This window comes from Trichosurus vulpecula, chromosome 5 (genome assembly GCF_011100635.1).
Source record: "Trichosurus vulpecula isolate mTriVul1 chromosome 5, mTriVul1.pri, whole genome shotgun sequence".
Classification (NCBI taxonomy): Eukaryota; Metazoa; Chordata; class Mammalia; order Diprotodontia; family Phalangeridae; genus Trichosurus; species Trichosurus vulpecula.
The window spans coordinates 272,814,946-272,886,603 of record NC_050577.1 but is presented as its reverse complement, the minus strand read 5'-3'; the positions used below and the strand labels follow the sequence as shown (position 1 = coordinate 272,886,603).

At 42.9% G+C, this 71,658-nt stretch overlaps 2 protein-coding genes across 2 annotated transcripts in view; one reads left to right on the top strand and one right to left on the bottom strand.

Moving 5' to 3' along the window:
• Positions 1-29,696: 29,696 nt before the first annotated feature.
• Positions 29,697-52,889, top strand: KRT7 (keratin 7). Its single transcript, XM_036759730.1, has 9 exons — positions 29,697-30,078; positions 32,477-32,688; positions 35,429-35,489; positions 37,566-37,661; positions 40,924-41,088; positions 42,351-42,476; positions 44,464-44,684; positions 48,348-48,382; positions 52,435-52,889. The coding sequence occupies exons 1-9, from the start codon at positions 29,704-29,706 to the stop codon at positions 52,593-52,595; spliced, it is 1,452 nt and encodes a 483-aa protein (XP_036615625.1). The 5' UTR covers positions 29,697-29,703; the 3' UTR covers positions 52,596-52,889.
• Positions 52,890-59,857: 6,968 nt separating this feature from the next.
• Positions 59,858-71,658, bottom strand: part of LOC118850618 (keratin, type II microfibrillar, component 7C-like) — an 11,868-nt gene continuing 67 nt past the window's right edge. Inside the window, exons 1-9 of the mRNA XM_036760169.1 lie at positions 71,342-71,658; positions 68,896-69,104; positions 66,692-66,752; positions 65,076-65,171; positions 64,264-64,428; positions 61,425-61,550; positions 60,877-61,097; positions 60,626-60,657; positions 59,858-60,042 (exon numbers count right to left, since the gene is read on the bottom strand). The exon at positions 71,342-71,658 is cut by the window's right edge and continues 67 nt beyond it. Of these exons, the coding sequence (XP_036616064.1) occupies positions 59,858-60,042; positions 60,626-60,657; positions 60,877-61,097; positions 61,425-61,550; positions 64,264-64,428; positions 65,076-65,171; positions 66,692-66,752; positions 68,896-69,104; positions 71,342-71,658 (1,412 nt within the window). The remainder of the gene's footprint in view (positions 60,043-60,625; positions 60,658-60,876; positions 61,098-61,424; positions 61,551-64,263; positions 64,429-65,075; positions 65,172-66,691; positions 66,753-68,895; positions 69,105-71,341) is intronic.

Sequence of the window (71,658 nt, the reverse complement as noted above, 5' to 3'; positions counted from 1 at the left end):
TTCCTGGTGAACTCTGGGTAAAAATCCTGTGCATTAGATGCAAAAAGTGTGTGTTCCTTTAAGAACTGACCACTCCTTAACTACTCCCTAATCCCACCCTGAATAGCCTAGTTAGCATATTTGACACATGTTTTACTATAGTTTGTCCTATATAAACTTTAATTGTACTCCTCTAAGGCTGTGGGTTCCTTAAGAACTTTTGTCTGCTGAAAAGCATAAAAACAAACCTTTGCCACCTTGACTTAAAGAATGCTTGAGTCTGTGAATTCTTTCCAGACAACCCTGTTCAGTCCTCTGGTCCTTGGGGGGTCCCTGAACCCCCTCAAACTGCATCAGGACTAGTCAATATTGGAAGGATTGTGGAGAGATGGATACATTGATGCATTGCTGGTGCAGCTGTGAATTAGCACAACCATTCTGGAAAGTAATTTGGAATTCTTCAAATAAAGTGGCTCTAATGTCCACTCCCTTGAGCCAGAGAATCCTCTGCTAGGCATATACTCCAAAGCAGTTATTGACTAAAAGAAAGGCTCCAAATATACTAAATGGGGGAAAGGGCATCAATTATTAATGTAATCATTTATAAATGTGCATATGCATGTTTTCTAGTAAAATATTCAAAGGCAACTAGGAGGCACAGAGAAGAGTACTGGGCCTGGAGTCAGAAAGACTTGTGTTAAAATCTCTCCTCTGATGCTTATTGTGTTACCTTGGGCAAGTCCCTTAGCTGCTGTTTGCCTCAGTTTCCCCAATTGTAAAATGGGGATAATAATAGCATCTATCTCCCAGAGTTCTTATAAGAATCAAATGAGATAATATTTGTAAAACACTTAGTGCAACACCTGGCACACAGTAGGCACTTAATAATACTTGTTTCTTCCCTAGCAAGCAATATCAATTCATTTACAGAAGAAGAGATGGTACTTACGGTTACAAAATTCTGAGAAGCACCTATATTCTTATTCAAACCAAAAGAAAGGTGGCAGAAGCCATAAACCAGACTCAGAACCAAATTAGGGCAGTTTTAGTTTAAAGCCTCCCAAGACACTGATGAACCCTGTTTCTGGGTTGGCTGCTTAATCCCCTTTGCATAATGATCTTAGGCTTTTAGAATGGGCTAGAAGGGGCTTCAGTTCTCTGGTCCAGCTTCTGCCCATCCTCATCTGTGGGGCTCAGGAAGGAGAGGAGAATTCTGTGCTTAAGATAACGCAATGATTAAGTGGGAGAACTGAAATTTGAATGCACAGATTTTGTCATTAAATTCAGTCTTTCTTCCACTACAATGCTAATTATCACTGTGGACAATTGCAGGCTCAAAGAGTTTCATAAAGGACCCTTAAGTCAAATATCCAACGCTCTAGTTCAGAGATTTCCAACCTCTTGGGTTTCCTTCCTTCCTTCCTTTCTTCCTTCCTTCCTTCCTTCCTTCCTTCCTTCCTTCCTTCCTTCCTTCCTTCCTTCCTCTTTCTTTCTTTCTTTCTCTTTCTTTCTTTCTCTTTCTTTCTCTCTCTCTCTTCCTTCCTTCCTTCCTTTCTCTCTCTCTCTCTCTCCCTTTCTTTCTTTCTTTCTTTCTTTCTTTTTCTTTCTTTCTTTCTTCCTCCTCCTCCTCCTCCTCCTCCTCCTCCTCCTCCTCCTCCTCCTCCTCCTCCTTCTTCTTCTTCTTCTTCTTCTTCTTCTTCTTCTTCTTCTTCTTCTTCTTCTTCTTCTTCTTCTTCTTCTTCTTCTTCTTCTTCTTCTCCTTCTCCTTCTCTTTCTCCTCCTGCCTCTCCTCCTCCACATCTTTCTCTTATTTTTCTCCTCTTCCTCCCCTTTTCATCCTCTTCTTCCTTCTTTTTCTCTTCTATCTCTTCCTCTTCCTTCTCCTCCTCTTTCTCTTCCTTCTCCTTTCCCTTCTCTTCCCTTTTCTTCTCCTCCTCCCTGCTTTTCTTTCTCTTCTTCCTTCTCCTTTTTCTCCTCCTCTTTCTCCATTTCTTCCTCTTCAAGGGAATACTGGTAAATGTTTAACAACCAGCTCTGTGAATTATTAACATTTTTTCGGCACCACTTTCTTAAGTCCCAGGGGTGGGAAACCTGCAAACTCAAGACCAAAGGGCCTTCAAGGTTTTTAGGTGTGGCCTTTTGACCGAGTCCGAGTTTTACAGAACAAATTCTTTTATTGAGAGGATTTGTTCTGTGAAGTTTGGATTCAGTCAAAGGGCCTTGCTTGAGGACCTAGAGGGCCACATGCATCCTGGAGGCACCAGGTTCCCCACCCCTGAACAATCAAGGGTGTGACTTTCCTAGGTGTCACTGTCCAAAATGAAATAAAAATCTTTTTTTCTAAATTCACTAATGGCCAGGTGGAGTTCTTGGTAAGATGATTATTTCTCACACTACTGCACTCTAGAGTGGTCCAAAAGTCTTAGAGCTGTTTTAGATTATTATAGCCTAAAGCTACACAAAGGCTTCTGCAGCATCCTGTATATTAAGGTGCATTCCAGCTTGGGTATTGTGCTAATACATCAAAGCTTGATTTGTAGCATTTGCCAGCTTCTAAGGTGTAAATGCTCACAATGAAAAAGGTTAACACTTGGCTCTTGAGAGCTGGTTTGAGCTACCTCCCACATACCCCTGCTGCTGCTGTTCACTTGTATCCACCTCTTCATGACCCCATATGGGCTTTTCTTGACCAAAATACTGGAGTGGTTTGCCATTTCCTTCTCCAGTGGACTAAATATCTGAGATGGAATTTGAACTCAGGTCTTCCCGATGCCAGGCCCAGTGCCCCATCCACTGCACCCCCTAGCTGCCTCTTGATAGCTGCTGCTGGTACTTGTTTGGATCACTTTATGGGGGCTTGAGCTGAACCAAAAAGATTTTATTGACATACACTAATACAGCTCCCCAAAAGCAGATAAAAGGCTAAACAAATCCAGTCCACACTGATTGGGCTGGACACAAATGAGTCAGTGATGTTTCGGGAGGAGGAAGCTCGGGAAGTAGAAGCTGAGAAAGCCCCTCTGAGGCACTGACCTGAGGCAAGTTCTTCACCAGGTTACAGAACCTCATCCTTCCTTCCATCTGAACTGCCCATCCCCCTTCCCCAGGCCCCACTGCCTCCATCTCAAACTGAAGATCTTGACTGAGGAAAAGTCCTACCTGCTCCATCGTCTCAAGGAAGGAGCAAGGAGAAAGGAGCTCCCCTCACGCAAGCTGGAATGCACCTTAATACACAAGATGTTGCAGAAATCTTTGTGTAGTTTTAGGATATGATAATCTAAAACAGCTCTAAGACTTTTGGACCATTCTGTAGTGCAGTAGTGTGAGAAATAATTGTCTTACTAAGAACTCCACGTGGCCATTAGTGAATTTAGAAAAAAGATTTTTATTTCATTTGCGATAGGCGACCCCTAGGAACGTCAGGCCCTTTCAGACAATTACAAAGCCTCTTATTTCCTAATCCAATTCTCATTTCCCTCTTCTGTATCCCATTGGCAAGGCGTTTCAGGGTTTACAGCCTATCTGAAAACACCCAAACCCCACTTTCATGTGGGTCTCCACCCCTGATTATAGCTCTCATTCCTACATTTCAATCCCCCTTCCCCTTCATCCTCATTCTCTCAATACTTTATTTAGTAAAGGAATGACAAGCCATACGTTTAATCTTATCTCCAGATGTCTACATCACTCAGATTTTATGATCTCCATAGCAGGAGAAAGGAATTTTCTCAATTGCTAAGAGCTGACAAAATGTGAGTTGAAGATTCTACCCAGGATATCCATAAGAAAAGTCCCATTATCTAAGATAGCCTCTTGGGTTAATGGGCCTCATCCTCAGTGAGCCACCTGGCCTGGCAGTTTTTGACATACAGGAAAAAGGCCTTCTTAGAACAAAAGAGAGTGTCTGCTTTCAACCTCTGGGCTACATTCCCCCCTGCTTTCTACTACAATTACTTTATCTCTTATGTTAGCCATAAGTATGACTCCTTACGTTTTATAAATTATATTTGCATGATTTCTGTGGAAACAAAATTCAATTATCCCTTACAGTAGGAAGAGTGTTGGGTTTGGAGTCAGATGACCTGGATTTGAATCTTGACTTAGCCACCTGTTACCTGAGCAAGTGGCCCCCAAGGACCCTCTTCCAACATATTGATTTTGGATTCTCTCTGGCTCCAACTCTTCTCCACAGAGGCAAATGTATTCATCTTTTGTTCACAAAACTGGTTCCCCCTACCTGAGACCCCTTCACTATTCTCTCCCTGTTCCTCCTCTGCTTCCTAAGTTTTTTTCCTCCAGATTTCTCTCAGACATATTGCCTCCAATATATAACAACACTTGTTAGAATTTATATAGCACTTAGAGGTCTGCAAAATACTTTACAAATATTATCGGACTTAAATCTCACAACACTAAGAGGGAAGTGCTATTATAATCCCCATACTTGAGATGAGGAAAGGGAAGTATTTAGGGGTTAGAGGACTTAACTAGAGTCACACTGCTAGTGAGTGCCTGGGGCTAGATTGGAATTTGTCATCCTGACTCTAGTAAACTCTGGTATGGTCTCTGGTTACCCTTCTCCTTTCCTCTGATGCTGTCACCATATCTGAGTACCCAGTTCCAACACCTAGTTCCTTTTTTCCTACCCTTGTTTATCACCCTCATATTTCAGATCACAAAAGCATATATTTTAAAGGATTTGCTTACAAGGGAAAAGAAAAAGTACCAATTCAAAAATAATGCGCCAGAACCATATTAGAATGGCTTGTTAAGGACTACAAAGCACTTTACACATGTTAATTTATTTGATCCTTGTAACAATTCTGTGAATCCAAAACGATCCCCATTTTACAGGTGAGGAAACTGAGGCTGTGAGGAGTTTTAAGTGACTCACCCCAGAGTCCCAAGGCTAGTGTCTGAGGTAGCCTACCTGTGAAAGGAATTTGCTTCCTGACTGCAAGCCCAGTGCTTTATTTTCACTATGCCACTCAGCAGGCCTAAATCAAAAGTGTGGATGAAAAGATAACTACACATTGCAGACTAAGTGGCACCACATTTCTTGAGTTACTGAATCCATCTCGGGTTAGTTGTGCCTTCTGTGGACCATGATTCTCTCCAGGCCAGGGAAGGCTCCAGAGCAGGATGAGTCCCCAATCAGATTTGGGTATTTAATGGCTTATACTCTCTGGATCCAGCTTATTGGTCCTTTCTTCCAGTTTCAGGTTCACCCTCAGGCAATTGAGAAGTGATTTTTTTTAAAGGGAATTTCAACATCTTAGATAACTTATTTAATGTCAGTACTAGTATGGGCATCTTCTGATATGGGAAAGGAAAATGGCAGGAAGAGAGAAGAAAGATCTGCATTATAATCATTCCTTGAATCAAAAGCCTTCAGTGACTTTACTTTGCCTACAATCAAGTGTAAACTCTTTGGCCTTGAGAAGCCTCGTAACAGCAAGATGTGCTTATGTTGCTTCACACATACTACCACACAGCCACTTAGCCAAGGCACCTGGATTCCCCCTCCATCAAGGGATAGGAAACCAGCACAGTCAGGGGTCTCCTCGCCTGAAAAATCAGAGTAATTCAACCTGCCGTGTAACTCAACCTCCAAGTTCTCAAAGGATAACGCTGTTCCTTACATGTATGTGTACTGGGGAGGGGTTAAAGGAAGTAAAGGGTAAATGAAGCCAGCTCAAAAGAACTGTAAGCTAGTGTTAAATACAGCAGTTCTCATGCTCATAGTCTTGGTGACATGTTGTAGTAAAAAGATCTTTAGATTTGAAACCAGAAGACTTGGACTGCAATCTGTCCAATAATATCGATTGACCTTGGGCCACTCATTTGGATCTGTCAATGAGGATTTATTAAGCACTTACCATGTAGCGGGCATTGTACTAAATGCTGGACATACAAAGAATGGGAAAAACACAAAAGAAAGGCAAGCTAGATGGTAGGAGATAGATAACTGGACTTGAATCCCAGAAGACCTGAGTTCAAATCCAGTCTCAGATGGTAACCAGTTGTGGCATTTACACCCTGGCAAATGCTTACAAATCAGAGCTTATTGTTTTGTTGATTATCTAGGCTTATGAAAAGGATAGGCAAAATGTTAATAATGCAGATTAAGCTTAAAAGTATCCCCTGTCGCATTATTTTTTTCCATGGAGAGTATTGTTAAATATTTCCTAGCACACTACTACGTGTGACCCTGTGCAACTCATTTAATCTCTTTCTGACTTGGTTTCCCTATCTGTAAAATGGGAATAATGGTAGCAGCTACCTCCTAAGGTTGTTTTGAGGATCAAATGAGATGATATTTGTAAAGTGCTTTGCAAACCTTAAAACACCATATAAAGCACCATACTAGCTATTATCATTATTACTACAGCCCCTAAAATGGTACCTGCTTTTAAGGGGCTCATTATTCCAGTGGGAGAGGCAATATGTAAGTAAATAGGCACAGTAAAATGAAGGTAATTTTAATGGGGAAGGCTTAATTAAGTAGCTGGGGAGGCCAGGAAGGGCTTCTGCAAAAGGTGCTGTTTGAGTTGAGTTTTGAAAGGGGCTAAAGATGTCAGGAGGTAAGGTGAGGAGGGGGAGAATTTCAGGTATGGGGGACAGCCAGTGCAAAGGTGGGAGATGGAGTGTCACGTGTGAGAAGGAGCCCATTAGGCTGTATCTGTGGACTTTAGAGCATGTGGAGGGGAGTCACGTATGTGCATTGCACAGGTAGCATAGGGTGATGTGTCATTGATTCTTCCATCTCATTTAAAAGTTGATACCTTTGTCAGACAATAATACTTCTTTATTGAATCAATCTGCTATTCAGACAGAATGTGAACCGAGAGAGGACTCAAGAAGACCCAGAGAAGAGGGAATAGCCAAGAGAGGAGGGTGGTCAGCAACATCGAAGGCTACAGAAAGGTCAAGAAGGCTGGGAACTGAGAAAAAGCCATTAGATTTGTCAAATAAGAGATCACTGGGGGCAGCTAAGTGGCACAGTGAATAGAGCACAGGTCCTGAAGTCAGGAGGACCTGAGTTCAAATTCAGCCTCAGACACTTGACACACTTTACTAGCTGTGTGACCTTGGGCAAGTCACTTAACCCCAATTGCTCTTCCTTCCCCCCTCCAAAAAAAAACATACAAAAAAAGAAAAAAAAAGAGATCACTGGTTACTTTGGAGTGAGCAATGTCAGTTGAATGACAAAATTGGAAGTCACATTTTAGTGCATTTAGAAGAGAATGAGGAGAGAGGAAGTGAAGATATTGGGTATGACACCACTTTTTCAAGGAATTTAATAGAGAAGGGTAATAGTGGGGTTGGTAGGATCAGATGAGGGTTTTGAGTCTTGGAGATAGGGATATATTTGTAGGAAGCCGAGAAGGAGCCATTCAATAGGGAAAGATTAAAGATTAGAGAGAGGACGAAGGTGACATTGGGATCAGTTTGGTAGAATGGGTGGCAAGGGATGGGATTGAGGGTACATGTAGAGAAGTTGGCCTTGGAAGAAAGGTCACTTTCTTATCAGAATCTGGAGTGAAGGAGGAGATAGTGAGGGCATGTTAGGCAATGTTAGAGCAGAGGTGAGATGAGGAGGAGGCTAAAGGGAACTAATTCTATTTATGACATGGATTTTTTTGTTGTTGAATACATATGAGGTCCATAGCTGGGATATTGGGGAAGGAGGGATTGTGGGAAGTCTTGAGGAGAAGAGAAAAGGTTTGGAAGGGGATGGAGAATTAATTAGAGAAGACAAGAAGGGCTGTATTCCTACCATGAGGCACCCGTTGAGATGACGTAACCCAAACTTGCAGGATTTTATTTTGTTGCGTAGGACACGACTGAAATGACTGGACAACAACAGTAATAACATAAACCTATAGTGGTACCAACTGCTAAGGTTTGGTGACTTTCCTTCCTAAGTCAGATGCTCCTCTAGAGGGTAATAGAGCTCATATCAAGCAGAGAATATTCCTGAGGAAAAGGGGTATGGTCCAAGCTATGATCAGAGCCTAGCAGGGGTCAGGTGGGGTCAAGTTAAAGTTAATAGGCAGTGCCAAGTCCAACAGGCAAGGTGGGGCGGGGGTGGGGGGACAGGAAAAGAAGGACAAAGAAGCAGTTGTCTAACCTTTCTCATTAGAGTTCATAGGATTCAGCGCTAGAAGGGACCCTAGTTGGGGAAGTTGGTGTGGAGTCATAGAAAATAACAACACAAAACAGCAGCTGTAGGACTGCCTGAGTTAGCTTCCTTGCCCAAGGAAGGACTTCATTCTTTTATGATTTGACTGTTTTTGACATGCCCCCTCCTCTACCCTGGGGAGTGGGCACCTCCATGTCATTCAACATGTAGCATATCGGCAAGTTCTTAGGCAAAGAAAGATCATTTCTTAGACTGGGGAGAACATACATGCAGTATGGTGGACTGCCTTTGGCTCAGCTATTTTAAAGGAATAAGGAATAAAGGAGTAGATTATATCATTACCCCAAACTAAGCCACCTTCACTATCTTGAAATCTGACAATCACTTCTCTCATCATCATACTTATCCATTCTGTCACCTCTGCTTCAGAACCCCTCCCCCACCACCCTCAGAGGAGAGGGAGGCATATGAATAAGGATCAGTCTTGGGTGTGGACCCCCACAGGAGACTCTTTCTTTGGCCCTTCCCCTCTCTCAAAATGGAATAAAATTCCAGGGAAACCTCTAAAACAAAGCTTAAGTACAACTCGCGTTTTGGATGCCCTCCCACAAAGGTACTGGCTATGCAATATGGGTATCAAGTATGGGACAGTACAGAAAATAACATAAGGGTAGTACAAAGGGATCACAGGCATGCATGAGCAAAAGCAAGAAACATAGCCCATTATCTTCCTCTGGAAGGCAAGAGCTTTTGTGGGACTGCTGAACAGGTTTTTCCCATTCACCAGATCAGGCTTTCCTGCCCAGCCATAATAAGGCTTTAGGCAGCTAGCTGCAGTATTGGAAAGAGTGCTGCCTGCACCTGGAGTCATGAGAGTCCTACTTCACATACTTATTAGCTGTGTGACCTTGGGCAAGTCACTTAACTGGTTTGCCTCTGATTCTCCATCTGTAAAATGGGAATAACATAACTTACTTCCCAGAAGAGGAAAAAAATGAGATAAAAAAGTAAAATACTTGGCAAATCTTAGGCACAAATGTTGACCAGTATCCCATAGTAGGACAAGGGACCGAAGGATACAAGGGTGGAGGCTGTAGGATCTTTCTGTTGATAATCCTCTCCTCCTCCAAGAAGCATGTTCTTAATAGCACACTCTCCCTCTGGGCAGCTGGCGCCTAATTCTCCAATTCAAGAGGTCTGAAATTCAGGGTTACCCAAAAGGTCATCCCAAAGATTGGAATCATCTGTGTCTCAGGATTGCTAGTTGCTAAGCTCTGCTCAGAAAAGGAAATAGAAAGATAGAAAAAAGAAGCTAGGAACTGTGAGACAGAGGAAATCCTGCAGCCTGCCCATTCTTCTCCATTGAAAGGTTAGAAGTTTTACCTCCTGCTCACACTCTCTGCCAACTTGTGCAGATCTACTTCACCCACCATCTCTCCTGGCAGCTCCTCTGCTCAGGCATCTCCACTCTCCCAAGATGGCATCCCTTCTCCCTCTAGGGACACTTTTCATTGTGCATGGTGTCTTCCAGGTAAACTAAAATATTTTGTATCACATAATCATTCCTACCTGCTCAATGGCCCGTGAGAAGAAAACTTTCCCCAAAACCATCAAGAAGTCTATCTCTAGGCTATGGAATACTTGCAATCTGGCTTCTGATTGTGTCATTTGAAACTGATCTCTTCATGTTTATTGATAACCTTTTAATTGCTAAATCCAATAGTTTCTTCTCATTCCTCATTCTACTGAAACTCTCATGCTAGTGACCCCTCACTCTTCCTGGGTACATTCTCTTCCCTTGTGACCTGCCCTATTCGACCACTCATTTTCAGGATCTTTTCTTAGATCAACATCTATGTCTCACCTTTCTTAACCATGGGTGTTTTTCCAAGATATTGTCCTGGGTCCTCTCTTCTTCTTTCTTTACTTTTTAAAAATTTAAGTGATTTCATCAGCATCTACTGGCTCAGTCTCTATGTAGATGACTCCCACGTCTGTATCTACCACTACCTGAGTGTCCTAAGTTCAACATTTCCCAAACAGAACTCATATATTTCCCTCTGCCAAATCTTCTTAGCTCTGTTGATGCTGCTGCCATCCTTCCAGTCACACAGGTTTTGAACCTTTGGAGCCATCCATAACTTTTCCCACTCTCTCACACCTCATGTCTGATCGGTTGCCATGTTTTGTTGATTCTGGCTTCACAATATGTCTGGCATTTCATCCCTTATCTCCCCACAGGTCCTCATCACCTCTCCCATGAACTATTAGGTAGCAATAACTTCCCAGATTGTCCCTTGCCTCCAGTCTTTCCCCACTCCAATTCATTCTCTGTACCCAACTGCCAAATTGATACCACAAAAATACAGATTGGACCATACCACTCCTTTAAGTGAAGATCATCAGGAGTTTCCTGTTACCTAGAGGGAACAATGCAAATTCCTCAGTCTGGCTTAAATTTTACAGATTCTTTTTAAAAAGCTCAAAGTTTCTTTCATTGAAACTTCCTTAGGAATGAAGTAAGTATAGTTAAGCAAGACTGATGAAAACAGTGCATGCCTTATCTCATATCCACAATTCTTTACCTCTCTCCTGAGAGAAGGGAAATGTTGCATAGTTGATCCTCTGGAGACAAGACTGATCGTTGCATTGATATGAATGCTGGTATCTTTTAGTGTTATTTTCCTTGACAATTTTGTGCACGTCGTGCATATTATTCTCTTGCTTCTGCCGACTTCCTTCTGCTTGGGTTTATATGAATGTTTCCAAGTTTCTCTGAAATCTTTCCATTTGTCCTTTTTCGTAGAGCATGACATTCCTACACCATCCTTTGTTCTGTCATTCCCCCAACCAATGGGCACCTATTCTATTTGGTGTTTTTTTTTTTTTAAATTCACTTTGCCATATAAAATCCTCTATTATTTGACCCTAATTTACCTTTCTGGGTTTATTTCCTATTAGTATTACTTCATGCACCTTGTGTTTGACCCTAGCTGGCTTATGACCTGTTCGCTAAACCTGGCATGCCATCTCTCACTTCTGTGCTTTTGCATTCTTTGTCCCACATGCCTGGAAAGCACTCCTTCCTAATCATGGTCTCTTAGAATCCTGATATTCATTTGAGGCTTAGCTCAGCTGTCACCTCCTACACAAGGCTTTTTCTGATCCCTCTTCTATCATGCCTCTTCAGTGGTCAGTACTACTTCCCTCTTAAAATTATTTTCTGTTTATTTATCTGTGTCTATGGTATATCCTTCCACTAATAATAATAGCAGTATCTGACATTTATATAGCACTTTAAGGTTTTTAAATTACATATTTTCTCATTTGATCCTCACAACAACTTTTTGAGTTAAGGACTATAGATGTTATTTCTACTCAAGAGAGAAATCAAGTGACTAGTCCAAGGTCACAATATAATGAAAGCTTCTTGAGGGTAAAGAATGTTTCATTTCTGTCTGTATTCTTGGGGTCAAGGATAGTGTCCAGTACTCAGTAGGTGCTTAATAAATGCTTGTTGGCTGACTTTCATGTCAAGTAAGGCTACTATCCACTTCCAGAGAAAGAGCCAACAAACAGAAGAATGTGTAGTGTAGTTTTACCTATATACACAACACATACGCACACACATACACACATATTTATGCCCAATGGTAGACTTCTCTAGGTGGGGTGGGGAGGTAGAGAGAAAAAAATGAAAAGTGCGTGGCAGAGAACAAAAGGAAGCTTAGAAGGAAGCACAGAAAAGAAGTGTAGCTTTGAAAATGGTGAGCAGTATTTATTAGTGTGAAATGGAAATTCATGGTTTTATATTGAGTCCTCTTTTGACGTTGTGCTGTGTACACAAAAATGTTCTTTTTTTGCATTTGTATTTTTGTATTTAAGTTCAAAATAAAAAACAAAAAAATTTTCTACTCCAAAGAAAAAAAAATAAAGTAAGGATAGCTTTAGTGAATTTTTACCTTATGTAAGGCTTTGGCTACTTCAGAGGGAGATCCTGAAGTTAATGTAGTTAGAAAATACCAATTTCAAAGGCAAAATCATCCTTGTCTTTGGGAGCTTTAGGATCATGGGATTTAAAAGTGGGAAGGACTCAGGGATCATCTATTCCACCCTCATCATTTTTACAAATGGGGAGACTGAGGCCCAGAGAGATTAAAGTGAAATGCTCAACATCACAAAGCTGGTCACAAACCAACATTCGAAATCATTGTGGTCCTTCTGCCTCCAAATCCAGAGGGTCTCCCACTATACCTGGTTGTCCTCTGTGTCCTGGAAATGGCAATGCTACTTGGAGATTGTACATGTCTACGTGGACAAGGCTCTGTCATGGGATCTTGGCTAATTACTCCCCAACTTTGATCCTGGGTTAGGGTTTGAGATGAAATGAGTAGGATTTGCCTTTACTTTCTCCTAGAATACTTCATTGCCAACAGGTAGTTGTACGTCCAACCCAGTATGTGATAGAGATAGCAAAAACTATAGTTACTTCATGTGTAAGGGAGTTCTATTATATATTTAATATATCATTTATATATTATATAATATAATATTTGTATATTACAATATAAAAATAATGTATTTTATATATCCAAATGAATTCTATTATAAAGATAATTATAACCATCACATGGGAAAATACATAAAGAATACAATCGAAAAAAAAAGAATAAAACCAAAATGAAGGTAATAGCCTTATTCTTCTGTGACTTCTATTTTTTCACCTTTGGCCTTAGCGCCCTTCTGCAAAATCCTTTTATCAAAATATAATCAACCTATTGATTGTGTCCCCAGGATTTTTGCAATGTGTTTGAAAAAAACGTTTCTTGTCTTCCTAGCTGAGACAAATACTCCTGTTTCTTTCATTTTTACAAACTGAATCTGTCTGGGTTCTTTGTCTTTTTGAAGGGCAACTCTTTAATGAGGCATCTGCTTTCTCCTTCGGAAACTAAGCTATTTAAGCTACCCACTCCTTGTTTTGTTTCTGTAAATAATCATCCATCTCTTTTGGTTCCCCAAGTTTATTAGCACAGAGCTATGCGTAATGTTCCCTGATAAATTTCTGGATTTCTTTTACCCTTGCAAGCTCTCTCATGTTGGTAATCTGATTTATCTTTCTTCTTTTTTTTGACCAGATTTGCTAATTATTTTAATGGTTTTGTTAGTCTTTTCAAAAAGATAGCATTTAGGTTTATCTTATTTTCTTTTTTCAATAATCTTAATTGCTTCTCTTAGTTTTTTTCCTCACTGGGCCAAGATCACAGATTCAGAGCTAGAAGGGATGTTGCTGTTGTTTAGTTGTTTCAGTCATTCCTGACTCTTCTTGACACCATTTGGGGTTTTCTTGGGGTTTTCCTTCTCCAGCTCATTTAACAATGAGGAAACTGAGGCAAACAAGGTTAAATGACTTGCCCAGGGTCACACAGCTAGTAAGTCTTAGGCCAGATTTGAACTCAGGAAGATTAGTCTTCCTGCCTGTAGCCCTGGCACTCTATCCACTGAACCACCTAGCTAAGTCAGCTAATCCGAACTCCTCATTTTACAGATGAGGAAAGCGATAACCAGAGAGAATAAATGCCTGAGGTTACATAGTAAGTGGCAGAAATGGGATTTAAACCCAGGTTCTATGATTCCAAATCTAGCATGCTTTCTATTCTAATTTTGGTTTCTTTTTTTTTTAATTTTAAGGTATTGACTCAGTTTGTTAATTCTTCCTTATTGAATAGATATTCTGTTTTATGAATTGTAAGGATTTTTATTTTATCTATTGTAAGTTATTTTGTAATCATAACTTTTATTGTAAGTTATTTTATTTTATTGTAAGTTTTATGAACTGTAAGGATGACTTTGGCCATATTCCATAGATTTCTACGTGCCATATCTATATTGTCATTATCATTCGTATAATCTGTTATTATTTTTAATTCCTATTATTTAATAAATCATCTTTATTTTCAATAGGGCCGTATGCATTTTATTCATTGCATTTTGGTCTAAACTAAATGTGGCTTAAGGAAACTCTATTCAAATCAGTTGCCAAGTCTAGTCAATTTGATCCATACAGTATCTTTGGCAAAACGTGAGTTCTCTGATATAAAAACAACTTAAATCTGAAAAGCAGGCCAAGGAGAGATCATCTAAGAAACATTGGACTTCCTGAAACTCATGATAAAAAAGAAAAACCTAGACTCTAAATTTACCATAAATAAAAACTGCTCAGATCTATTAGAACTAGAGTGAAGATATAAAGAATTTGCTAATTACCTTTTGAAAGAAACCACAAAAAGAAACATCTCAGTAATGTCATAATCACAATCCAGAGCTTCCACACCTGAGAAAAAATAATAAAAGAAGCCAGAAAGAAAGAATTGAAGTGCCAAGGAGCTATGGTCAGGATGAGACAAGACCTGACCTCCCTGAGAGAGCTTGAATTACAATTCTAAAAGAAAAAACATGTGAACTTACAACCAAGAATAACTTACTTTTTAATGTTGAGTATGATCCTACTGGAAACAAAGGGAGCCTTAATGGTAGAGAGAACTTTTAAGCATTTTTGATGAAAATACCAGAGCTGAGTGAGAACTTCAAAATACAAACACAAGAGTCAAGAGAAAACTAGAAAGGTAAATTTGCTAAATTAATAGATGATCCAGTGTTAACATTCTGCTAGGGAGAGAAGAAGCAATTGTCCACTCAGAACCTTATTGTCTCCAAATCATATTAAGGGAGTAATATAAGCAAAAAAAAATATCATAGGACCTGGGAGAGGTGAATTGGTTCTGTTCCAAGGGTTTTAAGAGGGAAAATAGAAGCTAGGAAAAAAGGAATATACTAGTATAGAAAGAGGAAATAGGAAGTAGAATATGCTATTTCTTGCAACTAGAGTATGAAAATAATATACAAATATGGAGGAAGGGGTGGAGGGAGAAGGCATCACATATACCACAGATATTTAAACTATTCAAAAGAGAGTTGAACACATACACACACACACACACACACAGAATTTGATTTAGGAATACTTCAAACTTAATGTCTATGTGGGGGGGATTAATGTCTTTCTTATATTTTATTGGATTTATCATATACAGGTAATAGGATATTATACAATATTTAAAATCTGATGTCTTTTCATATGAATACAAGACTTTGTTTTATGAATTTTACCGCAGATTATTGGGTGCATCTCTACCTAAGACTGATCTGCTTTCATTTTTGTCCATAATCTTTTAGTATAATGTAATGTCCTCATTTGTCTTCTGTAATATTTTCTAGTTTGAATTCAACTTAATACCATTACTGTCACTGTCACTTTTTCTGATTTGGCATGGTAAATTTTGGAGCAACCTTTCATTTTGAGTCCCTTTAGAAATGTTCTAGATTTAATAGGACTCTTACCTTATTGGTGGAGATGAAAACCCTGTCCTGCATGAGGAGTGGGGCACAGATGGCAAGAGGTGAGAGTTTCAGTTCTCAGCCAGTCCCTTGCAAGTTCCCTTTGGGGACTCATCAAGCTTTGAGCCTTCTTCATGATATTGCTTTGGGAGCTGCTGGTTTCCAGCTTCAAGAGAGAAGATGGAAGAAGCCAACCCCATGTCAGGTTGCTGAAGGAAAAAACTTCTGAGAAGACATGAAAAGAGCTGGCAGTCTTCATCATGTCCCTATTCCTATCTTGCTACTATCAGTCAGATCTAGGACTCTCTCTCTTGATTGAGCTGAGTTATCTTGCTGTTATGTGAAAGCTCCTTCATCCTGTGTTATCTGGCATTTATTTTCTATGTATACATTTTCTGTTTTGGTATGATTTAGATAAATGAGATTCTTTGCTATTTTCTATGTGTGTTCATTGTGGAACTGGCATCAGGTGGGAAAGGGGTCAAGCCTCAGATATAGAGCTTGGGGTTCTCCTTCCCCTCACAAATGACAGTCATCAGAAGCTAGAGGGAACTAAATCATGTCCCCTAAACTAATAATATTTAAGGGAACAGATAGATATAATTCTACCTCAATGCTCCCTCTCTCTGAGGAGAGTGGAGTGGCCTCAGACTCAACTGCCTGCTTCCCCCCTGGCAGGAGAAAGATGGAGAGAGAAGAGGCTAGAGATATCTATTTTGTCTCCCTTCAAGACACATATTGACAGGTCCAAAGCATAGATGGGTCCCTGTCTACACATGGGATCCTCTTACCACACTCCATTTGCTACAGTAGCTTAGTGTTGGGTTCTGCTTAAAAAAAAAAATCATTCTATGACTTTTTCATTTTATTGGGAAATTTGTTCCATTTGCATTTAGCATTGTAATTATTAGGTTTGTCTTTTCTTCACTCATTCTGTGGGAAGGAAATATACACTGTCATTCTTGTAATGTTGATTATGAATCTTAACTTACCAGAGACTCTTTTAAAAAATTATTTTATTTTTAGTTCTACATTCTTTCCCTCCATTCACCCTTAGCTTTCTCTTCGAAAAAGCAAGAAATTCAACATCATATATACATATGTATATACATACAATCATGTAAAAATATTTCTACATTAATCATATTCTATGAAAAGCAAGAAAAATAAAGGAAAAATATGCTTCAATATGCACTCTGATTCCATTACTTCTCTTATCTGAAGGTGGATAACATTTTATATCATGGATCCTTTGGAGTTGTGGTAGATCATTGTATTGATTAGAGTTTTATAGCTGATTTTCCTTACAAAATTGCTGATACTGTGTAGATTGTTCTCCTGATTCTGCTCACTTCACTTTACATCAGTTCATATAGATCTTCCCAGGTTTTTCTGAAACCACCCCCTTCATCATTTCTTAGAGCGTAACAGTATTCCATCACATTTGTATATCATAACTCCTTCAGCCATTCCCCAATTGATGGGCATCCCCTCAGTTTCTAATTCTTTGCCACCACAAAAAAGAATATTACTATAAATGTTTTTGTAAATATAGGTCCTTTTCCTTTGATTTCCTTAAGTATTTAGTAACAGTATTTCTGTGTCAAAGGATATGCACAGTTTTATATAGCCTTTTGGGCATAGTTCCAAACTGTTCTCCAGAATTGTTGGACTAATTCACAACTCCATCAACAGTGGATTAACATCCTCCCCGCCACCCCTTTCCCTCCAGCATCTGTCATTTCCCTTTTCTATAATCTGATGGATGTGTACCTCAGAGTTATTTTAAATTGCTTTTCTCTAATTATTAATGTTTTAGAGCATTTTATATGAGCATTGATAGCTTTGATTTCTTTCTTTGAAAACTGCCCACATACCAGAGCCACTCAACAAAGTTCTTCTGCCTTCTATTAATAAACACTTAAACTTGCTCTCCTTTAATAAGATTATGAGCTTCACTATGGGATTATATTTTTCTCTTCTTTAATACCATTTCTCCTCTTTAATTGCCCAAACCCTTTTCTCTGAAACACAATTAAACATTGAATGATTTAGCTAATACAAGGCTCTGTGGATTCTGACTTGTTAGTGGCACTCCTTTTAGGAGACCCACGTTCAGAGTACTGTTTGGATTATCATTGATTCAAAACCGTGGTTCCTGTTCTCACCACAGTAAATGAAACATGAGTTCCAAAGCAAAACAAAAACAAACCAAGAAAAGTCCAATTTAATTAAAATAGGATAGTGAGGTAAATAATAAATTGAAACAGATAGTAAATGTTCCCAGACCCTGTATGTAAATGGCTGCCATTTTTCACATATACCGGGGAGTGCAAATCAACTCCCTCCTTCATTCTCCTTAATCTTCAACACAATCAGATCAAATAAACTGTGCTCACAGTGAGGTGTGGTATTCCAAATTTTTTATCTTCTCAGTCTTGTCATTGCAGGCTAGAAAATGCTGACCCCTAGGAAGCAGGTGAACACTGATGCCTTTTGCCATGGCACTTGTAGCCCATATAGGTTAATGTCCCATATGGGATAATGGAGTTCAGGATATGATGGTCATATCCATACCACTTGCTTTCTAATACTTTCTTCTGTTCCTTCTTCTGTTGCCCACTACCAGACTTTCACAGTGCCTTTTAAGTCTTGCCTACTATGGAATCTCCTTATGAAGCAGGGGTCCGTACTGGGTGACTTCTCTCTCTCTCTCTTTTAAAAAATTATATTCTATCTTTACTTCCTTGTGTACATGTTGTAACTTTATCTCCACCCTGCTCTCCAGTAGCCTGTAAGCTCTTTGAGGTCTGAATTCTTATCATTTGTCATCTTTGTTTTTGTATCTTTTGGCATAAAGTAGGTACTTAATAATACTTTGAAGTTTTGTTCAGTTGAATGGAATCTTTCTACTCTAAGGACTTGTAGAATCTTAGCATTAGAAGGTGCTTCAGAGGTTGAATGGTTCAATTTCTATCTGAAATATCAGTCCACTTTACAGCATTTTTAACAAATAGTCATCCAGCTTTGGCTTTAATATATCTAAAGATGGGGAATACACTACCTTGGGACACAACCACACCGGAGCCCTCCTGCCAAGCCTCCTCATCTCACCTAATGGCATTCAGATCCCTCCTTCCCTCCACTGTCTTCTCCTTCACTCCTGTCTCCCTCAAATCAGTGGCCCTTCTTGCCAAGGCAAACCTCTCTACATGCAACTTTGATTCCACTCTATCTTGTCTTTTCCACTGGAATATCTCTTCTATCATCCTTGCTCTTACATTAATCTTCAGTTTCTTGCGATTCACTTGGTGCTTCCTTGATGCCTAAAAACATGCCGACATCTTCCTCATCTTTAAAAAAAGCCTTTGCTTGCTATCATCCTAAATCTCTCTTCCCTTTCATGGTTAAACACTTTGAGAAGACCATCTACAATTGGTATCTTCACTTCCTCTTCTGTCATTCTTTTCTATACCGTCTCTAACGGAAAGAACTGTTTTCAAAGTTATCAATTATTTCTTAATTGCCCAATCTAATAGTCTTTTCTCAGTCCTTATCCTTCTTGACCTCTCTGCAGCCTTTGACATAGTCCGTCACCTACTGCCTCCCCTCCCCCCACCCCATATTGTCTCTTCTGTTGGTTTTTATGACACTGCTTTTTCCTGGTTTTCCTCCTACTTGTCTGGATTGCTCCTTTTCAGTTTCCTTTGCTGGATTTTTTTTTCAGCTCACATGCACTAATCATGGGTGCTCTCCAAGTCTTTATTGGGGTATGGGGTGTGTTCAGGGAAGACTAGTACCTCTGGTGTGAGGGGTACAAAGCCCTTTCAGGGCTGCATTCCACCTTTGGTGTCTATCTAATCCACCTAACTCTCACGTGTGGCTCCAAGAAGCCGTAGCATGAGTAGTGCCTGGTAAACTGTTTTAGCCGATGGGCTAAACCCGGTTGAGGGTTACTTGAGGGGTCTCAAACCTATTGATGAGTTAGGGGGGTATCTACTCCAAGCATGTTAAGACTTCCCCTGGTGGAATGGGTAGATGAGAACAATTTGTTCCAGTAACCATAAAGGCAGCTGAAGCAGGTACTGTGGAGTGCTTAGAGCTTGGTTGGACATTGAGGATGCCAAGATCATCCACTGCATCTTGAGCCATCACCACTCATTTTGACTGTCCTGCCACGGGACTATGGTGACTCTGGAAGAGAGAGTGAGGCCAACAACTTTGTGTAACTCTGTCTCGCTTAAATCCAATTTGTGCACAAATCAAAAGACATCACCCATACCATTTTACCTATCTCAAAGTCCCATGGTGACAAGCAAGTGATGAAGCAGCAGGTATGGATACACTGGGAGCTCTAGTCACAACCGAGCACACAGGCAGCCTAAGCCATAGTTGTCTTCTCATTGGAAGCAGTAGTGGAATTTGGCAGCCCCCTGGGTGTCTGAGCAGCCTTTTTAAGGACCATACTGCTCATTTCCTGGTGTGAAAAAGGGGCTAGAAAAGGTGCCCTAAAAATTGTCTGCTTACCTAACCCTGGCCTGATTACCATTGCAGGTGGGGATCCCAACCTGTGGTGAAAACATTAAAAAAAATGTACAAAAAAGATGATTCCACTCATGATTGGTACATGGTCTATGCACACACTTAAAGACAACACAAAATTCAGTAGACCTGAAAGATGAACAGCTCTTGTTGCTAGAGAACTCAGCAGGTATAGCATCCAAATAGCAGCCCTGAGTGAAAAAAGGCTGGCAAATGAAGGTCAACTTACTGACCTTGGAGCAGGATACATGCTTTTCTGGAGTGTCTCCAGTCAGAGGGAATGATGTGGAGTTGGAGTAGGTTTCATAATCAAAACTAATCTAGTCAAAAAGCTTGTATGCCTACCAAAAGGAGTGAATGACAGACTCATGACATGGTGACTGCCACTTGCAGGAAAACGCCATGCCACCACCATCAGTGCCTATGCTCCTACCATAATGATCCCTCATAAGGTCAAAGAAAAATTTTATGAAGACCTGGGGACCATTATCATCGGTGTGCCAAAAGAGGACAAGCTCATGATTCTGGGTGACTTTAACACTTGGTTGTTGTCGTCATCGCCTTGCTAACACCTGTCATGTAGGCACTTAGGATTTTAAGACTTGAATCCAATGTGGCTTCAGAAAGGGCTGAGGAATGGTCAATGTGGGGTTTGCTGCCCAATAACTCCAGGAGAAATACCAGGAGCAGAACAGAGGTCCATATATGGTGTTTGTAGATCTGACCAAGAATTTTGATACTATCAATCATGAAGGCTTATGGAAGACTATGTTAAAATATGGTTGCCTGGAGAAGTTCATCAGTATATTTATCAATTTCATGATGGCACACTTGCTCGGATTCTGGATAATGAATAACGTTCTCACACTGTCCCAGTCACCAATGGAATGAAACAAGGCTGCGTGCTGGCTCCCATGCTTTTTAGCATGGTGTTTTCAGCCATGTTGTCAATTGCCTTCAATGAGGATGAACAAGGCAGCAAGGTCAGCTGCTACACTGATGGTAAATGCTTCAAATTGCAAAGCCTGTGGAAAGAATGTTGGTGCATGATTTTTTGTCTGTAGATGATTGTGCACTCAGTGCAGCCTCTGAAGCTGAGATGCAACAAAATATGGATCGATGCTCTGCTGCTTGTGCTAATTTTAGCCTAACGATTAACACCAAGAAAACACAGGTTTTCAGCTAGTGCCATACCATCCATACATGGATCCATCAGTTACAAGGAATGGGGAAGTTTTGTATGCTGTGTATAAGTTCACTTATCTTGGCAGCATACTTTCCAGGGATGTACACATTGATAATGAGTTGATGTAGGCATTGCCAGTGCTAACTCAGTGTTTGGGAGGCTCCAAAGGAAAGTGTGGGAGAGAGGAGGTATTAGGCTGCCTATGAAACTGAAGAGTCATTGTGCTGACCTCATGTTGTATGCCTGTGAAATCTGGACAGTCTACCAGCTCCATGCCGTGAAACTGAATCGCTTCCATTTGAATTGTCTCAGGAAGATTCTGAAGATCACCTGGCAGGATAAGATAGCAGACACAGAGGTCCTTTCTTGAACTAAACTACCAAGCATTCAAACTGTACTGCAGAGAGCACAACTCCGATGGGCTTGTTTGAATGCCAAACTTACACTTGCCAGAAAGACTGTTTTACGGAGAACTCACACAAGGCAAATACTCATATGGTGGTCAGAAAAAATGATGCAAGGACACTCTCAAGGTCTCTCTGAAGAACTATGGAGTTGATTGTGTGACATGGGAGATACTGGCACAGGACCTCCAGGCATGATGTACCCTCATCAGAGAAGGCACTGTGCTCTCTAGGCAGAATAGTGGTAGCTCAAAAGAAATGTGAGATGTGCAAATTTAGAGAACCCATCCCAAATGTTCACATGGACTATTTGTGTCTGACCTGTGGTAGAGCATTCCAAGCTCATATTGGTCTGATCAGTCACGGTCGAACTCATTGTAGCTTGACTCTAGTAGCGATGTCATTTTGGTCCTCTGAGAATGAAGGACAACAACCATCTGCAAGGCTTCATCCTTGGTACTCTTCTTTTTCTCACTTGGTGATCTCATTGGTTCCCATACATTGAATGACATTTTCTATGCACATGGTTTTCTGATCTACATGTCCAGCCCTGATCTATCTCCTGACCTCCATTCTCTCCCATTACCAGCTGCCTATTGGGCATCTCAAGCTGCATATCCCATAGATATCCAAAACAGAACTCCTTTTCCCCCAAACCCTCACCTCCTCTTTTGAATTTCCTTCCTATTGTTGAGGGGGACCACCATCTTCCCAGGCTCAAAACCTTGCTATTATCTTTGACTCCTTATACTATCTCTTCCGTATGTCTTATTCTCTTTACTTACACAGCCACCACCCTTGCATAGGCCTCTTATCGCCCCATGGCTCTACTGTTGATCTCCTTGCCTCAAGTCTTTCCCTGATCCAGTCCAGTTTCAGCTCATCTGCCAAAGGGTTCGTCCTAAAGTACAGGTCTGCCCATGCATGTTGTGTAAGCCTCCCTCCTCAATAAACACTCATGACTCCCTATTACCTCTAGGATCAAATATAAGATCTGCTTAGCTTTCAAAACCCTTTACAGCCTGGCCTCTTTCTACATTTCCACTCTTCTTATGTTTTATACCTTCCCCTATATATTGGGACCAGTAACACTGGCCTATTTGCTGTTCCTTGAACATGACTTCCTACTCTGTAAATTTCTTTTTTAAAAAAACATTATTTTATTTTTCCCAATTACACGTAAAAACAATTTTAAACATTAATTTAAAAAAATTTTGAGTTCCAAATTTTTTCCTTCCCTTTCCTTTCCCCTCCTTGAGATGATAAGCAATTTGACAAAGGTTATACATGTGCAACCAGGCAAAACATATTTCCATATTAGTCATGTTGTGAAAGAAAACACAGATAAAAAATCCAGGAAAATTGAAGTGAAAAATAGCATGTTTTGATCGCATTCAGATGCCATCAGTTCTTTCTCTGGAGATGGATAGCATTTTTCATCATGAGTCCTTTGGACCTGGCTTGTCATTGAGAATAACTAAGTCATTCACAGCTGATCATTGTACAATATTGCTATTACTATGTATAATGTTCTCTTGATTCTACTCACTTCACTCATTAATTCCTGTCTTTCCAGCTTTCTCTGAAAGCATCTTGCTTATCATCTCTTTTTTTAAAAAAATTACTTATTTATTTTTATTTTCAACATTCACTTTTATCAGATTTTTAGTTCTAAATTCCCCCTCCCCTCCCCAAGATAGCATGCAATCTGACATAGGTTATAGATGTACAATCATATTAAACATATTTCCATATTTTGTGAAAGAGGAATCAGAACAAAAGGGGAAAACCATGAGAAAGAAAAAAACAAAACGAGACAGAGAAAATAGTATGCTTTGCTCTGCTTTCAGACTCCATAGTTTCAGACTCCATAGTTCTTTCTCTGGATGTGGATAGCATTTTCCATCATGAGCCTTTTGAAACTGTCTTAGATGGGGTGGCTAGGTAGCACAGTGAATAAAGCACCAGTCCTGGAGTCAGGAGGACCTGAGTTCAAATCTTACCTCAGACACATGACACTTACTAGCTGTGTGACCTTGGACAAGCTGCTTGATCCCAATTGCCTTGCCTTCCCACCTCCAAAAAAAATTTTTCTTACATCCTTGCATTGCTGAGAAGAGCTAAGTCTATCAAAGCTGGTCATTGTACAATGTTGCTGTTACTGTGTACAATGTTGTCCTGGTTCTGCTCACTTCACTCAGTATCAGTTTATGTAAGTCTTTCAAAATTTTTCTGAAGTCCGCCTGCTCATCATTTCTCATGGAACAATAGTATTCCATTACATTCCTATACCACAACTTGTTCAGTCATTCCCCAATTGGTGAGCATCCCCTCAGTTTCCAATTCTTTGCCACCACAAAATGATGCTCATCATGTCTTCACAACCACATACCACAATTTGTTCAGCCATTCCCCAAATTGACGGGCAGTCCTTCGCCACCACAAAAAGAGTTGCTGTAAATATCTTTGCATAAATATGTCCTTTTCCTTTTTTTAAAATTTTTTTATCTCTTTGGGGTACCAGACCTAGTAATGCTATTGTTGGGTCAAAGGGTATGCACAGTCTAATTGCCCTCTGGGCATAGTTCCAAATTGCTCTCCAGAATGGTTACATCAGTTTACAACTCCTCTAATAGTGTATTAGTTTCCCAATTTTCCCACATCCCCTCCAACATTTATCACTTTCCTTTTCCATCATATTAGCCAATCTGATATCTGAGGTAGTACCTCAGATACCCTGTGCATTTTTTTTTTTTACTGTTTCCCATTCCTGGAATGTTATACTCCTTTCTCCCACTGACCAGAGGACACCTCCATTCAACTTCAAATGATCAGAAGGTTTGGACTTCCCATTGGTGTCCAACCCTGGAGCACAGAAGGAATTGGTGGCAGTGCCTGCATCAGGAACTGAGAGATTAGACAAGGACAAATTAGCCACATATAAGAAGAAGAGGAATCTACAAGAGTGTCAGTCCTTAGTAGTCAGCAGAGGGCTATACCTAAGAGGAACTTCATGGGGGCTCCATAAAGGGAGAAGCTGTGAATTAGCCTTTTGCTACACATGTTCTCTAAGCTTGAGCCTACTTTTCCCTAGACTCTAGACATACTTGTGGAAGAAGAGTATGTCCCAGACTTTTGGGGAGACTGATTTTATATCTACTGTTTGTACTAAACCTGCTTAGTAAATACCATTTTCTAAAAACCAGTTACACTTTTGGTGGGCTGGATTGGGGCTTCCTCAGAGTTACCTTTAAAACTCTGAGAAAGTAATAGTCAGCTTCTCTTTGAGGACTCAACTTGCCAGTGCTAGTGGGATTTGAGAGACTGAGTCCACAGGCAGTATCATACACTTTAGGCACTTTCTTGAATTTTACTGACTAAGTAATTTCTAAGGCCCTGGCCAAATCTTTTTTTTTTTTTCATCCGGACTTAGGATTTCATTTGTGTAAGGAATTTTTGGTAAGGAACTTCAGTCAGTTTGTGGTCCTTCTGACACTAAATAAAACTCTTCATTCTGTGTTCATTCTTGGAGTATGAGATCAGGAGGTCATGTGGTGAATATCTCCCCCATAGACTGCATCTAACCCAGTCCAGCCAGTTTCTAGCAATCAATTATTCTTTTTTTTTTTTTAAAGCAGTGGTAGGAGACAAGAGGGAATGGAAGACTTGTTTTTTTTTATATGTTATCAATGCCTTTTCTGCTTATATCTTAGTCATCCGTCCCACATTGAACCTTCCCCTCCCCCACTGAATCTTCCCCTGTGACAAAGAAAAACAATTAAGCAAAAACTTCTGCTACAGCCAAGTCATTAGCAAGCACTTATTAAGTACCTACTATGTACCAAGTAAGTAATTAGATGGCTCAATGGATAAAGTGCTAGGCCTGGAGTCAGGAAGACCTGAGTTCAAATGTGACATTAGAAACTTACTGTGTGACTCTGGGCAAGTCACTTTAACCTTTGTTTGTCTTAATCCGTTGGAGAAGGAAATGGCAAACCACTTTAGTATCTTTGCTAAAATAAAAGACCATGGACAGTATGTTCCACAGGGTGGTGAAGAATCGGACAGGACTGAACAACAAATGTGCCATGCACTAGTGCTAGGGATACAAAGAAAAGCATTCCCTGCCCTGAAGGTGCTCACATTCTAACAAGAGTTGGGTGCGGTGGAGGGACAATATGCAAACAACTGTGTTCATACAAAATGTATCTGAGGTAATGTGTACAATATTCGGTACCAGCCATAATCCATCTTTCTGTCATGAGGGAGGTGGTATGTTTGTTACCTCTTTTCTAGGACTTTCATTAGTTTTTTCATTTACTCAGAGTCCAACTCCTTATTGGTTTTCTATTTGCTTTCTATTTCTATTAGCTTTCTATTTGCAACTTTCTCAAGACCCTGTCTAGAAAGGAGTGGGGAAGAGCTGAGCTCAAATCCAACCTGAGATGTTTACTTGATCCTGGGCAAATCTTAACCTGTCTGTCTCAATTTCTTCAAGTGTCAAATGAGGGTGATAATAGCACCTCTCTCCCAGGGTTGTTGTGAGGATCAAATGAGGAAGTATTTGTAAAAGGCACTTTATAAGACTACCTGGCACACAGTAGGTGTTTAATAAATGCTTGTTTCCTTCCTTCCTTTCCCCTGCCCAGGGAACCATTCCTTGTATCTATTTGGAATTTAAGCCCTTTACAACCTGGGTCTAATCTACCTCTATTACCTGATTTTACATATTGCTCTCCTTCTCTAGACCAAACTGGACTTCTTGTTCCATTTCCAGCCTCCAAGCCTTTGAACAGGCTAATTCCAATGCCTGGAATGCACTCCCTCCTCCCCTTTGCCTCTTAGAATCCTAAGCCTCCTTCATAGCTTAAGAGATTCCACCAGGTGCTAGTGCCTTACTCCAATGAGCTTGTATTTACTCTCTCTCTCTCTCTCTCTCTCTCTCTCTCTCTCTCTCTCTCTCTCTCTCTCTCTCTCTGTATATATATATATATATATATATATATATATATATATATATATATACATATGTATGTATATATATTTGCATATACCTCCATGTGCACAAGTTTATTTCTAGTACTGCTGGGAATTATCGTGACACTCAGGAACACTCAGGAAAGGGGTTTTGTATTTGAATTCAAAGCACCACACACGTTCGTGTGCACACATATGTAAACACATAGGTGTTTAATAAATGCTTGTTTATGGCTTGCTAAATTGATGGAAGCCAAATGACAGGCCCATAGGCCATGCTCGCACTTACACAGACAAACAGCCTACTGTAGTGAAAAAAGCACTGGCCTTACCTACTCCAGCATCTCTGGGGAAGATAATACTATTCAATCTTTCTTTTGTCTAACTGACATTTCTCTTGCTGCTGGCTGAGGAAGTTCATTTCTTTCCCACCCATATATATCCAGAGGCTCCAGCAGCTACAAAAAGAGAGAGACTGACCCTAAGAGGATGGGCTTTTCTTATCTGAGTCGTAAAAGGTGATTCCTAAGCCTCTGCATGAAAGGCACTAAAGTTGCCGCCCTGGCAGAGTTTTCTGAAGTAATCTCTCAGCAGCTCAGGGCCTTGGGGTGAGGCAAGGCGGGGAGAATCTGGCGATAGCCCAAGGCTACGTACCTGGAGGGGCTGACCTTTTGCTTCCCTTTGTGTTTATTACTAAGTCTAATGTTTATTCCCTTTTTCTGCAGGGTCTAGAAGCATTTGGAAATTGTTTGCTAAAGTCTGATGGAAGATAGAGGGGAGGAGATAGTAAAGGTATTTCTGACTCACTGCTGGGAATTGTTAAGATACTAAGCACCCAGGAAAGGGGTTTCTCTTCAAAGCGCCACACACATACTTATGTGCGTGCATGTGTGAATAGACACACACAAACACACATGTATATATGTATACATATACACAAAGATACGTAAATACACACACATATGTCTTTGTACCTACAAAGACAGACACAAGTACATACAGATAGTACAAATACACATACAGACTCCACATGGATATACATACACATGGGTAGGCACAAATAGACACCGGATGCTCAGACACAGACCCACAATAGCACAGAGTGGCCTACTGGCAGGAACATAGAATCTGGAGTTAGGTGAGCTGAGTTTGAATCCTGTCCACACTGCTTTACTACTTGTATGACCTTGGGCAAATCGTGTAATCTCTCTGGGCCTGTTTTCTCACCTATAAAACGAAAGGGCTGGACTAGATGATCTCTCTGGTCCTTCTCAACCTAACTTCTTATCTCATACATACATACACACATACATACATGCACATATATACACACTCACACCTAGACACATATGTATATATACATAAAGGCGTATGTACATGCATGCATATGGACATATGTACATGTGCACCCATATACATACACACTTCACATACACAAATACACAGATACATGCACCGCCTTGGACACCCAGTCACACAAGTACGAATATACATCTCTCATTGTGATTAAAATCAGTGCGCTCTACAGGGACGACTTCTCAGCCATGCTATGAAAGCTGACTGACGATGTTCAGGGCTTGTGGGGAGGTAGGGGTGGTGGTTCTTATCTTTAGAAATGTTTTCATTCATTTTGAGGTTTTGGGTCTGGGTGACGATAAGATGGAGGGAGGCTGTGCTGCTCTGTTCTACGTCTCCAAAGAAACTGCTTTCTGAAGGGGGGAGGGTGAAGAAATAGAAAGGAATGTCTCTGAGCCCCTGCCGAGCTAGTAAAAAGGAAAACTTTCCTTTGCCCTTCTTGCAGAATATTCAGTCTCCCCTCTTATCCCTTCCCCTTGCAGAACAGTCTATCTTCCGACAATTTCTTCCCCCACCCCACCCAATCATGTATGAGTGTGTAAATATATGTATGAGTGGGACGTGAAACATTTTCCCAGAATACCTGACCACAGCTTCCTGCAAGGGGAGGGCAGTGAGGGTTAAGAAACTGGATGGAAAAGAGATAGCGAGGTGGAACAGGGACCCTATGCAAACTACTTCTTAGGTGGAAATTCAGGCCTGGGGGTGCTAAGATAAACCTGTTAGACCAGAGGCTGGATCCAGCTCTAGGGCCCAGGAGTCACAATGCTTAAGAAGTGAGCTGTCCCTCAGGGGAGAGGATGCCTGTAGGGAGAGGGTTTTGCTGAAGAGCTGCTGACTTCCATTAAAGCTGGGTTAGAGACCACTGGGCAAACCTCCTCCCACATTGGTCCTTGAAGCATGTCCCTCAAGTCCACTATTGACCTCAGGGCCCCGATGTCTGCACCTAATCCAGTCTTTATCCCTCACCACTATCACCACCTCAGGCCCAAACTGAGACACCCAAGGTCTAGGATTATAGGATTTAGAGCTGGAAGAGGTTATCTGCTCCAAGTCCCTCCTTTCATATATAAGAAAATTGAAGACCAAGGTGATTAAATGATCTTCCCATTGCCCCACTTTGTTGACCCTGCTCTACATCCATCTTGTCCAAAAAGCGTTCTATGGCTAATTTCTTCCCAGACATTTCCACAAATCCTTCCCCCACCTCCTCAGAGCTATCAGGCTTCCCCTTTTTCAATCTTTGTTTCTATCTCTGTGTCCTGAATGTAGGTATTGCCTCAGACCATCAGATGAGGCCTCCCAGATGGCAGGATCAATGTCTTCTCCCTCCAGGTCATCCTCTTTGGGGACCTTATGGTTAGGTGGTAGCGATGGCGATGGCGGAGTGGAATTGGGTGTGGCTGGACCTGACTACTGCACCAACCCCCCAACCCCTGGCCAGTTTCTCAGGCAAAAGTGGCCTAGTCTCTCTGGGGAGGTTCCTTGGCAGGTTGAGAAAGGTGGCTGAAAGCCAACCCCGCCCACCTACCTGCTGTAAGCTGATCTCTCCAGCCAGCTTGGGGCAGGCCCGGCCCAGTTCCTAACGGATAAAAAGGGGCCAACTTCTGGGGGGGATTCCAAAGGGTTCACCACTCCTGTTTCACCCAGGCTTGTCCAACTGTGTCCCGCCCAGCCCATCAGCCCAGTTGCCAGCCAAGACCTCATCATCGACCAGTATGTCTGTCCGGTTTAGCTCCCAGACCTTCAGCTCTCGCTCTGCAGCCTTCCCTCGAAGGGGAGGCCAGCGGCTGATGAGCTCAGTGTCCTCCAGGGGCAGCTCAGCCAGCCAGATGGGGGGCTTCGGAAGCAGCAGTCTCTATGGTCTGGGTTCTGGGAGGACCCGAGTATCTGTGGGATTCCCCTCTGCCTATGGAGGGGCCTCAGGAGGAGGCTTTGGAGCCAGAGGGGCTGGCATCCATGAGGTGACCATCAATCAGAACCTGCTGGCCCCACTCAATTTAGAGATCGACCCCCAGATCCAGCAGGTGCGCAAGGAGGAACGAGAGCAGATAAAGACCCTTAACAACAAGTTTGCCTCCTTCATTGACAAGGTAAGAAAGGGGTGGGGTGGAGAGTTTGGGATCTCCCTCCCCTTCCCCCTCTCTTTCACCCCTCTACACACAACACCCTAAGCTATAGAGAACTTTGTCCCCAAGTTGCAGGGAGGGAGATGATGGGGGGGTGGAGGGTGGAAGTGGGGAGGCAAACAGTGGACATGGGAATTCTTCTACCCTTCTTTTCTCTTTCTAGGGACTTAGTGACTACAGAGCCTTGTAATCTGACCAACCCTTATTTCTTTGGACCTGTTCTTAAATCTCCCTTTCTCCAGTGAGCCTTTCCTGTCTCTCTACCCCACCCCATCCTTTCATCCCATCCAGCATCTAAAACTCTGTGGGTATGTCCTGCCTCCCCCATCCGACTGGGAAGAGGTGAACTTCTCTTCCCTCAGGGGGTGAGAGAATAGGATGGGTTTCAGTGAGCAAGGTGGGTAGATGGTCCCGGTAGAAATCAGTACAAATCTAGAATCAGACACTTACTAGATGTGTGACCCTGGGCAAGCCATTTAACCCTGATTACCTTAAAAAAGAAAAAAAAAAGTAAGCTCAGTGAAGGCAGAAGCAATTTCATGTTTGGTTTTTGGATGCCCAGTGCCTAGTACAGTGCTTAATACAGGCTTGTTTGATTGACTAGGATAATTGAGTGATGGTAACTGGGAGGGACCAAACCCAGACACAGATTTTGTGGTGTACTGTGGACTCTCAAGCTATTTTCAGGCTAGCATTGTGGATCCTGGCTCTGATATTGCCCCTGAGGCCACCCATAATTCAGCAACTCTGAATTTCAGTCTCTCCCTTTGTAAAATGTGGTTAATAATGCATGTACCCCTTACCTCCTAGAGCTTTTGTGAGGAACGCGCTTTGTTCTCCTCAAAGCATAAAGAGGTTTTGAGTTAGTATTATTCTGTGGACATTAGTCAGGGGGGTGGCACAGCAGAAAGAATAGGGGCTTTGTAATGGCTGTCCCTGAACCCCAACCACGCCTCTGCACTTGCTATCTGCGTGACCTTGTTCTAGTCATTTACTCCCTTTGGAGCCTCAGTTCCTCATCTCTAAAATGGAGGATTTGGACCAGATGGCCACTGAAATCCCTTCTAGCTCTGATTCTATGATTGATTTTTCTTGTTTTTCTTTCCCTCCCTCCCCGAAATGACCTACACCAGAAAGGCAGAGGAAGACCAGGCCAGACTGAGAGGGGTCCAAAAAGAGCTGGACAGGAAGAGAGGAAGTGGAGGGGCCAGTGTCTTGGGTAGGGGGAATAGCCCTGGGCTATTTCACATGTCCTCATTCTCATCTCCTGGCTTCCCTGGCTTCCTTCGAGGCCCAGCTAAAATCCTGCCTTCTATAGGAAAGCCTTTCCCAATCCCTCTTAATTCAGGTGCCTTCCCCCTGTTGATTATTTCCAGTTTATCCTGCATATAGTTTGTTTGTACACACTTGTTTGCACGTTGTCTCCCCGTTAGACTTAGAACTCTTTGAACAGGGACTGTCTTTTGCCTTAATCCTCAGCTCTTGGCACAGCAACTGGCATACGGCAAGCACTTAATAAATGTTTATTAAATGACTGGCCCCTTTGCACCCCAACCTAGATTTTTGGCATTTGAAATCCTTCATATTTCCAACCTTTCTTGAATGTTCTCAGGTACTCCTGTACGAACCCTGTGCTCCGGAAGTGTTCATTCCCTGACCCTAAGTCCCACACTTCCTCATTGTTTGCATGATCCCTCTTACTTGGAATGTTTTGTCCACACCTCAGTCCTTTCTTCCCAGCTGCATTCTACCCAGGACCCAGATCAGATTTCGATTTCTTCAGGAAGCCTGCCATTTACTGGGCCCTTGGCATTCTCTGCCTTTATTGTTTGTTTTCTATGTGTCACCTTGAGTAGGACTGGGAGGGCGATGGCCTGGCCTCATTCTCCTCCTGAATTTTCCTAAAATGCCCAGCACGAGGCATGGGCAAAGCACTGGGCTCACAGTCCAGATAACTGGGCTCAAATCCTTATGCTCACAAATAGTGTGATCCTCAGTTTCTTATCTGTAAATGGGGATACTAATGCAATAGCTCTGTAAGGTACATGGTACAAGTAAAGAAAATGCTCTTTAAACCTTCAAATGCTATAGAAATGTTATTGGTATTATTACTAATTATTACTATTATCATAATAGGGTCAGCTGAGTGGCTCAGTGAATGTAGTTCCTTTGCCAGTAGTCCCCATTTTTACAGTTTAGGAAGCTGAGGGAAACAGGGTTACGTGACTTGCCCAGGATCACATAGTGTCTAAGGCCAGATTTGAGCTCTGGTCTTCCAGACTTCTAGCCCGGCACTCTATCCACTGTGTCACCTAGTTGCCGGACTCAGTCTCTCTCATCTGCCTCTTTCTCGGGATCTCAGGTACGCTTCCTGGAGCAGCAGAACAAGATGCTGGAGACCAAGTGGAGGCTCCTCCAAGATCAGAAGTCCTCCAAAGGCAGCTGCCTTCCATCCATCTTTGAAGCCCAGATTGCCAACCTGAGGCGGCAGCTGGACGGACTTGAGGGAGACCGGGGTCGCCTGGAGGGGGAGCTGAAGAACATGCAGGATGTGGTGGAGGACTTCAAGAATAAGTAACAGAGTGGGAGGGGCTCTGGATGGGGGTGGGGAATGGGGGGGCCCTGGACCCTTAGTGGAAATCTTGCTACACTTGATGTTGACACAACCATACACCTGTCTTCAGAACAGATGACCCATGGTCTTCACAATTTCCTCTCAGAAAGACTCAGTCTACTTATGGGATTCCCTCCCCACCCCCCCCTCCCATGTAATCTCTGCTCTCATTACTTCCCCATACCCTCCCCCCACAAGTGTTGAGAAAGACTTTCACAAAATCTCGGTTCTGGGAGGACCTTAGATACTAGTCTTACTCAAACTTGAACCCAAATCCCTTCTACTATAACCATCACAGCTGCTTGAATACTCCCCAATAATGGGGAGCTCACTCATTACTGGACAGCTCTAATTGTAAGAAGTTTTTTCTGCCTTCAAACCTAACATTTGCCACCTCCATTCACTACTCCCGGTTCTTTTTTTGCCCACTGGGGACAAGCTTCATTCCTTCTTTCCCACAATAGCCTTTTAAATGCTTAAAGGTAGCTATTATGCTTCCCTCTAAGCCTTCTTGGGTAAATAACCCATTTGCACGTCTATCTAACATTCATCTGTCACTTAGCTTTGTCCCCTCTTGTTGGAGCCTCAGGAGTGGCGGGCTGAAACTGCTTGGTTAATGACTCTTTATAGACGAGTCCTGAGGTGTCCCTTCCTCCCTTCCGCCACCTTTATAGTGTGTCCTTTTTTTTTGAGGAAAGCTCCTAGGGATTCTAAGCACTGGCACCAACTCCTTCTAACCTGATGACTTTCACTCCTCTTTCTCCACCTGGCCCCCTTAAAGCCCATATCAATCCTGCCCTTTAATAGACTTAGAAAGAGAGGAAGGGAGGGCAGGTGGGAAAGATCCTGGAAGGCAGGGAGGAGGTCTGCTCTTTCTTTCTGTTTGTACTACCTAGAAACAGCCTGTTCTTCTCTTTGTCCCCTGGTCTCCCTCTGGCTATTGAGGTAGATTTCAGTAGGTCAGGTCGCTTTCTGAGTCTGTGGTTATTGGATTGAAAAGCAGATGGTTTCATTTCCTCAATAAGGACTAACATGATCACAGCAGTGACCATTCCTTCTATGAATTGCTCTTGAATGAGAGAGGGGTGGAAGAAGAGAGAGTGCTTTATTCTAGCGGGAGTGATTCAGAAGTTTTCCAAACAGAATACGGACAAATACAAATAAAGCGTCACACTTACTGTGGGGAGGCAGAATAAAGGACTCCTGGAGAGGTGGCTGTGTATGGTGGAAGGAGTAATAGATTGTGAATCAGAGGGCTTGGGTTCAGAGGTGGAAAAATTATAACCTCTCTGGGTCTTGGTATCCTCTCTCGGAAGATGAAGAAGTTGCATTAGGTGAACTTTCAGTGCTAAATCCTATACTCCTGAGGGATAGGATTGTCAAGGGGAAGAGAGGAGTCAGAGTCCAGTAGGCAACACAAAAAGTGAAGGTATGAAGGCAGAGAAAGTGGAAGGCCGGGGCTGCTGAGGACAACCTGGGAGGTAGCCTCAGTGCCTTCCCTTCCATTGGAAATCACAGCTTGAGTGCTGGGGTGGGGCCAAGCCCGGGTACACTTTGGTGGGTGCTGCAGGCATCAGAGAATGAACTCTGCCTTCAGAGGGTTAGGTTCAGGGCTAAAGGCCTTAGGAGAGAGAGGTGGGCTTAATATAGGAGGGAGGAGTGCCAACTTGGAGAGGAACTAGATACTTCAGGCAGAAGCATGAAGGAGATGGGAGCTGGCCTAGATAACAACTAAGAACGAACCTTTGGCCTTCTGGCTGTGGGGAAGTGCCCTACCCATCCCTCCTAGAGAAAAGTCAACATCCCTAATCCTCAAAGCAGGTGGAGTGGAAACAGGTGCAAAAGAGAAACAAGGAGGGACTGAGGAAAGCTCCTAGGGATTCTAAGCACTGGCACCAACTCCTTTTAACCTGATGACTTTCACTCCTCTTTCTCCACCTGGCCCCCTTAAAGCCCATATCTCTTCTGCCCTTTGATCGACTTAGAAAGCGAGGAAGGGCGGGCAGGTGGGGAAAGATCCTGGAAGGCAGGGAGGAGGTCTGCTCTTTCTTTCTGTTTGTACTACCTAGAAACAGCCTGTTCTTCTCTTTGTCCCCTGGTCTCCCTCTGGCTATTGAGGTAGATTTCAAAGGCTGGGGTGGGGCAGAGGGAAACCTGAATGTTTTGAGCAGTTAACTCACTGAACTTCAGTTTCCTCCTCAATAAATAAGTTGAAGTCCCTGTTGGTTGCCAATCCCAGGATCCTTCTTGGTGGCTGCCATCACTGGACAACCATCAGATGCCATTATACTCTATTAGCTAAAACCCCATTTGATTCCCTGAGATCACCCAGTTATAAAACTGTATTAAACTAATGTCTCCTCTTCTCTTAAAACCTCCCCAACTCCTAATTCTACCTAGTGAGGAGGCAAAGTTAATTCACTTTTGTGACCCTGTCTATTCTAGTGTCTATAGACCCCAATTTCTGAGTACCACTTGCCCCATACACAGTTCCAGAGAAACTCATATGGAGGACCATGGGAGATTACGTTTCTGTTAGACCCTGGCAGGCTCTTAGCCTTGGAGAGGGGTGGAGGGGGGCTAGTTTTCAAGAAAGATTATTAGAAAGCTAGATCACCTTTGCTTTAGGGTTCCTAGTGGGGTAGATGAGGAGCTTTCTTGCTGTCCCAATCTTCTCACCCCATCTATTTCTATTTTCAGGTATGAAGATGAAATCAATAAGCGTACAGCTGCTGAGAATGAATTTGTGGTGTTGAAGAAGGTGAGTGGCAGGCAGGAGCAGGGGTGGCCAGAAAGCGGCCAGCATATGTCCTTGACCAGGAAGTCAGTATTATGGTGAAAAAACATTCATGTAGAGCAACAGTGAGGTGTATTTGGAAGAATGCTGGATGTGGGGGGGAGTAGCTCTATTCTCATCTTGATGGCTCTGATGTGCTTAATCTCTTTGAAACCATTTCTTTGTGAATGAAGTTGGGGACAAAGTAAGTAGAATATGTTCCTTGAAGTCAGGAATGATTTTGTTTCCTGGATCCAAGGCCCTTGTCAATATGTTTATATATAGTAGGCATTTATTAGATGCTTGCTGGATTAGACTGTTGTTGTGTTTGTCCTTCGTCCTCAAAGAGGACCATGATGTCGGGGAGATGATGACATGACTTGCAGTTGACTTTGATTTGAGTGAGGGAGGGCCGTGCAAGGTCACTAGCCTCACTTTCTCCTCCAGAGCCATCTGGGTCCAGTGGCCTGATATTCATCAGGATGATTGGAGGTGGCCCAGGATGCAATGGGAGACTTTGGCCCTTTTAAGCTAAGGCCTTTTCACAACCTTCACTTTGAGTGAGGTTATGCCCATTCAGCCAACAGGCCTCTTTAAGAAGTGAGTCAAGGGATGGCCTCTTTAATTAAAAACAAAAACAAAACAAAAAACTACCGCCTTCCCTGCATTGATTTTTGTGTGTCTTATTTGTATTTAACCATTTACATGTTTCCCCTGTTAGACCGTGAGCTCGTGGAAGGCAGGGGCTATATTTTGCCGTTTTTTATATCTCCAGGGTTTAGCACAGTGCCTGGCACATAATAGATGTTCATTGACTAACTGGCTACTTTGTAATACTACCTCATTTGGTAGTTGGGAGGAAGGTTCTTTATGAAACTTAAGATGCTATGGAGGTGGGAATTATGTGCCTGAGTGACCTTGGTTTTAGTTCTGACTTTGCTACTAAATTGCTCTGTGTCTTTGGACTAATCAATTTCCCTCTATCACCACCAAAGGATCACCCCCATCTTCCTCTTTTATACAAAGATTATCTCTAAAGTCCTATTTTTGATGCTTTGTCTCTAAGACTTTATGACTGGGACAGATAACGTCTTTCCCTGGAACCAAGTCTTGCTGGGGTAGGGCAGGGAGTGAATGGCTCAAGGGTCATGGTTTTGCACTCTGGGCTGCACTCTTAGTCTTGGCCAAGTAGCCCACAAATGGGTGAGTGCTCTTCAGAGAGTTTGGTTGACTCAACACACACCCATCTTTACTGATGGAGAAACCACTCGAAGCATGTGCCCCTGGGGGGTAGTGGGTCAGAATTCTCATCTTCACAAGGAAGAAAGCATATATGATACACACAATACACACCATGATAATTCAAGATACTTTGTATTTGTGAGGCACTTTACATTCTTCTGAAAGTACTTTCCATTATCTCATTCAATCCTCTAACAATCTCGTGGAGACATCAAGATAAGAATTATTTTAAAACCTTATTACAGATAATGAAATAGATTCAGAGAAGAAAAGAAATTTTCTTAATTAAGATCATGAAACTGGTTGATGGTAGAACTGGGAATCTAATTCTAATCTGAATAACAGGAAGTGGTTAAATGCCCAGGCTTGGAGGTTCAAGATCTCTTAGCCAACCAGGACCAAGCATTAAAATCATTTTATCAAGTATGTTGGGTAGTAAAGTATAGAAAGAGTTTTGGAATTGGATTCAGAAGATCTTGGTTTCAATCTTACTACCTATGTGACCTTGGGTAAGTTACTATAATTCTCTGAGCCTCCTTTACAAAAGAAGGAGGCTGACTGTACGACCTCAATGCTCCTTTCCAGCTCTTGATACTCGGATCTAACATTCTAATGCCTCTATGATTAAGAATAACCAGTAGCACATGGTTATACTGGGGACTGGTGGCCTCCATAGCCTGTCTTAAAGCAAAGGGACATGTGTAAGCCATGACGTTAGATATCAGTTCAGCCAGTGGAGGTCATTTGGCTGTGAGTGGTTCAATGTAGCTGCTCCTAGTCTTGTGGACTCACAGAGTTTTCCTTTCTCTGACAATCCAGGATGTGGACAGTGCCTACATGAACAAGGTAGAACTTGAGGCCAAGGTGGATGGCCTGACTGATGAGATCAATTTCCTGAGAGCACTTCATGAAATGGTAAGGATTTCTGGGATTCTTTCTGTGAGAGTCTTAGGAACTGAAGATTGGGAGGTCCTCTTACCCAGCCCCCTGCCTTTGGGCAGGATGACACCTAACCAGATGTGCTTTGGAGGGGTCGGTTTTGATGTGTGTGTGTGTGTGTGTGTGTGTGTGTTTGTGTGTGTGTGTATATACACAAACTGGTAATTCTTTATACTATTATACTTTTTATTAGTTCATTTATTTATTTTTAGCTTTCATCATTGACTTTCATAAGTTTTAAATTTTCTCCCCCTTCCTCCCTCCCTCCTCCCTCCCCAAGACTGCCTGTAATCTGATATAAGTGCTACACATACATTCCTATTAAATATATTTTCACATTAGTCATGTTGTATAGAAGAATTATAACAAATTGGAGAAACCATGAGTAAGAAAAAACAAAACTAACAAAGACAAAGACAAAAAAACAAAACAAAAAAAGAAAATCATCTGCTTCGCTCTGCATTTAGCCTCCATAGTTCTTTCTCTGGATGTAGATGGCATTTTCCATCATGAGTCCTGTGTACAATGTTCTACTCACTTCACTCAGCATCAATTCATTTAAGTGTTTCCTTAAGGTTTTTCTGCACATATATACATACTTCATAGACATATTTCATGCACATATATACATACACATGTATATATGTGTATGTATATATATGTGTATATATGTGTGTACACACACACATGTGCGCATACACACACACACACACACATATATTCAGCATAGAATAGTATAAAGAATTACTGGTTTGGAGTCAGAAAAAAACCAGATTTAAAATCCTGGCTCTTTGTGACAACAGGCAAGTAATTTGACCAACCACCTCACTTCCCTCTTCTGTACAATGAAAAGACTAGATAATCTCTACACTCTTAATCCCATGTAATACCATCTCCAGTAGCTCTTCCCACAGAGACTATATTGCTATATCTTTAAGAATGAATTAGTTCTTGGGGATTTATAGTTTTACCTGTAATTCTGGAGTGATTTAACAGTCACAGCTAAGACTTTGTGAAGCGCTTAGAGAAAGGATTAAGAAAACCTCTTTCCTGAGACTGTGAGTCAGTTATCTGTGATCTTCGAGAAACACTGAAAAGGCATTTTGTGAGAACTGAGTTTAATCATCCTATGGAGAAGATAACCTAAAGAAAATTCTTGAGAGTTCAATGTTGACCCTAGAGATTTTTGAATGTTGGTGCTGATGGTTTTAGTGACAGTTGCACAGAGGTGATTCTGTGATTTTTTTTTCACAGCTGCTAAATGTTTGAAATCTTTATATATGTCTCTATTGTTATTCTGCGGTTGTATAGCTAGTAACATTGATGTTAATTTAAGCCCATGAGATTCGAGGGGTTGAGAGAGACACACAGAGAGAGGAGAAAAAGAATATATGGAAGGTGGCTTTTTTGGTTTATTTATAAATGAATGGGGGCTCAGAAATAATTGAGAGCAAATGTGCATTTCTATTAGCTTACGGTTAAATAGCAGAACATATTCCTTAAATACCTCAGGTACCTCCCTTACATACCTTAAATACCTCTCTAGATCTTAGGGAGAATTAATAAGGAAACGAGCCAGTAGCAGATAGAGAAGGATAAGGACTTGTGTGGTTGCCAAGGAGGGCCTATATTGCCTTAATCAGACCTCATGGGGACTGCACATGGGGTCATCATTTCTAAAGCTGTTGCACCTAGGATATTTTATTACTTTATGTATCATATTAGTACTGAGAATATAGGAAGGAATAAGAGAAACCAGGTAGGGTCAGTTAGGGAAGGTGTCTAAAGTCATGTGTGTACGTATGGGGAGAGAAAGTGGAGTCGGATCTCCAAGCAGGGGAGGAATAGATTTGGGCTGAGAGTAAGATGGGGAGACTCTTCCAGGTCTTATGTATGTGTGGAGGCTCAAAGCCAGGTTAGGATGAAACGAGGGTCTAGAAAACATGGAATGGGTTTTGTGTGGCTGAAGACTTGACATTTGTATATCGAACCACTACTTCATGCGAGTCTGAGGTGAATGGGGCCCTGGAATATCCTGGACAGACTGATTATTGGTTCACATTCCTTTCTCCCATCATCACTTTTGCTGATTCTTTCCTACATACTTCCAGCCAACCACACACTCGACTCCTCTCATCCATCCTCACACTCTTACTCCACTCTTTTCGACTCACTCTTTTTCCCTATAAAGGCATGGACACTCTCATCATACCAAGCTAACTGTCCTTTGGGTGTCTTGGTGGAGGTGTGGAGCAGAACTGGGTTCATAATGTTTAGGAGGCTCATGGGGTCAATTACAGTTCTGTAGATACTTCATTAGCTATTCTACACATCTGTTTTGGTCTCTACTTTCCAAACTCTTGTTGTGTCTGTATTTCAATCAGCCTGTATGAATTGCAGATTGGTCTTGCCTTTAGTATTGGTATTATCCCAACCCCAGCCACCATTTTGTACACACACACACACACACACACATGCGCGCACGTGTGTGTATCCCTAATCCAAGGACAGTTTAACAAATGGCTCTTCTTTATAGCAGAAATACAAGCAGAGGGCTAATTCAAGAATATGGTGATAAGATCCTCTGTATCAAAGTGTTTGTATCTATGTCTCTCTCCCATCACTTTTGGCTTCCTAGCCTCCCTATATCTTTAGGTATCTCTATCTCATATCTCTCTCAGTCTCTCTTTAACTTTGTCTCTTGCAATATTTGTCTTGGTATTGTGTTAGACTTGGGGTCAGGAAGCTCTGAGTTCAAATCTTATCCCTGACTAGACAGTTTACTTAATCTTTCCAGGCCTCTGTTTTCTCATCTATAAGATGGGGCTCACGATACCTGTAGTGCCTGCTGCGTAGGCTTACTATGAACCTAAAAGGAAATACCATCTAAACCACCTTGGAAACTTTAAAGTATTATATAAATGCCCACTATTCCTACTATGACCCTCTTTCTTTCTATATTTCTTTTGACATCTGTCCCCTCTCTTTCTTCACTTCTCTCTCAGTATCTCCATGGGTGTTTTCATCTCTGTCTCTCATTGTCTCTTTCTTCATTTCTCTCTTAGTATCTCTTTGGGTATCTTTATCTCTCATTGTCTCCCTTGTTGCCTTTCTTTTTGTTGCATTCCTCTTGATTTTTCCTCTTAACCCTGACTGAAGTGTGGTGGGCCCATGGAATCTGGGCGGAGGAAAGGCCCTGCCTGCTGGTCCCTGACCGTAACTGTCTGAATTTCCACAGGAGCTGAATGAGCTGCAGACCCAGATCTCAGACACTTCTGTGGTGCTCTCCATGGACAATAGTCGTAACCTGGACCTGGACAGTATCATTGCTGATGTCAAAGCTCAGTATGAGGAGGTTGCCAACCGCAGCCGGGCTGAAGCTGAATCCTGGTACCAGACTAAGGTGAATGGGGTTGGGATAGGTTCAAATCCTCCACCTGGTAAGGTCCTGCAGGGGTCATCCTAGTAACTCCCCTAACCTACCTCGCTTAGTTCAGACAGACAAAGGACTATTCTTCAAGACTGAAGAGACCGTAGTCTTCCTCAGATACCAGTCAGCCCCAAACAGGACTCCTCAGTCCATGGTGCCATGTTAGGATATCATTTCCTCAGCAAAGATCCTTATTAGAAATATAATGGCTATAGCTTTTAAGAAGCAAGAACCAACTCCATGTCATGATAAGGCATGGAAAAAGGATCCTAGTGAAGGAGGATGCAGAGACCTGTATATACCTGTATGTAATACATATATACACAACACATATGTATATAATACATATATGCCTGTATAGAATACATATATACCTGTATGCACATTATATATATGTATATATGTAATATATGTATATATCTGTAATATAGAATATGTAATATATGTATATATACCTGGAATATATAATATATATGTATATGTGTATATATACCTATAATATAGAATATTATGCAGAGAGACAGTGTGGCTTGGTGGATAGAGTGCTCACTTTGGAGCTGAGAAGACCTGAATTCAAGTCCTTCTTCTGACCCTGAATGTGTGACCCTGGGCAAGTCACTAATCTCTCAGTATTCTATGCAACTAAGACTTAATTTGCAGAGATGGTGCCAACCCTCGTTAGGAGGCGGAGTTTCCTCGGTAAGGAGTATCCTGTAGCAACGAAATCACGGGTCCAGGCCCTATCCTAGGCAAGCCATTTAACCTCTGTTTGCCTCAGCTTTCTCAACTGTAAAGTGGGGATAGTAATACCTATCTCCCAGGGTTGTTGTGAGGATTAAATGAGATAATATTTGTAAAGTGCTTAGCAGAGTGCCCAGCACATAAGTAGTTGCTATATATAAATGTTAGCTATTGTTATCAATTACTATTATTATTACAAAGTGAAGTGTCATGTGACATCAGAGAAAAGAGAGCATTACTGAAAAGGGGCTTGGGGAAGACTTTGCGGAAGAGCTAGGTTTGCAATTGAGCTATCAAGCACTGGGTAGGACTTAAGCAGGTGATGGGAAGTAAGGGCATTTTAGATGAAGGCTTTATGGGGGCTTGTGTATGCATGTGGGAGGGACACATTGGTGGCTGAGCAGGTAAAGCTGAGGGCCTCCTCCTTGGCCCTGTGAGTGAATCATTCATTCTCATTAATTGACTCCTGTCATTCTCTCATTTTTTCCTTCTAGTTTGAGACTCTCCAGGCGCAGGCTGGGAAACATGGTGAAGACCTTCGAAGCACACGGAGTGAAATCGCTGAGATGAATAGAGCCATCCAGAGGCTGCAGGCTGAGATCGACAATGTCAAGAACCAGGTAGCGTGGGACCCCTTCCCTACTATGACTAACAAGCCCCAAATGCCCAATATTTTGATTCCTAAAAGAATGAAAAGTTGGCATTGTGGGACTAGTGGATTTTCAGTGTTTGTGAAAAGCATGCCAGTCTCTGGTCCCCTCAAACCCCTGCTGAAACCCTACCCATGCCCAATGCTGCTTCTTTATTGACTTCTGTGTATACCTATGTGTGTGTGGGGGGGGGAGGTATGAGGGAGGAGGGTGACAGTACTCATAACCCTGCCTCAGACTTATTTCCATCTGGAATCTCTGTAAGATATATGGAAGGAACTGCTTCCTCCCTGGAGTTCAGCCTCCATTCTGAAGGAGGAGACCCCAAAGGAAAAAGACAGAAGCCCAGCTGGAGAGACAGAATTGGCAGCTGTTCGATAGAATGATACCTAGTAATTTTGAAGCTGAGAGCAAGCAGCATGAATCATTGTGATTCATGATGGGAAAATAATACAAGAGGTCATTTGGTCGATTCAGCTTAGAGATAATTAATTACTATAGTGGCTCAGAGATGGGTATTGTTAATAATTCTGGCCATCTAGTAGTTTCCCACTTTAACTAATTATTCTTGTTAACTTAAGTGTGCTAAATGCAGTTATTTCCATGTTGTGGAAAGAGTGCCTGTAAAGCCAACATGTGAATGCAATGCATTTTTAAAATTGCACAATCTTTTAAACTCATTATTTACATTTTTTATGCTCTTTATCTTTTAATGCCCCGAGGACAAAGCCGAGGTCTCTCTGTCCTACTTTTACTGCTAGTTAGAGTTGCTTGTTCACTCTGGGCTTGGAAAGTACTAGACTAGGGTATCCCAATTATCTGTTAGGGAGACTCCAAGCAGGAGCTGAGGAGGGGAGAACAGGTGAGGCCACATAGGCTATCAGGACTGATGGGACAAACAGGTCCCTTTCCTCACTCTCTACCTCTGGGCTGATCCCATTGGACCTCAAATTCTTTTTCCATTCCTGAACTGAGGACTCAGACTTAACAAGGGCCCTCAGCTGCCCCAGGTGACCTGTTTCAACCCAGGTTTGAACCTGGGAGTATCCTAGGAGGTATTTCTGGACTATCTCAGTGGTTTTCAGCTGTTCTATGGGTTATTCTGTGGTTTCCTCCAGGAAACCTAGAACTTTCTTGCAGGGGCCACAAATTGGCTCCTAGACCAGGAACAGAGTATTTTCTTCTTACCATGACTCATATGATTTGGTTGCGAAGGAATGAAAGAAATGAAGGAAAAGGCCTGGAGTTTGGAGAAGCAAACATCATACCACTCTGGGCATTGTAGTTCCCAGATGATGCCCAGTAATTAATTGGAGCTCATGGGGGAGATATGAGGGAGTCCAAAGAATGTGGAGACACCTTTAGCTTTTATCCTGGAGGCAGGAAGACCCGAGTTCAAATTTGGTCTCGGATACTTACTAGCTGTGTAACCCAGGGCAAGTCACCTAATCTCTGTCTGGCTCAATTTTGTCAACTGGAGAATGTAGATAATAATAGCACCTATCTCCCAGGGTTTCTGTGAGGATAAAATGAGAAATATTTATAAAGCACTTTGCAGACTTTGAAGTGCTATATAACTATATTATGTATCTATCATCTATGTTTGCATGTATGTATATATGTATGTGTCTCTCTCTGTCTCTCTCCTCTGTCTCTGTCTCTGTCTGCCTGTCTCTGTCTCTCTCTTCTCTCTGTTCTCTCCCTCTCAGTGGCTCTCCCCTCTCTCTGTTCTCTCCCTCTCTCTCTGTCTCTCTCCCCCCTCTCTCTCCCTCCCTCCCTCCTCTGTTTCTGTCTCTCTGTCTCTCCTCTCTGTCTGCCTGTCTGTCTGCCTCTATCAAGGATCACGAGATCCTCTTTATGGACACTGCTCCAAGTCTCCAAACCAATGCCTTAAAACTTCCCTCTTCTCCTCTCTTGCCCTTCCCCTTCTCCACCTCTGGCCCTCTCTCCCCCATAGCGTGCCAAACTGGAGGCCTCCATCGCGGAGGCTGAGGAACGTGGGGAGCTGGCTCTCAAGGATGCCCGGGCCAAGCAGGAGGAGCTGGAGGCTGCCCTGCAAAGGAGCAAGCAGGAAAGGGCCCGGCAGCTGCGTGAGTACCAGGATCTGCTCAATGTCAAGCTGGCCCTGGACATCGAGATCGCCACCTATCGGAAGCTGCTGGAGGGCGAAGAGAGCAGGTGGGCATCGTGACGTTTGGGAGTGGGGGTCTCCAGTGCAGCCCTGTGGGAGTCGGCCAACCTTCCCCCAAACACTTAGTGACCATGGCCATGCTGGATGTCAAGCATCACAGAAAGGTTCGATGGACAGGGAAGGGAAGCTCATTGCTGCATGAGGCAGGTCATTCCATTTTCAGAAGCTTTAATTATTTAATTTAATTTAATTTAAGTACTCGAGCTGATCTTTAACAGATGGCTAGGAAAGAGACAAACAGAGAGGATGTTGGAAGCCTCCCTCAACAAATGTTTATTGAATCAACAAGGCAGGAAGAACAGAATGAGCAAAAAAAAAAAAAAAAGGTAGAAACGACTTTGGTATGTTTGAAGCCAATACTGGGTTGTAGGGATTATCAGATGCATTTTTTTTTAGCAAGTACCAAATGCACGTAGATTACATGCATAATGTGAATTTTACAATCTAAAGCTGCATTTTTCACACATGATCTCATTGGGATCTCACAAAATCCCCATGAGGCAAGTTATAGTGTAACTACTATCATCTCCATTTTACAGATGAGCAAACAGACTCAGGGAGGGTGGGTGACATCCAATAAAAGGTCACATATAAAGTAAGCAGTACAGCCAGGATTTAATTTGCACTTGGGTCTTCTGGCTCTATGCTTTTTAGCATACTACACTGTCTCTCTGTATACCTTCTCCCTCCAGTAGCTAAGAGTTTGGCTGGGGAGAAAAGGCTTAGACCAAATACATAATTAGATAGCAAAGTAGAATATAATCAAAGGTTAAATTATGGGGTATAGATCATCAGATCTAAAGCCAAGGGAGTGGCATCATCTGAATGGGATTAGTGAGGGAAAGTCAACACCTCCATTTTATTTCTTTTCTTTTTAAAGTTTTATTATGGATTTTTGTTATTCACACCACAATTAATTACTGATATACCCTCTCCCTACCCCCAGCAATAAAATCCTTCCTTGAAATAAAGAAAAACAGTTCAGTAAAACTGGACTCATCTGGTAGTCTTTACAGCTACAGTGCATTTGAGGAGACTGAGCTGCAGAGAGGTTGTGACTTGTCTTAGGTTATTACAGGTGGTGAGCAGCCCAGTCAGGATTTGAACCCAGGTTGTCTGACTCCAGATCCAGCTTCTTTCCACTGTACTTTCCTAAGGTCCTTTTTAGGTCTAAATCTTTTGATCTTATGAACTCTTATGAGACAAAATCAGGTTTGGGAATAGCTACTATCTTATCTATCTCAGGGTGGGGGAGTGTTAGGGGTACAGGGTGGGGAATGGGGTGGGGTTGTGGGTGTGGGAAGATAAAGAAGTGACCCATGAAAGGCTGGTAGGGATGGAGCAGTGAGAAACATGAGATAGGACCTTTGCCAACAGTGGTAAAATGGGGTGTGTGCATGGGGAGGTAGAGATTGGAAAGGGAGTTTCTTGGCTGATTGTTCTAGCCTCTTTGGGGATGGGCACCGGAGACCCAACTGAATGACTTAGAGCATGCAAATGTCCCCAAGAAGAGGAGGAAATTAAAGTCCCAACTGCCTCTGGGGAAAGGGAACAACCAGACTAGCAACTGAATTGACCACAGGGAGATATCCTTCTTTCCCTCCCTCCCCACCTCATAGGACTCAGAGGCCACTTCCTCTTGAGAAAAGAATGGGAGCTGTCAGGACGTCTTGTCCATTAACGCATTAACCCTCTAGCTTAGCTTCTTTTTTCTAAAATGCTCCAGCCTCCGCATTCTCCGCACTCTGAGAGTCTTTGAGTGAAAAGGACGTTAGAGACCATGAAGCTCAAAGCCCACATCTAACAGATGAGGGATCTGAGACTCTGGATTGCAAAGTGATTTCCCACAGTGAACTAATGGCTTCTGGCCTTTGTTTTAACTCAACACAGTGTTCTATTCTTGAAAGAGAAAGGCCCCCACACAATAAGAAATCCTCTTTGGGCGCTTGAATATGGTCCTTCGGTATCCTTCTTGATAAACTGCCTTGATCCCCATAATCTTTTCTCAATGTTCTTGGCTGCAAAGAATCAGGAGGGGAGGGTCAGCCAGGCTCTCTCCTAGCAACTGTTTGCTCTCTAGCAGACAGAGCCAGCATGGCCCCAAGGCCAACTGCTCCTTTCTAATGTGGCATGAGTCACAATACAAATAAGCAGCTGCCATGAATGAATTTTTCATCTCCATAGCATTTGTAAAGATCATACACCTTTGCTGCAGGCTGACCTTTTACTTCCCTCTCCCCTTCATCAGCACCCAGTTAACCATTACTGGGAGCAAGTTCATTCCCTGCTTCCCCACCAAGTACAAAGAGAGCCCTGCCCTGACAAGGAGTGGGGAGAGCCAGAAAGAGAGGGGCTCCAATGGAACTCTGCACAATGAGAGCTTAGAGTTAGATGGGGGAAAGATCCAGAAAAGATAATTAATAAACAACCACAATAATACTGAGTGCTCATGTTTCCCATAGCGAGTTCTTTTTATGAGATTTACAAAATGCTTTCTTCATAACAACATAGTTGGGTAGAATAAGTGCCCTTATCACCGATTTTTAGGGGACCCAAACATATTAGGGCAGCTAGGTGGGTCCAGCGGATAGAGAGCCAGCCCTGGAGTCAGGAAGATTCATCTTCCTGAGTTTAAATCTGGCCTCAGATGCTAGCTGTGTGACCCTGGGCAAGTCCTTTAACCCTATTTGCCTCAGTTCCCTCACCTGTAAAATGAGCTGGAGAAGGAAATGGCAAACCACTCCAGTATCTTTGCCAAGAAAACCCCAAACGGGGGTCATGAAGAGTCAGACACAACTGAACAACAACAGCAAAGATATTAAGTGACTTGCCGAATGTCACAGAACAAATAAGCAGCAGGGACAAGGACTAGAAGAATCCAAGCTTCCTGACTCCAAGTCCAACCTTGCTTCCATAATGAGTAGCTGGAGATAGGGAATGGTGAGAGATGGAAGAAATGGAGCCTGAGGGAAATTGAGTTAGGGAGGGTGTGTTCAGCTGGTTTGTGAATGTCAGGGGAAAGAAGCCTGGGTAAGATGCTTGAGGTCTAGGACATAGCCTTGTTAGAAAACTCAGAGATGGAAAAGGAGGAGATGGGAAAAGAGTACAGGGTGGAGAGCAAGGTTTCTGGGCAACAGCATTCATTTAATTTCTTTTTGTTTTTTCATTCAACAGACAATTATTACATACTTATTATGTGTCAGGTACAGTGCTAGATGGAGGTGATAAAATGATGAAAAATTATACATTTCCTGCCTTCAAAGAGCTTGTCAGGATGAAGATGTGGCATGTAACATATACAGAATGAAATATATATAATACAGGGTGCTTGAAATAAAAAAAATGTCAAGGGAGAAATGATTTTTCATTTGGGGGTAGAGTGCAGATTAGTAGAGGAAGGTTTTAGCACCTGAAATGGGTCTTGAAAGAAGAGAAGGAAAAGGAATTGCACTCTAGGCATCAAGCAGGGAGCCAAAGCTTGGAAGGTATAGGAGACATGGAGCTGGAATAAGCAACAGATGTAACAGGAGGGAGGGCATCAAAGTCCAGGGTGAAGAGTATAAATTTGTTACAAAAAATGACTAGAAATACTACAGATCTCTAAGCCCTGGAGGAATATAGGCTCTAACCAGTCCTTTTTTAAATTTTAGGTTGGCTGGAGATGGAGTTGGAGCTGTCAATATCTGTAAGTCATTGGTTTTTGGAGTTGAAACTCAAATCACAGAGGCCTAGGGTCAACCAGCTCAGGTCTTCTAAGTCTCCCACCTGAGCATGGAGCCAGTGATATAGATAACCCCATTTAGGACTAGGACTTTGTCTGGAATTATCTTCAATTGCCTTAACCTTTACTAATTTTTTCTTGGCTGCTACACCTGGCACAAGAAAGCAAGTAAACACTCCAGTTCTCAGGCCATGGGATAGAACTGGTGGGTAAAAAAAAAGGAAACTCAAGTTTTAGTTCGTGATCTTGTGCAAATCTCTTCCCTACTCTAGGCCTATCAGGGATGCATGCAGTAACCAAACATATAGGCCACATGCAAAAACATTATTTGTGCAATTTGTGCAATAAGAGCAAGATGTGTAATGTGTAACAAATACATAGGTCAAATATAACACATTGCCTATGTTGCAACTTCTTATAGAGTGCACATTACTTGGTTAGATAGCAACCATTACATCTGTTATGTGCTTTCCAATAATGACCATTATCTGTCTACCTGGGTAATTGTTTTACCTTGCATACCCTGTGCATCCCATGAAAACATTGTTAGCTTCTTTCTTATTCTAGATCTGTGACTATGACTTTTCCCTGAAGGGCCAAATAGTCCTGCTACTTCTTCCATGACCCACTACTGGTGGCTCCACACCTTTGTGTAACCACAGTCCTGAGCTTGCATGTAGCCTAGGCCAGGGCTTCCAAAATGAGGCCTGCAGGGCCCACATGCTGCCAGCAGTGTGGATTTATGCAACCCCGTCAAAAAGAATAGACATTTACATAAATGCTTTAGTAAAGGAAGCCGAGCTACCACAGTGCTCTCACTAAAATGGCAAACAAAATATATTGTCTATTGTTTCAACAAAAACCTAAGGTTGGACAGCCCTGGCCTAGGCTATCAATTGCTGTCTCCAAGCCCATATCTGGAAGAGAACTGGAAATATTAGGCAGTACAATGGTTTCCAATGTCAGCCTTGTGCTTCCACCCTCCTGCCTTACCCTGTTTGACCAGTGGTCCCACTGAGGCTGGGACTCATTTGGTTATCTTCCTTGACACTCAAGCAGCTACCAAGATGAGATTTCCTCTTCATCTGAATCATCTTGGCTATTATTCACTTCCAATAATCTATATGCAACTAAATTAGCCCTTCTTCCTGGAACTTCCTTGGCCTATTCTACATCAGTCTTTTCCTGTTGCTCACCAAGGAACCCTACCAAACCTCCAATGGCCAATAGGTGGTATCTTTGCAGGTCTCTAGCAGTGGGGCCCTAGAATGCAGGACCTGAAGTCAAGAAGACTCATCTTCCTGAGTTCAAATTTGGCCTCAGATACTTACTAGCTATGTGACCCTGGGCGAGTCACTCAACTTTGTTTGCCTCAGTTCCTCAATTGTAAAATGAGCTGAAGAAGGAAATGGCAAACCACTCTAGCATCTTTGCCAAGAGAACCCCAAATGGGGTCATGAAGAGTTTGACATGGCAGAAACAACTGAACAACAAAAAATTGTCTCTAGGATTATTTTGTAGATTGGTAAACTGCTTAGTCTTTCAACTACTTGACATAGGACAGTTTTCCATCCATTTGGCATCTTGTGTATTCCCTGCACACCAGGGTTTCTTAGCAGAAAATCTATCCCTTTACTGGAGTTCTAAACCTGATCATCATACATACCACTGCAGGCTTCTATGTGAATTCAAAGTGAATAGCCTCCTTCAAGAGATCTCTCAGCTGAGGAATATAGTGATTGATTTCCCATATCTTTCACTCCACCTTCTGAGATGCTAAAGCACAAATCAGTACATGATTGTGGCTCTCCCCTAAACACCAGCAGCTATGATGCCAAGCCCATGGCATTCTTGGTATCATAATGGGCACTCATTCAAAATGCCACATGTTGACTCTATTGAGTCTTCAACTCAGGTCTTGTGGTCCCCAGCATATTTACTAGTGTGTAATTAAGATACTTAGGTTGTGGGTCTTTTTGAGGAGAATGATCAGGTATGGTTTGAGACTTTTTAATTCCTCCTCTAATTTCTACTTTGGTCAATTTAGAGCTTGGCAGGGAACCCCCCCTTCCCCGCCCCGCCCCACAAACAAGTTGGTAGGAGGAGATTTCAGGTCTCTAGCTGGGTACGAATGAAACCCACTGAAATAGTCAGACACCATAAGGATGTTGTTTATATTCTTACTATCTCCTTTGAGAGTTTAACAAGTCTATATGTACTAGCTCCAAAAATTTGCTGGTATTTATAATCTTCAAAGATATAGCATGATTTGGTACAACTTTCATTTGAGTATACTGAACACATTTCACAATTCTTAAAAACATATACCGCCATCTTGTACCAGTTAAAATCTATCTCCTAATATCTCTATGCTTTTCTCTCTAAAATTCAAAATCTTTTTTGTTAAATATTTCCCAATTAATTACAAATTTTAATATTAATTTTTAAAAATTTTGAGTTACAAATTCTCTTCTTCCCTCCCTTCCACCCCTCGAGAAGGCAAGCAATATGCTATTGATTATAGATGTGAAGTCATGCAAAAGACTTCCATATTAGCCATATTGCAAAAGAAAACTTGCACAAAATACCGAGAAAAATAAAGTAAAAGAAGTATGCTTCAATCTGTACTCAGAGTTCATCAGTCCTCTCTTTCTGGAGATAGATAGTGGGTTTTTTTTTCTTAGTACAGGTCCTTTGGAAATGTCTTGGATCTTTGTCTTGAGCAGAATGGCTAAATCTTTCACAGTTGATCACTGTTACAAAATTGCTGTTACTACGTAGAATGTTGTCTTGGTTCTACTCAATTCACTTTGCATCAGTTCATATAAGACTTCCTAGGTTTTTCTGAAACCATTCTGCTTGTTATTTCTTAGAGTAGAATAGTATTCCACCACAACCATACCACAACTTGTTTAGCCATTTCCCAGTTGATGGGCATCTCCTCAATATCCAATTTTTTGCCACCACAAAAAAAGCTTCTGTAAATATTTTCGCACATATAGGTCCTTTCCCCTTTTTTTGATCTCTTTGGGATATAGACCTAGTAGTGGTATTACTGGGTCAAAAAGTATGCATAGTTTTATAACTCTTTGGGCATAGCTGTAAATCGTTCTCCAGAATGGTTGGACCAGTTCACAACTCCCCCGAGCAGCGCATTAGTGTCCCTGTTTTCCCATCCCTTCCAGTGTTTGTCATTTTGCTTTTCTGTCAGGGTAGCCAATCTGATAGGTGTGAGGTAGTAGAACTCAGAGCTGTTTTAATGTCCATTTCTTTATTCAATAGTTATTTAGAACTTTTTTTTCATGTGACTCTTGCTGGCTTTGATTCTTTTCCTCTGAAAACTGCCTGTTCATAACCTTTGACCATTTATCAGTTGGGGAATCTATGCTTCTCTCTTGATGTAATGTTGAACATTCTCATTCAGGGCTTTCAGAAGGCCATAGAATGAAATTCTTCGGGTAGTTCCAAATCTTGTCTGACATCTCATGTAGGATCACTTAAAGTCCAGTATAGCACTCCATTGCATAGCTATAACTTCTTGTTAATCTCTGAGCTCCTCATCAGCCCCGACATTCTAGGATGAATTGCCAGATTGGGTTGGATTCAAGATTTACTAGAAATAGGCAAATCTGAGGCAGGAAGGAAATAGGCAAGGCTGTTCTTCCTTCTTTCCTGGAAACATACAAAAATGGAAGGGGTCCCCCCCCCCCAAACAGGTCAATCAGTACCTCCTTTTCCCAAAAGAATTCTGGAATAACTCCCTCAGTCCCCATACTTTAGTTCTTACATTAACCAGGCCCCCAATTTTAGCTCATATCCAATAGAACCATTCCTAAGAATTAGATGTTAAGAGGGAGACCTTGTATGAAAGAAATCCATAGATATCCAAAATATGGTATTTTGACCTGGTGCTAGTGTCAGGGAGTTGCCTGGTAGTACTGGGAATATCTAAATAAACCATATTTCAGCTCATGGGGTGGGGACATATTGACCTCTCTTCTCTGTCTTCTCTTTAGCCGTGATGAATTCAGTTGGAGGAAGTTTAGGCAGTGGCATGAGCTTTGGCGGAACAATGGGCAGCAATGCCCTTGGTTTCTCCAGTGGAGCTGGATCTGGGACCTTGAAGAATTATTCTATCAGAACCACGTCTTCCACCCGGAGGAGCATCCGGAACTGAGCTAAGGAGCGACTGAGGCTTGAGTAAAGAGAAATGGCAATGAAGAAGAGAGAGAGATTCCCCTTGTACCCTAGTTCACCCTTTGATCTGCCTCCTCTCTCTGGAGCTACAGTGAGGAAAGAGATATGGAGAAGCCGGATCTGTAGATGGTTTTTTTTCCTTGTTCCTTGCCCACCCCACCCCAACCCCATTTTCCTTCACCACTATATAACAGATGAGAAAGTAGAGATTACTGTGTCTTGGGGCCTATGGGGAGTATTTGAAAAAAACTCTTAATAAAATTGTTCTGCTCAGTAGAGCTTGCTGTCCATGCCCTTTTATTCTGATCTTAGAATAGTAATAGGACAAGCATGTCAAGGGTCTAGGGGTGGGATAATTGATAAGTGATGGTGGCATCAATATTGATGTTTTCAGAAGAAGCCAAGAAGTCTGGGTAATATGAAGGAAAATCCAACCTTTGAAGGCTTGCAGCTCATACACATTCCCCATTCCCCCATCTCCTAATCTCATCCTCAATCCCCAACATTCAGGTCCCAATCCCCCACACTGGAATTCATTAAATGGTTACTAAATGCTGCCTGTGTGAAGAACATTGAGCTAGTTGCTAGGGGAAATACAAAGATAAATAAGCAAACACTCTTTGCTCTCTTGGAGCTTATGGACTGGTGGAGGATATGACCAGCAAGCAGTCAGAGATAGCATCAAGATTTTAAGCCTGGTTGGCTGCATGAATGGTGGTGCCACTGGGAAATCAGGAAGAAGATTAGGTTTTGAGGCATAAATAATAAATTCAACTTTAGGATACTAAGTTTGAGGTGTTACATGTATGTAGGGAGGCAGCTTTTAGCTCACTAGAAGGGAGATTGCAAATGGAGTGGGGCACCATGAAAGACAGTGAGTTTCCCATCACTAAAGGTACGCAAGTGGAGCAATCACCTGTCAAGGATATTGTAGATGAAACCCCTCAAATTCATTCCAATTCTAAAATTGGAATATATGAAGATGTCCAACAGGCAATTGAAAATCCAGGTCTAAAGAGGGGGAGAGGGAACAAGCACGTGCTTAGTGTTTTACAAATATTATCTCAGGAAGATAGAATTTTATGACTCATTCACACATGAATCACCCATTTGCAGGATGCATTCACTTGCATCATTGAAGGGCATCCTCTGTGAATGAGATCCCAAATTTATTGGAGTACTGTAATAATTTACATATATAGCTGAAAACCAAACCTTGGGGGAAGCAATTATGTTAAGGGGTTGGGAAAAGGAAGAGCAGATGAATGAAGGACAAAAAGAAATGGTTAGAGGCAGGAAGAGAAGCAGGAAAGTGTGGGAAGCCAAGGGAATGAGGATTCTGGAGAGAGAAAAATAGTGTCAAATACTGTGGACATGTTAGAGAAGACGGTGACTGTTTTTTTTTTTTGTCAGTATATTGGATTTAGCAAGAAAGTGATCACTAACATTCTCTGAGAGATCAGTGGGGAGCTCCACGCTCTAGCTCATGCCTTAGAAGGATAATGGGAAATGTGGAGCATTTATACCATTTTATATCATTTTTGTAATTTTAATAAGACTCAGAGCCTGAACTGATTAACCAGAAGAAAAGCCTGATCCTAACAGTCTCTTTGTTCTCTGAATAAACTCAGAATATCCTTTCTCTGTCAACAAGGCCAGATCCGGCTGACCTAAGAATATTCTTTCCCCTGTTAACCATTAAGGGATGAGACCCTAATCCCGAGAAGACTACCTCACTTAATATTCTATGGGCATATACTTTAACTGACCTTTGTCAACACTCTTGTCTTTACAACCCTATTCCATTGAGGAAAACCCTTTTCTTGTATCCTGGTTAAACATACATGGGGATCATAAAAGTGAGGTAACACAGACTTCTGAGTCTGCTAAAAGTAATGTATATAAGTTTTCTCTTTCCTTTGTTCAGGCAGTCAGATTCAGATCTGACTCCATGCATGCATGTATCAGCTAAGTTTAAAGGGAATGAATAAATAAATATATAAGTAATATGAATTTTTCTATCACCTAGCCTGTTGTTGTCTTCAACCAAATTTTTAGGTTTAACAGTAAGAACTTTGGGTATTTAGTTTGGAGAAGAGCCTTGGGAAAAAGTGGCAATAATTGTTTTGGGGGTATTTGGAGGTTTGTCAAATGGAAGGAGAGCAGATTGTTCTGCCTAGATCCAGGGGGACAGAACCAGGAGCAATACGTGAACTCGATGTGAGGGAAACTTCTTTAAAAATGATGGTTGTCTTCATTCAGAATGGACTGCTTCGTATAATTGTGGAATACCTCTCATTAGAGGGGAGCAGAGGTTAAATGACCTCTAGATGGAGTGGGACCATACACCCCAATCCATTTGACCATAAATTGGAGGCCCAATCCCTGGTGGCAGTTTATTGGGCAAGAGGCAGGATTCAGACCTCTATGGATCTGCTAGTTACAGAAAGTGGGGTAATGATCATTGCTGGAGACCCCACATTGGTTAGAATAAGCCTCCATGAAGGTGGAAGGTTTTAGGAGAGTTACCACACAGGGAATAAAGTCTGGATAAATGAGGGAACAAGACCAGCAAACGTGTCCCAATCCTAACCATAAACTAGTTTGACATACTTGCCGGCATTGTTGGGATGGTTCCATTTCAGGCTGATGTTTAGTCAGCTCAGTCCATTATGGCAGGAGAAACTTATGGGAAGCTTCTCAATTTTTCCAAACCCTTCTGTACTGTTAACATTAAGCAGGTTTGCATTCCTGAGATTTCCACCCATATACAAACATCAACTTAACAGAGTACACAGAGAGAATCTTGAGTCCATTGGTGCCAGCACCTACCGTAAAAAAGTCATCGATCTCCCTGAGGGTAACGTGCCCATTGAGACTCCATATCCCACCCTTGGCCAGTTCTATACCCTTGGACACCTCCTTGCAGAGATTTTGACTTGTTGGACTACCCTGCTACTTGCTTGTTGATGACTCTACCAGTTATGGGTCTGACGTTGGCCTCTTTCTTCTTCTTCATACCATATACTCCCTCTCCCAAATGGGGGCATTTTTACTGACTATCCCCCATCCATGCAATACTCTCCCTTTTCATCTCCTTCAAATCTTTCCTTCAAGTCCATCTAAAGTCCCACATTCTACAGGAAGCCTTTCCCAATCCTCTTTAATTCTAGTGTTTTCCTTCTGTTGGTTATTTCCAGTTATCCTGTATATGTCTTATTTATACATAGTTTGCATATTGTCTCCCCTATTAGCTTGTGAACTCTGTAAGAGTGAAGAGCGGAGGCTTGCTTTGGCCTTTCTTTGTGTCCTCAACATTTAGCACAGTGCCTGACACATAAAAAGTACTTAATGTTTATTGACTAGACTGATGCCTATTTCTCCTCCTTTGCAGTGCCTGGTCAGGTTTCCAGGACAAGTTTTTTGACTGGAGCGGTCTTCTTGGGGTGGCCCTTTGTGAGGGGAGGGAACAGATCATCATTCAGTTGAACTCAGGTTGTAGCTGTTTGACTGTCTGAGTGGTTGGAAGCCTTGAGATTCTACAACTAACCTATCAAGGGGTGGGGGTGGGGGGCCTTGCAGATGCAAGTTCAAGGGTAGAACTTTGCTAATATAGCTGATTGCTTTTTTATTTGAGTGAGCCATATCCATGTCAGCTTTGGATACTCCTTCAACTAAAGAGAGTAACCCTTGGACAGAATTTTTTATGATCTTCCCACTTTCATTTCCTCTGATTCAAAGGCCCATTTCACCTCTAGCACCATGGAGGATTGGGCTAAATCCCATCATATAATATTTTTTCTTTTCTTTTCTCTTTTTTTCTTTTCTTCTCTTTTCTTTTTTCTTTTCTCTTCTTTTTTCTTCTTTGTTCCTTTCTTTCTTTGTTTCTTCCTTTCTTCCTCTCTCTCTCTCTCTCTCTCTCTGTCTCTCTCTCTCTGTGCCTCTCCCTCTCTTCCTTCCTTCCTTCTTTCCTTTCTTTTCATTTGGATTATCATTCCCAGGCAGCGGGCTTCATTGACAGTCTCAAAGGCTGGCTTCATCTATTGACTCCATCATTCAAGATTTAGAACTTATATTTGTGACAGGTTGTACAACTGGACTGTAACACTATATTAAGGAAAAGGCCATTTATGCCCATAATTTCCAGTAGTTTTTTGAAAAAAAAGTGGGTATTGTGTTCTGTCAAATGCTTTTTCTACAAATATTGAAATAATCACTGATTTTTAATGTTTTTGTTATCAATATGGTGCTTGTGGTTTTGATTATTAATGTTCAATGAATCCTTCATTAGTGGTATAAATCCAGAGTAGTCCTAATGGTTAATATTTACATGAGTTTATCTCTTTGTTGCAGAAATCAGGTTACTTTAATAGTAATGAAAATATTAATAATGGACATCTAGGTGGCACAGCAGATGGAGTTAGGAAGTTGCTACTTCATGAGTTCAAATCTAGCCTCAGACATTTACAAGCTGTGTGATCCTGGTCAAGTCACTTAACCTCTGTCTGCCTCAGTTTCTTCTTCTGTAAAATGGGGCAATAATAGCTCCCAGGGTTGTTGTAAGGACCAAATGAGATAATAATTATAAAGCTGTGCCTGGCACATAGGTAGCATTATATAAATAAATATTAGCTATGATGATGATGATGATGAGGCAACTGCAGTAGATAGCATGATGGCCTGGTTCCTGGCTGGAGAAGACAAGAGGCTAACCTATGATTGTTTGGGGAAGCCAAGAATGGAGTCCTAGATTTCAGTGCAGTGGAGATAGATTGAGAGGGAGGGCTGTAGCAGGGGGCTGTAGGAAGTGGCATGGAGGACTAGAGCCCTGCATGGAGACTGGAGACAAGTAGGTTCTTATTCCAGCTGTATCCTTCATTCTCTGTGACCTTCAGCAAGTCACTCTTAACCATTTTGAACCCCAAAGGCAGAGCCATAGTCTTTGGTTGCGAGACAGTGTTGGTTGGTGAAAGTCCCATGGTCCCGGGGCCCTTTTCCCTCACAGGAAGCATATATAGGACCTCACTTTCCTAGATGTCAGGAACCCATGTGCTCTTCTCTAGCTATGGGGACCATATGCAGGTAGGCATATCATAATGTTATAGAGTATTGTTTCTCCTCTACTGCTACTGCCTCTCCCAAATTTGACTGCCCAGCTCTTTCACTCCATAGCTTTGGATAAATCACTTTACCTCTGGGCCTCAGTTTCTTCATCTCTAAAGTGAGGTGGTTGGATGAGCTTTGATCTCTAATAGTCCCTTACAGCTCTAATATTCCCCTAGTTGGGGATTTTTTCTGCCTTGGAGTCTGCTACGATGAAGCAAGTGTTCCCAGTCTCTGCTCATGGGCTGTTCCTCCTACCTGGATCATTCTTCCCACCCTTTTCTCCTCAGTCCTATTCTTCAGCTTCTGAACCCCATTCTCCCCCCATATTCTAGGTTATGCTTCCTAGTACCTTCCCTATTCTTCAGCACCGGTGTGTAGACCTACGGCCCCTACTACCACTGGGTCTGTGCACTTGGCTGTAGCACCTGGGTAACTTTGTGATACTTCTGTGATTCTCTTTTAACATCTGTAAAATAAAGGGGTTGGGCTGGGAGGGGAATAGGTCTTTCTATAGCATCTACTATGTGCCAAGCACTATGCCCTCATTTGATCCTTGCAATAACCCTGTGAGATAGATGCTCTTATTATCCCCATTTTAACTGAGGCAAACAGAGGTTAAGGGACTTGCCTAGGGTCACACAGATAGTAAATAGCTGAGGCAGGATTTGAACTCAGGTTGTCCCAATTCCAGACGCGGCACTTTGTCCACTAAATCATCAGCTGGTTGCCTCTGAGATCCTTTTCAGCCCTGACATCCTGTGATTTGGCATCCTTGTGGCCTGGGTGTGTGTTCTCACCAGATTGAGAGCTCCCTAAGTTCCCTGTATGCTCCTTCTCCCTCCATTGCCCAGGGCAGGGCTTTGTCCTTGTTGGCAGACTTGGGTAAGGAAGGAGGTCTTATCTGAGTCTATATGTGTGTGGATAAGGATCTGGGATAACCCAAACATCTCTTTGGGGATGGTCATGGCTATAAGTGTTTGGGGGCCTGGTTGTGCTAGAGTGGAGAGGGCATGGGGTGTGTGGGTGTACTCTCTTGAAGCAGGCCTCTTATATTAGGAAGGCAGAATTTATGATTTCAAAGAGAATCTCATATGTGCCTAAAAGGTCCGGAACCGCAAGATATAAGGAATTCTCTAGGCAGAAGGCAGGAGAACTAAAGCATGTATTTACACTCCACAATAACAAGCGCACAAACCAGCGTCCCCATTTTGATATTTTCATCAAAAGCTTCCAGGCCCAATAAGTACGCCTTATAAGGGTAACCAAAAGGCCACAGAGAAGCGAGATGGTATAAGGCAAAATCGTATACATGCTTCCCCTCTACGGTAAGAAGATTACCCACTAGCCTCTAGTCAGCTCTGCTACCGGCAGCTCAACTTCGGCTGTAGGTGTCTCTGGCTCCAACCGGAAAAGGAAAGGAGGATCTTCAAGCTGTCCTCTCCCCTCTTATAGAGTTTTTGACATCATCAAGCGCCCCCTGAACGACCAGGGCCGATTGGTTCTTGACTTGGCCCCTCCCCCAGCATAGACCACGTTAACACACCTCCCCTCAGCCAGCGCCACGACTCATCACACAGGAAGCTCTGGTCCTGCCCCGGAAGAGCAAGCCCCAGCGTCCAGGGAAGCTCAACGAGGCGAGCTGAGTCATTCAAAGAAAACAAAGTCCATTCTGGCTACACCTCTCTAATTGAGTTATGCCCTCAGAATAAACCACAATGTTGCCAGAGTGCAAGGAAGATCAATTTATTGGAAACACAGTAATCAAGCTCAAGGGAAAGGGAGAGAGAGAGCACAGGCAGGGGCCAGCCGGCCTAGAGTATCTGGGATAGCTTAGGGATGAACCTGGCCTTGGCTTGGGGAGAGCACCCCTTTAAGAAATAAAGAGACCAGAGAAGTGGGGCTCCGGCTAGAGACTGCTGCTCAGAAGCTACAGCTGCAAAATTGGAAACTCCTCTCCTTTCTTCTCTCCCCCACTCCACCACCACCCCATGGACACCCTTGGGTCTCCCAATAATTCTGGCTCCAGTCCCGAGGGTTAGGCTCTGGGTGTGCCTCTTCTCATCTTCGATAGAGGCGGTTATACTTCTGATTCCCGGGGGTTGGAGAAGGGTTATTTACAGCTGAAGCTTGGGGCATCTAGGCAAATCGGACCGAGCGGCTGCTCCCCCGGCTGAAACTTTGGCCACAGGGCACACACGGACCCCCAGTGCTCACCACCAGGTTTCCGCTGCATGGTGCGCTGCAAACGCTGCCTGTCACCGGACGCGAGCCTGACACACAAAGGTCTCCGCAGACCACCCCGCCCCGGGAGCTGCTCACACCTGTGGGGTAGGAGGAGAGTGGGGGGTAGGTTACCTCTCTGGGTGATCGCTGAGTCCCGCCCCCCAAACTGAGCCAGGCGACAGAACACCCTCTGAACGAACTCAGGTGTCTCCCACTGGTCCAGATCCAGGAGAAAGGAATAGTTACTTCTGGCTCCCGTCTGCATAGCTGAGGAATACTTTCTTTAGTCTAACCCTCTTGCTGCAATCAAAGACGGATCATTTGATTTTAGATTTAGAGCTGGAAGAGACCTTTGAGGTCATCTAGTCCAACGTCCATTTTACAGATGAAGAAATTGTCCTGACTGGCCTAAGGTTACACAGCTAAGTGACAGCTGAGTTTCTAATATCGATCTTTGAGCATTTTAAGGTCCACAAATCCCTTTCATCTAGCAACCCTATGGGGCAGGGGTACAGTATTATTAGCCTCATCTTTCAGAGGAGGAGACAGATTGAGAGAAGTGAGATGACTTTGCCAAGGTCACACTAAAAAGTGTGCCAGGCTTGCAACCCACTGTGTCAGAGACTGTTAGAAGACGACATAGGATCTAACTTAGCTCTTTTCAGGACCTGGATTACTTACAGACATTCACAGCTCCAACACCTTCACACAACCTGGGGGAAAGGAGAATGGAACACCATTAGATGGGAAGTGGGTGAGATCTATCTTCTGTAAAAAGTATTTGGCCCCAAATGCTGATCATCTCTCTCTTTTCCAAAGGCTCTAATGAAAGTTTTGTGCAAATAGATGCAAACTAAAGGTTCATGTGATCATGGTAATCTTGAGTATGGATGGAGAGTGGAAGGAAGTAAGGCCTGATCCCAGGGATTCACCTTTGCTCTTCTCCCTCCAGCAGCCGTTTGTAGGTAGCGATCTCAATGTCCAGCCCCAGCTTGGAGTTCATGACCTCCTGGTACTCCTTCAGCAGACAAGCCATGTCCTGCTTGGCCTTCTGCAGAGCCTCCTCCAGCCCTGCCAATTTGCAGCGGGCATCATTGAGGGCAGCCTCACCGTGCTGCTCAGACTGGGTCACAGCAGCCTCCAGCTTGGAATTCTGGGGGAACACAAGAATCAGGGGAAGAGATACTGGGTTGTCAAATTGTCCTGGAATCACAGACTCCCCAACAGAGGCAAGTCTAATTATCCTTCTATCTTTGTGCAAAACTCTACCCTTCTCTTCCTCTCCCACACCCACATGCACATCAACTGGACTAGAAAAACAACCTTCTCCAGGAGAAGGTGCCACAGCATCTTTCTATCATTTTCCTTAGTGTATCACCAGGCAAGCTGATTGGGAATTCTCCTTGGTTTTTTAAACAGAATTCCTCCTGCTACAGTCTAACTGAATTCTTTCCTTTTGAAGAATGGTCAGTGTTCATACCTGGCACTTGGCGTTCTCCACCTCGGCGGTCAACCTCTGGATCACGCGGTTCAGCTCGTTGATCTCCTCCTTCGTCCTGCGCAGACTCTCCCCATGGCGGATTACTGTGGCCTTCATCTCCTCACACTGTAAGGCAGGGAGAGAGGGTGATATCCAATACTCACAGATAGGTACATGAAGGACCATCTCATCTATCCCCCATTCCTTCCTAGGGAAGAAGGCTCCATAATTTCCCAGGGAGGAGTAGCTCCAGATAAAGGCAAAATCCTTCCCCATCCCTCCCACCACTGCCAGGCGATCCTACTATACCTCTCAATTCACTATCATACTCTCCACAGCAGCCATTCCAAACCTTTTCATTCCTTCTCAAGCTTCCTATGGCTCTCTTCCCACACAACCTTGCCTCATATTTCACACAAAAAAATGAGACCATTCACCATGAGCACCCTCCTCTTCCCTCTTCCTGGTCTCATATCACTCATATGCCTTTTGCCATTTTCTCCTCCTTCCCCCTGTCTCAAATGATGAAGCAGCCTTTCTCCTCCTCAAGTGATCCCATCCCTTTCTGTCTCCTCCAACAGATTGCCTCCTCTGTCACCCCACTCTAACACTCATTTCTATCTTTCTGTTTCCTTACTGCCTCCAAACATGCTCATGTCTCCCTCATCCTCAAAAAACCCATCACCTGATTCTCCATTCCTGCTAACTATCTTCCTATGTGGTTGAACTGGAGAAGGTCATCCATCTACAATAGGTGCTTCTGTTATGTTTCATCTCATTCTCTTCTTAACCCCTTACAATCCCTCTCCTGATCTCATCATTTCATCAAAACTACTCTTTCCAAAGTGAGCAGTGATCTCATAATTGAAAAATCCAATGGCCATTTCTCAATTGTCCCTCTCCCAGACCTTTCTTCAGCCTTTGACACTGTGGATCACTCTCTCCTCCCTGATGCTCTCTTCTCTCTAGGTTTTTGGGGACATTCTCTCCTGGTTCTCCTCCTACCTATCTGACTGCTCCTTCTCAGTCTTCTTTGCTGGATCCTTGTCCAGATCTTGCCCTCTGACCATAGGTGTCCCAGAGGGCTCTGTCCTGGGCCCTTTCCCTCTTCTACCTTTACTTGGTGGTCTCCTCAGCAACCATGGACTTAGCCCCCATCTCTAAGCTGATGATTCTCAAATCAACTTATTCTAACCAGGGGTAGGGAACCTGTGGCCTCAAGGTCATATGTGGCCCTCTAAGTCCCCAAGTGCGGCCCTTTGACTGAATCCAAACTTCACGGAACAAATCCCTTTAATAAAAGGATTTGTTCTGAAAATTTGGACTCAGTCAAAAGGCCGCAGCCAAGGACCTAGAAGGCCACATGTGGCCTCAAGGCTGCAGGTTCTCCACCCTAATCTGCTAATCTCTCTGTGAGCTCCAATCTTGCATCTCCAACTGCCTTTCCGACAAGTTAAACATGCCCAAAACATAACTTACTGTCTTTCCTAAATCTTCCCTTCCACTCAACTTCCCTATTAATATAGAGGACAGTATCATGCTCCCAGTCCCTCAGGCTTGCAACCTAACCACTCTCAACTCCTCACTACCTCTCACTTCCCATATCCAACTTGTCACCAAAGCCTCTCAATTTCACCTCTGCAAATTCTCCCCTTTTCTCCTCTGACACTGCCACCACTTTGGTGCAAGCCTCATCACCACATGCTTGGACTATTGCAACAGCCTGCTGATAAGGCTGGTCTGCCTGCCTTAAGTCTCCCCCCACTCCAAATCTATCCTCTACTTAGCCACCAAAGTGATTTTCCTGAAGTGAAGGTCTGACCATGTCATGCCTCCTAATCAAAAAACTCTGGTGGCTCCTTATTACCTCTAGGAGCAAATATAAAATCCCTGTTTGGCATCTAATGCCCTTTATAACCTAGCCCCCTCCTACCTTTCCAGTCTTCTTTCACCTTACTGCCTTCCATGTATTCTTCAATCCAGTGACATTGGCCTCTGCACTGTTTCATGAACAAGACATTCCATCTCTCTGCTCCAGGCATATTTTCTGGCTGTCTCTGATGCCTGGACTGCTCTCTCTCCTCATCTACTGCTTACTGCCTTCCTTGGCTTCCTTTATATCTTAACTAAGTAAAATCTTCTACAAGAAACCTTTCCCAACCCCTCTTAATTCTAGTGCCTTCCTCTTCTTATTTATTTCTTTTTATCATAATATATATTACAATTTTATTTTTATAATTTTATCATAATATGTGATTATATATAATATATTTAATATTTAGTACATTATATTATATATTACCTGTAAAATGCTATAATTTTATCATAATATCATATATATCTTTTTTGTCATATTTATTGTTGCCTCCCCCATTAGACTGTGAGCTCCTTGAGGGCAGGGACTATCTTTTGCTTCTTTTTTGTATCCCCAAGCCTTAGGTATAGTGCATGGAATTCTGGGGGAACACAAGAATCAGGGGAAGAGACAGAGTGTTACAGACAGTTAATAGACAGTATAGTAGTTAAGTGTCACAGTCAAGAGAGCATGGGGCCTTGAGTCAGGAAGACCTGAGTTCAAATCTGACCTCAGAAACTTTGTGTGACCCTGGGCAAATCACTTAGCTTCTGTTTGCCTCAGTTTCCTTATCTATACAATGAAGATAATAATAGCTCCTATCCCCCAGGGTTGTGAGATAATAGGTCTGAAGGGCTTGGCACAGCGCCTGGCACATGGTAAGTACTATATAAATGCCGGCTATTGAAATAACAGTAATAAAAACAATAAATGTTTACTGACTAAACATTATTTCTGGTAAGCGAGAGAGTCAGGCGTGTTCACCTTGCTGCGGTACCAGGACTCGGCCTCAGCCCGGCTGCGGCTGGCGATGTCGTCGTACTGAGCCTTGATCTCCGCAATGACGCAGTCCATGTTGAGCTCTCGGCTGTTGTCCATCTTCACCACGACGGAGGTGTCTGAGATGTGGGTGTGGAGGACTCGGATCTCCTGCAGGGGAAGGTCACCAAGAGCTTCTTTAGAATAGACTCTCACTTCTCTAAAACTGCCTCTCCTTCCCTTCGTATAGCTGCTCTATTACCCACATCTTCAGAATCCCCCCACCTAGACACACAGTCCCACAGAGGGTGGCAAAGGTTACCCATTTCTGTTATGTCTACTGCTGATGTCCAACAGACCTACGGATTTCTTAAAAGATGCCCTGCCTTGGTATTTTAGGAAACAGTAAACTGGTTGCCTAGTTTCTATCTGACCCACAGATTCTGCAGAAATTCCTTGTCTATTTCTATTTTTCCTCCTTCCTTATTCTTTTGGGTACTGGACTTGTGCCAGAGCCTAATTCCTTGGCAGGTTACTGGTGTTTATAACCATCTCCATAGTAATAGTGAATAATACAGGTTACCTAGAGGATGATGAAGCAGGATGACCTCAGGTCACCAGGGCATGGGATTTTCTGCTCCCTGAGTTCCCATTGGAAATGGTTCTTCCCAGTGCATGTCCTGATTTCTCCCCTATCCCACCACCCCTTCAGCCACAGGATACACATCTTCTGCTTGATTGGTTCCATAGGTCAGAAAGTAGGAAGACCTTTCTATCACACCACCATCATGCCTCCTCTTGACCCCAGTGCTTCTCACCTCCTCATACAGGGCCCTTAGGAACTGAATCTCCTCTGTTAGGGCTTCAGCATTGGCTTCCAGGTCTGATTTTCGGAGATAGGCAAAATCCACATCCTGCAGAGGAGAAAGGGAGATTTAGGGACCTCGAGGCAGATACTCTTTCTCTATCCTTCCCTTCAAAAGTGACTTCACTGACAGCCTCTCTTAATCTCAGTTTTCATGTCTGTAAAATGGGGATAATAATATACTGCCTATCTCAGGAATGTTGTGAGGAAAGCAATTCAATTATAAAATTACACCTAGATATGAATGATGATGATGGTGATGATGATGATGCCACTAGGTGATGCAGTGGATAGAGTACCAAGCCTGGAATCAGGAAGACTCATCTTCCTGAGTTCAAATCCGGCCTCAGATGCTTACTAGCTGGGTGACCCTGGGTAAGTCGCTTAACCCTATGTGCCTCAGTTTCCTTATCTGTAACATGCTCCGAAGAAGGAAATGGCAAACACTCCTCTATCTTTTCCAAGAAAACCCCAAATAAGGTTATGAAGCATCAGACATGACCGAAATGACTGACCAACAGCAACAAAATTATTATTATCATTTCTCCTACTTTTTTCTTTTGGCTAGGGTTAGACAAGTATGTTTAGCAAATTTTTATGATGCCCTGTCACTGCGAGGGGCTTTTGGGGACAGGAAGGATTTCTAAGAATTGATGACATTTTGGTTGATGATACAAGGGATGTCAGGTCTAGAAAGACCCTGGACTAGGGTCAGGCAAGGTAGGCAGCCCCTTTGGGTAGACTATTCAAGAAGTACAATGAGGAACTCTTTTAAATGTGACTTCTTCCAAATGCACATGATTTGGGTCCTAGATAATCAGTGACAATCATAGGTAGTATTCTTCGTGAGCTTTGGATATAGAATTAGAAGACCTAGCTAGGTTCAAGTACTGAATTTGCCACTTTAATGGCAGAGTGACCTTGGTCAAGTCACTTCTCCTTCTATGGGTCTGAGTTTATCTAAAAAATGAGAAGGGTTAGACAAGCTATTATGGTCCCTTCCAGCTCTGAATCTGTGCTTCTTTGACCTGAAGCTATACAGTATCATTTGGACAGGAAAGAGGGTATAGGTACCATTAGGCGTCACCATGATGGCTGTGGTTCATAGGGAGAACAGCGTTGAGGGTCTGGGGCAGGGGTGGGGAACCTGTGGCCTTGAGGTCACATGTGACCTTCTAGATCTTTAAGTGTGGCTTTTTGACTGAAACCAAATTTTACTGAGCACACCCCTTAGGATTTGGTCAAAAAGCTGCACTTAAGGATCTAGAAGGTCACATGTGGCCTCAAGGCCACAGGTTCCCTACTTCTGATCTGGGGTTATCCTCAAATCTTACTATATGCTACACAGAAAGGGAGTGTGGTGTGGTGGGCAGGGCTACCATGAAGGAGAGCATTATGGCATTTGGAAAAAGGATACCTGAGGACTGGGTTCCAAGCTGTTGGGGTGCTATTCGATGTTGGCAAAAGCTATTCAGCCTCCTTTCGTGTCTTAGGCTCCCAATGTCTTTCACAGGAGGGTTGTACCCTCTCCTGTTTCTAGTCTAGGATATCCTGGGCCAGAGCACTCACCTTCTTTAGGATCACAAACTCATTCTCTGCTGTTGCCCTCAGGGCCACCTCCTCTTCATATCTGGGGGGGGCAGAAAGGAGGGAGACATTTCAGTTTCTGAGATCCTCAGAGTTCAGGGTTGAGGAGAAGCAGAGAGAAGAAGGAAGAAAAAAAGGAAAGAAGGCAACAAAGAAGGAAAGGAGGTAGGGAGGGGGAAGGAAGGAAAGAAGGAAGGAAGGAAAGAAGGAAGGAAGGGAGGGAGGAAGGAAGAAAGGAAGGAAAGAAGGAAAGAAAGAAGGAAGGGAGGAAGGAAAGAGGGAAGGAAGAAAGGAAGGGAGGAAGGGAAGAAAGAAGGAAAGGAGAGAGAGAGGAGGGAAGGAAGGAAAGAAGGAAGGAAGGGAGGGAGGGAGGAAAGAAGGAAGGAAAAAAGGAAGGAAAGAAGGGAAAAAAGGAAAGGAGGGAAGGAGGGAGGGAGGAAGGAAAGAAGGAAAGAAAGAAGGAAGGGAGGGAGAAAGGAAAGAGGGAAGGAAGGGAAGAAGTAAAGAAGGGAGGGAGGGAGGAAGGAAAGAGGGAAGGAAGAAAGGAAGGAAGGAAAGGAAGAAAGAAGGAAAGGAGGGAGAGAGGGAGGAAGGAAAGAAGGAAGGAAGGAAAGAAGGAAAGAAAGAAGGAAGGGAGGGAGGAAGGAAAGAGGTAAGGAAGAAAGGAAGGAAGGGAAGAAAGAAGGAAAGAAGGGAGGGAGGAGGGAAGGAAGGAAGGAAGGAAAGAAGGGAGGGAGGAAGAAAGGAAAGAGGTAAGGAAGAAAGGAAGGAAGGGAAGAAAGAAGGGAGGGAGGGAAGGATAGAGGAAGGAAAGGACAGAAGGAAGGGAAGAAGGGAAGAAGAAAGAAAGGGAGGGGGAAAGGAGGAGGGGAAGGAGGAAAGAAGGAAGGGAGGAAAGAAAGAAAGAACGAGGGAAAGAAGAAAAAAGAAAGAAAAAGAAAGGAAGGAAGGAAGGAAGGAAAGGTGAATATGGATGAGGCCTAAACTTTACTCCCAGAAGGCATGCTTTTGGAGGATACTAGATGTCCTGGAATCAAATAGCTCGTGGAGTTAAAGTATTCTTGGGCTATGAAAGGAATCTGAAGAAGTAATTTTGCCCAACCCTCTACTTCTGCTCTCCAGAGTATTCAAACCATGCCCCAAGAGAACTCTTTCCTAAAAACAAAACAAAACAAAACAAAAAACAAACCAGTTTAGGAGTCATCATCACTCCCCATCTGCTAGAATATTCTAACCATTCCCGTGGGAGGAATTCTTAGTGTCTGTCTCACTGCAAGTCTTTCTGCTACAGTGCCAGGCTGCATCTTCCTGCTCTCAGGAGACACTTGCCTAATATAAAACTTGAATTTGTTTTATCTCCTCCAACTAGACTATAAAACTGTGGAGGGCAGGCAGGGTCATGTCTCATCCTTCTATGTGGCAGACAAATACCTACCACAGCAGGGATCACTCTCTCTCTCTCTCTCTCTCTCTCTCTCTCTCTCTCTCTCTCTCTCTCTCTCTCTCTTTGTCTCTCTCTCTGTCTCTCTGTCTCTCTCTCTGTCTCTCTCTCTCTCTCTCTCTCTCTCTCTCCCTCTCTCTCTGTCTCTTGTATATATATATGTATATGTATAGCTGTATGTATATGCATATATGTGTGTTTATGTATATATGCACACATATATAAGTTCTCAATAAATGTTTTCGGTAAAGTCTTTTTCTTTTGTTTCAGCGTATGGGCTTAGAAGTATTTCTCCTAGTATTTAGCATGAGGAAATTGAAGCTCAGATTGTGAAGCAGCTTGCTTTTCCCCACCCATATTGACATTTTCTTCATTCTGCCCCACTGCTCGAAGATGGCATGATGGAAAGGAAATGTTGCTTAAGTCAAGAATTTGCCTACTGTCTATCAATCAGAAAATGCTAGGGATCTTGAGATGGCAAGCTATCATTGTTCCCATCACCATGTAGGATCCAGAACCAAACACCCTTAACAGAAACCAGAGAGGTGAGAACGCTTCCTGTGATTAACCCCCTCCCTGATTCCCTAACACCAGAGAATGGCACTCCACAAACCTCCCTACCCCTCTATACCTATATGTCTATCTAACAACTTTTACCACTGGGAAGTTCTTTTTGTTGTCTGACTTGAATCCTTCCTGATGGGACTTGAATCCATTTTCCCTTATTCTTTCCCCAAACACTCACTTCTTCTTGTAGCCCTCCAGCACCTCCTGCACATGGTTGAGCTCAGATGCCAGGCGCCCGCTGTCAGCCTCCACGCACTCCAGCTCCCTCCTCAGGGTCTCGATGTAGCCATTGAACAGGGGCTCCAAGTTGCTCTCGCAGCATTTGCGGCTCTGGTAGAATTGCCACTTGGTCTCCAGGAGCTTGTTCTGCTGCTCTAGAAATCGAACCTGCCACCCCAGGGAAGGGGAAAAGTCATAAGGGATGTTCGGAGGGGGAGGATACCTGAGCACCCCTTGGAAAGCATGGAAACAGATGAATCAAAATCATAGCAAATGTCTGCCCAGGGGCATGGACTAGATTATTTCTCTTGGGAATACTATCACTCCTATCCCTCAGCCTTAGAATGGAGGCTTGATCTGTGATTTCATTGCTACTGGGTAAGAATCCTCTCTCCCTTGTCTCCAATGTGGGTCTTCAGCATCTTCAAGCTTTAAAAAAATGCCTAGAGAGCAGAGACTTGAACCCAGGACTTCCTGGCCAAGAGACTTGTTCTCTATCTGTTATATCACAGTGCTTCTTAGGATGAGAATCCTATACCAAAAAGCCCATTGTCTAAGGAAAATCTGATTGGAAGTTCATGGGTCCCACCTAGGAGGCCAGGCAAATATTTCAAGATGTGGGGTTGTAAGCATTTTAAGAAATTTTGGGATAGTAGAAAGAGAACTCATCTGGATTCTAGCTCTGGTTCTGTCATTTGTTTGTCCCATGAGTCCCTTTCCCTCAGTTTCATCATTTCAAGAATGAGGTGGTTGGACTGGAAGCAATGAGTGGAAGCTGCTGGGAGGCACTCCGGGCCATGCAAATGTGGAAGAGTTTGTCTCAGGAGACAGGGCGTTCCTCCTCACTAGAGGTCTTCAGGTAAAGGCTGGATAAACTACGTGTCAGGGTGCTCTGGGTCAGGGGGATTCTTGTGCAGCTCTCAGTTAGACAAGATGACCACTGAAGTCCTGTTTCCTCTGTGACCAGAAGATCCCTAAGAACCCTTCCAATTTTGACACCCTGCCAATTTTTACAGGGTTTTGTGATTCTGCGGGAAAATAGCACAGAGGGTAGCTTGGTGGCACAGGCTGTCCTCCCTGCCTGGAATGCTCTCTCTCCTCACCAGAGTCCCTAGCTTCTTTCAGGGCCCACTTCAAGAAATTCTTAAATGGGTCTTTTGCTAGTCTGTCCCCCCACCCCCCACCCCAAATTAGTACTCTCCCCACACCTTCCAAAATTATTTTGAATACATTTTCTATTTACTTATCTATTAACAATAGAATATAAGCTCCTTAAGGACAGACTATTACATTTTTGAATTTGGATCCTCAGTGTCTTGGCATATAAGTGCTGGCTGAATTGAATTAGCTCATTGTCTAGGCTGCTCTAGCCACTCTCTACACCTCTTTGGTGCCTGACTTCTGGAAGTTCCCAGATTATGAGGGAATTGGTGGAGTGGCCTTATTACTCAGCAAAAAGAAGAGATGCATTTTATCTCCATCTCCCTGAACACTCATTCCTATTCTCCAGGTGAATGAGAGGTAGATGTTCTCCCACTAAGGACTGTTATCCAAACATCTTCCTCCCTCTACTGCCATGAGATCTCTCTCCTCAGAAAATACTATCTTATATTTGTACAGCCTTTATACTTTCTGAAGTCCTTTAATATCTGTTATTTTATCTTCATGATAATTTCCATAAAGGAGGAAGTTAGGAGGATTATTGTCCCCTCCAGTGCTATATAGCCAGCACTTGTTGGAGCTGGGACCAGAATCCAGGTCTCCCGAAATTAATGTTCTTTCTTTCTGGGCATTTGCATACTGAAATATGCAATACTAACATTTGCATCTTGAAACCTGTTCCCACAGAATCCCCGCAAATAGCCTTTGTGCTATATTTGCTGATCTATCCATTGCCTCCTTAAAATTTAATTTCTGTTTATCAAAGACTAGGAGATCTGGAAAAGACCATAGAGATCTGCTAGTCCAGATCTTCCATTTGACTGATGAGGAAACTAAGACCCAGAATGGTTTTTTAGTGCTGGGAGTGGATTCCTACACTTCTCAGGTAATCTATCCATGAGTTTCTGATCCCACAAAGACCCCTGGGAAAGTAGCTCCCTATCTGGGTCTTACTTTTCTGGCCCAAAGATGTGGGGGCCCCATAGAACAGTGGGAGGGTGACTCAGGGCCTGGAGCTGGGGAATCTGCCCTAACTGGGGAGAGGAAGGGAACAGCAATGACTGAGCCTCTGGACATGTGGCCCTGGCCTTAGACCATGTGGGCTCAGAACATTTAAAATCCGATTAAAGTGCCTTAAACGGGATCTAGTTCAATCACTCATTTATTAAAGGGGAAACAGAGGCTCATAGGGGACTTGTCCAAGTTCTTCCTGCCCTGAGGGAAATTGCCTAGCCCGGGTTCACCTTGTCAATGAAGGCAGCAAACTTGCTGTTGAGACACTTGATCTGCTCCTTCTCCTCATGCTTCACGCACTGGGCGTTGGGGTCGATTTCCAGGTTGAGGGGGGTCAGGAGGCTCTCGTTGACAGATACGGTGGTGATGCAGGGGGGGCTGGGCCCGCACACTCCCCCTGAGCGATAGCCGAAGGTGCGGCCGCAGGAGCCAGCCCTGTAGCCCCCACAGACGCTGCGACTGCCAAAGCCAGTCAGTCCCCTGTAGCAGGACACTCCTCGGTAGGGAGCAGCGCTGATGCAGCAGCGGTCACCCAACCTAGGCACGA

What these genes read in the sequence shown, in the direction of transcription:
- KRT7 (XM_036759730.1), top strand. Translation starts at nt 29,704, where the DNA reads ATGTCTGTCCGGTTTAGCTCCCAGACCTTCAGCTCTCGCTCTGCAGCC. An exon ending in AATCCTGGTACCAGACTAAG is followed by an intron (nt 41,089 to 42,350) that starts GTGAATGGGGTT and finishes TTTTCCTTCTAG; the next exon opens with TTTGAGACTCTCCAGGCGCA. An exon ending in CTGGAGGGCGAAGAGAGCAG is followed by an intron (nt 44,685 to 48,347) that starts GTGGGCATCGTG and finishes TTTAAATTTTAG; the next exon opens with GTTGGCTGGAGATGGAGTTG.